Source organism: Barbus barbus (assembly GCF_936440315.1).
Source record: "Barbus barbus genome assembly, chromosome: 2".
Lineage (NCBI taxonomy): Eukaryota > Metazoa > Chordata > Actinopteri > Cypriniformes > Cyprinidae > Barbus > Barbus barbus.
The window spans coordinates 3,401,432-3,473,520 of NC_136730.1; the positions used below are offsets into that span (position 1 = coordinate 3,401,432).

Sequence of the window (72,089 nt, forward strand, 5' to 3'; positions counted from 1 at the left end):
AGTCGTCCCCACATGTCTCAAATCCACAACAATCATACCGGTACCAAAGAAATCACCTGTGTCCTGTCTCAATGACTACCGTCCCATAGCACTGACTCCAATCATGATGAAGTGCTTTGAGAGGCTAGTCATGCATAACATCAAAACCAGCCTCCCCAACACACTCGACCCGCTCCAGTTTGCATACCGTCCAAACCGCTCCACGGACGATGCAATTTCCTCCACCCTCCACCTGGCTCTTACCCACCTAGAAAATAAAGACTCCTATGTTAGAATGCTGTTCATTGACTTCAGCTCGGCATTCAACACAATAATCCCACAACAGCTCATAAATAAGCTAAAACTGCTGGGCCTTAACAATTCCCTTTGTAACTGGATCCTGGACTTTCTAACTGGAAGACCTCAGTCAGTCCGTGTCGGCAACAACACCTCGAGCACTACAACACTGAGCACAGGTGCCCCACAAGGCTGTGTGCTTAGCCCGCTGCTCTTCACACTGCTGACCCACGACTGCACTGCCAAGTTCAGCTCCAACCACATCATCAAGTTTGCTGATGACACAACAGTGGTAGGTCAGCAACAATGATGAAACGCACTACAGAGAGGAAGTGGCACAGCTGGCTGAATGGTGTGTAACAAACAATCTGTCCCTCAATGTGGAGAAGACAAAGGAGGTTGTGATGGACTTCAGAAGAAACTCCGTTGACCACCCCCCACTGACCATCGACAGCTCGACTGTGGAGCGAGTCAGCAGCACTAAATTCCTGGGGGTGCACATCACAGAGGATCTCACCTGGACCACCAACACCATGTCACTCTCCAAAAAGGCACAACAGCGCCTACACTTTCTCCGCCGGCTGAAAAGAGCAAGTCTGCCTCCACCCATCCTCACCACATTCTACAGAGGCACCATTGAGAGTGTGCTGACCAGCTGCATCACTGTCTGGTACGGGAACTGCAGTGCTGCTGACCGCAAGACCCTCCAGCGGACAGTGAACACAGCTGCAAAGATCATCGGTGCCCCTCTCCCCTCCATCCTGGACATCTTCCTTACACGATGCTCCAGCAAAACCAACAGCATCGTGAAGGACTCCACCCATCCCTCCCACAGTCTCTTCCAGCTCCTACCATCAGGAAGACGGTACCGGAGCATCAGAGCCCGCTCCGCCAGACTGCTCAACAGCTTTTTCCCCCAGGCTGTGAGAGCCCTGAACTCAAACCACCCCGCCCCCCTCTGAAACCCCATGCAAACCCCTACCTCCTGAAACATGGACCACCCCCCACACCAAAGAAAAACTGTATGGAACTTTAATTTTTTTAATTTATTTTATTTTTATTTTTTGTGCAATTCAAAGTGTGCTACACACAGGTGAGTGGGCCTGTACAAACCACCTGTAGTAACACACTCTCCTCTATGTGCACTATGGACACTTTACACTATGGACACTTACACTTTACACTATGTGCACTATGGACACTTACACACACTGCTGCGTGTGCACAATCTCACAAAAGACTCAGCAATATATGTATGTTTACATGCTCATGCACTACAAATCATCCTGCACTGTTCCCCAACCAGCTGCTGACTCAAATGTCTCTCTTTGCACATGTACAGTATTTGTGAAGCATTCGTATAGTCTGTATTTTTTATCTTCTATTTTTTATTTTGTATAGGGTAATATTTATGTGAAGCATTCGTATAGTTGTATTTTTTATCCTTTATTCTTTTAGTTTGTATAGGGTAAATACTTATATATAGTATACTTATAGTTAGATCTGTCAGTAGGATAGTAGTGTATAGGTTTATAGTGTTTTTTTACTTCATTGTTGTATGTCTGTATTTATGTAGCACCGTGGTCCTGCGAGACACGACATTTCGTTCCACTGCATGTCCCCACATGTAGCGGAATGACAATAAAGATTTAATAGTTAAACATCCATTTATCAAAGTAGGAACTACAATTCATGCTCTTGAGATATGAAATGGAGGCGGATCCGGACCGGAGTCCGGACTTTCGGAAGCACTTGTATAAATCCTTACAACTTGAAGTGTCATGATGCATTATATAAACTTAATTTACCTTTGTAATATATTCATTAACGTTATAATATATACTGTGTGTTTGTGTGTTTAAAATGCTTTATGGATACTAAGTTCATACCTGTCAACTGTGTTACTTTGTCAACTGTTATGTTGTGTGGTTTTTATGTTATAAATCTTTTGAATGTGAACCAAACCATCAGAAAAAAAAGATGGGGATATCTCTGGAGATGGATGTCTTTGGTAAGGATGGTGAATAACACTACATTCAGCATACTGTGGATTTATGCTGAAGAAAATTTTCATCCTTTGTGATAGACATCCCACAAAAAAAAAGAATACTGATTTTCTTGACTTTTTGGCTGACATGAAATGTACCCCTTAATATAGAATGACTCAGCTGTACACAAGGTGTTTGAGTCTCAGCTCCAGGCTTTGTTCGGTAATGACATCATCGGCGACTAGTCGGCTTCGATGCGATTTTCATCACATAAATGTCGAATTTAAAATATCTGAAGTCGTTCAGCCCATATCAACCAGCTTGTTAAGTCCTGTTTTTGCCAACTTTGCAATATTGTCCGTTTACGACATCTCTAAATTTCAAAGATGCTGAAACTGTTATTCATGCTTTTATAACATCGCGCCTGGACTATTGTAACTCTTTGTTATATATATGGCTTACCTAACAAAGCCCTTAATCACTTGCAGCTAATTCAAGATGCAGCTGCTCGTGCCCTTACATTCACCAAAAAAATCAGCCCACATCACTCCTGTCTTACAGCAATTACATTGGCTCCCTGTTATCTAGCATATTCAGTTTAAGATACTCATCCTAGTTTTAAAAGTTTGTCATGTTGCTGCACCTTCTTATCTTTCTGAATTAATTCACCCTTATGTCCTTACGCATACTCTGAGATTGAGTTCTGGGAATTTGCTTGCAGGGATTTCAACATTTCAGCTCCTAAACTCTGGAACAAACTACCTCAAAACCTTTGTGCTGTCTCTTCACTCCAGGGGCCTCGTTTATAAAATGTTGCGCAGAAATCATCCTAAATTTGATCTTACGATCATTTCTCAAATGTGATTCATAGAATGAACAAATGCCTACATGCAGAAAACGCACGTACACCTCTCTTTCAGATGTGAAATCTGTGAATCGCAAATGAATGTTTCAGCTCTCTGCCTTGCAAAAGACTCATAAGTAACATGTAAACGATCGTAGTCATCATCCAAATTAATTAATTTAAAACAGTGAGCTGCAAGAATATATTACATTTCCAAAAACCTGCAGTACTCCGACAAAAAAAAGTGTGTACGTCCACTCAGACCCTGACGTGACGCTAAGCACTTTTCCACGTCAAAGCCAGTTTTTACGAATATGCGTTGGCGTGGATTTAAGCGTACTTTAAAATCAAATCGGAGTGTTCGCACTCTTTATAAATGAGGCCTCCGACCTTTAAAACTAATCTCAAAACACATTTATTTACAACATGTTTTGTTAATTTATTGTCTGCCACAGTTCCACGCTTTCTTTCATTACTTATCTGGTACATTAGATAATCTCTGTCTGCTTTATTTGTTTGATCATGTGATTTGTATTTGTGTTCATGTCATCTATTAATGTTATGTAAAGCGTCTTTGGGTTTTTGAAAGGCCCTATATTAATAAAATTATTATTATTATTATTATTAAAGTAACGTATCTAATTAGTTACCATATATGGGCACTACCTGTAAGTGACGGTTCTTACCCACACTTGTCTGTATGTACAAACTAATTACCATGCATGTATTACTGTGAAGTACAGCCGTGTTTCGTATTTGTTACCATGTGTAGCAGGTGTGTAAGAAATGATTTTGTGATTCCACTTGCCATGACCATATTTGGCGTTTCCTGCCGCCATGCTGACTTGGGGGGTTGGCGCACTTTGCTGCTTCCCAGTCTGTATGAGAAGTCACAGCGGTAGGTCGCACACGTTTTTGCAGGGATTCAATTAAGGCCTTATTTCATGTAACAGATTAATTCACATGATTATATTTGTATGATTGTGATTTAAATCCCTCTGTGATGCACACTCAGGTGTTTCGTTGATTTATTATTATTTTTGTATTATGTGTAATATTCTCTCTTTCTCAGCGTCGTGCAGTGCTGCCGCACGCTGGTTTATATGCTGCACGAGTCCTCATGCATGTTCGTTTGTGTTATCCAGGTACATGTTTTATTGTTATGTTCTCAAAATGAGTTTTTGTGAAAGTATATGGCCCCAGTCTGTATGAGAAGTCACAGCGCGTCGTGCATTGCTGCCGCACGCTGGTTTATATGCTGCACGAGTCCTCATGCATGTTCGTTTGTGTTATCCAGAATAAACGAGAACATGAAGGCAAGAATTCCTGTATTTCGTCCTTGATTTCTACACAACGCAGAAAACGTACCAGGTTACGTATGTAACCCAGGTTCCCTGAAGGGAACGAGAGCTACGTCCGAAGACGCTATGGGAACGCCATCAGCGTAACCGGCACTCTGAATATTGTATACAACCAGTCTAATGAATGAGCGAGGCGTCACGGGCGGGGTGACGTCACGACCAGGTATATAAGCACGTGCGGCGGAGCCGGCTTCAGCTTCAAGTCATGAAGCAAGCGCTGGCAGGGATGCCGGAAGTGTGGCTCGGGACGTAGCTCTCGTTCCCTTCAGGGAACCTGGGTTACATACGTAACCTGGTACGTTCCCTTCCAGGAACTTCGAGCTACGTCCGAAGACGCTATGGGAACGCAATACCAACGCCGCCAGACTGACAAGTCCCTGCCTGGTGTCAGGCTGAAAGGACGGAGGAGCCTGGAGTGGCTCTGATGTCGAGGTTGTAAAACCTGGCGAATGTCAGGGGCGTGGACCACCCAGCAGCGTTGCAGATGTCTTGCATGGAGACACCTGCCCAGAAGGCCTTGGAGGCCGCCACACCTCGGGTCGAGTGTGCTCTGACTCCCAACGGCGGGGGAAGGTCAGAGGTCTCGTACGCCAGATTGATGGCATCCACCATCCACCTACTAAGAGTGGGCTTCGTAACAGGAAGACCCCTCTTAGGCGGACCAAAGCACTCGAGCAGCTGGTCCGTCTTTCTCCACAGCCATTCTGTGGATGTATGCGTCCAGTGCTCACACTGGACACATACAGTTGTGCCTTTCCTGGTCGGGCTCCCTGAAGGGAGGAGGACAGAAGGCCTGGAGTACGACCGGCTGTGGTATGACCGTCAGAACCTTCGGTATGTACCCCACACGGGGGTAGAGGAAGACTTTCGCCGAACCGGGCGCAAAGTCAATATGCGAAGGGGCCACAGATAGGGCCTGGAGGTCACTCACCCTCCTCAGAGAGGTGATAGCCAGCAGAAAGACGGTCTTGATGGTGAGGAGTCTATCAGTTATCTCTCCGAGAAGCTCAAAGGGTGCTCTGCACAGAGCCTCTAGTACCACAGCCAGGTCCCACGTGGGGACACGGGGTCGTACAGGCGGCCTCAGCCTCAGCGCACCGCGGAGGAAACATGTAACCAGGGGGTGTCTGCCCACTGACTGGCCACCGATAAGGGCGTGGTACGACGAGATAGCTGCCACGTAGACCTTAATAGTGGAGTGGGTTAACCCTGCGGAGAAACGGGCCTGCAGGAATTCCAGAACTGCGCGGATCGGGCAGTTGACTGGGTCGAGCTGGCGGTCCCCGCACCATGAAGTGAAGAGTTTCCACTTCAAGGCGTACAGTTTCCTCGTAGAGGGAGCTCTGGATGGAGGATGGTCTCGACAACCTCGGTTGACAGACCGGAAGCTATGAGTTGTGCCCCCTCAGGGGCCACACCCACAGCCTCCAGCACTCCGGGCGGGGGTGCACAAGGGTGCCCCCGGCCTGTGAGAGGAGATCGCTCCTGATCGGTACCGGCCACGGGGTGCCGTCGAGGAGGGAAATCAGATCCGAGAACCATGCTCGGCCTGGCCAGAACGGTGCTACTAACAGTAGGCTGACCGCGTCCCGGCGCACTCTCGCCAAAACTCCCGGGAGCAGAGCGATCGGGGGGAAGGCGTACAGACGAAGCCTCGGCCAGGTCTGTACCATAGCATCCAGTCCCAGAGGCGCTGGAGGAGCTAGAGAACCAAAGGGGACATTGCGCCGACTCTCGAGTCGCACAGAGGTCCACCTGTGCTTGGCCAAAAACCTTCCAAATCTGCTTCACCACCTGGGGGTGAAGCATCCATTCCCCGGGCCTCGGCCCCTGTCTCGACAGGACGTCTGCTCCGATGTTGAGATACCCAGGAATGTGCACAGCTCTCAATGATAGGAGCTTGCCCTGGGACCACACAAGGATCTGGTGTGCCAGCTTGTACAAGGGGCGCGATCGCAGACCTCCTTGGTGGTTGATGTAAGAGACCACTGCCATGCTGTCGATGCGGACCAGCACGTGGCGATCTCTCAGGTCTGGGAGGAAGTGCTTGAGAGCACGGAACACAGCTAGGATCTCTAGCCAGTTGATATGCCACGTCAGGTGGCGACCACTCCACAGACCGCGGGCAGGGTGGCCACTCATGACCGCACCCCAACCGGTGAGGGAAGCGTCCGTCGCTAGCGAGACGCGGCGACAAGGAGCTCCCAGCACCGGGCCCTGGGACAAGAACCAGGGTTTCCTCCACATGTCTAAGGCACGGATGCAGCGCTGTGATACCTTGACAGCACGGAGCGAGTTTCCCCTCAGGGAGACCCCCCTGGTCTTGAGCCACCACTGTAGGGGCCTCATGTACAGCAGGCCAGAAGGAATCACGCTGGACGCAGCTGCCATGAGCCCAAGCAGCCTCTGAAACTGCTTGACAGTGAATGGCTGGCCTTCTCGCACTCTCCTGACTGCCGTGAGGATCGACTCGATCCGAGCAGGGGTCAAACGAGCCTGCATCGTGGTCGAATCCCGCACCACGCCTGGATAAGTGGTTCTCTGAGCTGGAGAAAGCACACTCTTTTTGGCGTTTAGTCTTAACCCCAAATCTTTCATGTGGGCAAGAACGACATCTCGATGCCGGGCTGCCAGCTGCTCTGATTGAGCAAGGATCAACCAATCGTCGATATAATTTAGTATGCGGATGCCTTGCAGTCGCAACGGGACCAGGACCGCATCTACACACTTGGTGAAAGTGCGGGGTGAGAGTGCTAGGCCGAAGGGAAGAACCCGATATTGGTACGCTTTGCCCCCGAAAGCGAACCTCAGGAACTTCCTGTGAGAGGGAAGGATGGACACATGGAAATAGGCGTCTTTGAGGTCTATCGTGACAAACCAGTCCTCGGACCTGATTTGAGATACGATCTGCTTGACCGTCAGCATCTTGAACTTCGGCGATCTGACTGAGAGGTTCAAAAGACGCAAGTCCAGTATGGGCCTCAGCCCTCCGTCCCTCTTCGGAACAATGAAGTATCGGCTGTAGAAGCCGGTGTACACTTCGTGAGGTGGAACCAACTCTATGGCTTCCTTTTTCAGCAAAGTGTTGACTTCCTGTTCCAGGACCAGAGCCTGCTCGGGGCGGACCGTAGTCACACAGACCCCGTTGAACCGTGGGGGTGGCCCATCGAACTGGATGGAATAGCCAGCCTCTGCTGTCCGCAGGACCCAGAGAGACACGTTCGGCAGCCGTTGCCAGGCTGCCAAACGATCTACTAAGGGAATCAGTCTCTCGAGACTGACCTCTGGTGTTAGAGAAGCGGCCAGACCGCTGTCTTGCTGCGGCGCACCGACAGGAGACGCGTAATCTGGCGGCTGAGGCGAGTCTCTCAGGCCCGCTGAAGTCACAGGCGGTAGAACCTGAGAATAACGCTCGCTGGGACCTGCTGTGCCCTGGAACTGCAGGGTTGGCAGACAAATCCCCGGAGGGCACCGAGGGGAGACGGTCACTGTGAGCCGCGGTGTAAGCCGCTCCACCCCAGTAGGGGTCGTCCTCCATAGTCCTGGGGCTCGCCCGTCAGGACATCTGAACGAACCAGAGAGACACATTCGGCAGCTCGCTGTCCACGAGCTACTAAGGGAATCAGTCTCACGAGACTGACCTCTGGTGTCAGAAAAGCGGCCAGACCGCTGGGTCACTACGGCGCACCGACAGGAGACGCGTAATCTGGCGGCTGAGGCGAGTTTCTCAGGCCCGCTGAAATCACAGGCGGAAGAACCTGAGAGCAACACTCGCTGGGACCTGCTGTGCCCTGGAACAGCAGGGTTGACAGACAAATCCCTGGAGAGCACCTGAGGGGAAACGGTCACCGTGTGCCGCGGTGTAAGCCGCTCCACCCCAGTAGGGGTCGCCCTCCGCGGTCCTGGGGCTCGCCCGTCAGGACCTGTTGCGCGAGGAGCTGGTATGCGGAGGAGGCTGTGCCCGCCCAGCAGCCACCTGAATTTCGAGAGCGCGCATACCATCTGCCCTCAAAGATTCCACCCGCGATCTCAACACCTCGGTGGAGATCGGGGGAAACTGAAGGCTCTTGTGGCTCCTCACACTGGGGCGAGAGAGGCGGCGAAACCTCGTCAACGCTCGTCACATCACCTTTTCCTCGGAGGACGCAGCGTCAAGCCCTCGTCTCGGGGGGAAGAGTACCGCTTCCGAACCGCGAGACGGGGCGCCAGATCTGGTGGATACGGGAGAAGATAGTTTCTTTTCTTTTCTCTTCTATATGCCCGCCAGCCAGATCAGCCTTTTCTCCTACGAGCCCCATGAGCGCAGCTGCCGCTCTGCCTCAGCAGAGCGGGACCGGCTTTATTTGTGTCTGTACAAAACACTGGAGCTTACAAAGCTCATCGATGCCTTCCTCATCCACCTCCTCGGAGGAAGACAGGCGGGGCGTCGCGCCCTCTCTCTGGGGGAAGAGAACCGCTTCCAAGCACAGAGAGCGCGCGCTGGATCTGATGATCCATATGCGAGCCCAGCCACCGCTCTGATTTTGCAAAGCGGGACCGACAGTGCGCTTGGCGAGCTCGCTATTACATTGGAGCGACGGAGGCGGCGAAACCTCGTCAACGCTCGTCTCATCAACCTCCTCGGAGGAAGAGAGATGAAGCGTCGAGCCCTCGTCTCTGGGGAAAGAGAACCGCTTCCGCACCGAGAGACGGGGCGCCAGATCTGGCGGAAACGGGAGGAGATAGGGACATGCCCGTCTGACTCTCGCCAGCCAGATCAGCCTGCGAGTTCCACGCGTGCAGCCGCCGCTCTGCCTCGGCAGCAGCGGGGCCAGCACCGCGTGGGAGGCTCGCGAAGGCTCCCTTCTCGAAGAGAGCCTTCCGGGTGCGGAGTGTGCGCAGCGAGAGCCGCTCACAGTGTAGGCAATCGGCTCCCTCGAGAGCTGATGCCGCATGCTCCGCACTCAAACAGACCACGCACAGGTTGTGTGTGTCCCCACTCGTGATGTAACGAGGGCAGGGACTAGCACACAACCTGAAACGCGATCTAGGATCGCCCCTAGTCTTTGCCTTAGCTTAGGCATGTTTCTGAGACAGACAACACCAAATAAGACTCACAAGACAAAGAATCAGACTGACAACACACAGAGCGCTTGCTGAATGACAAAAAGCTGAAGCCGGCTCCGCCGCACGTGCTTATATACCTGGTCGTGACGTCACCCCGCCCGTGACGCCTCGCCCATTCATTAGACTGGTTGTATACAATATTCAGAGTGCCGGTTACGCTGATGGCGTTTCCATAGCGTCTTCGGACGTAGCTCGAAGTTCCTGGAAGGGAACACACCGCTACAACTGGTGCCGTGACAGTGGCTTTGCTCTTCGTGGGAATGATGCAACACGCGAGTGGAGGCGTGACTGGGGTGATAGGCCAACAAGTGCATCGCAGAAACGTGATTGAGTGGATGAGAGGTTCGCCATTTTAGAAAATTAACTGTGAACTGAGATATTCCTGATTCGTGAAAACTTCTGGTATATTTAGTGGACTGAAATATTTTCATTCTTGAATTGAATTCATTTTTCAAAGGACTTTAAATTCTATTTTGAAGTGTGAGTACTTAAATTCTGAATTACATTGTAGATTTAAAAAAATATATATATAAAGAAAAGAAAAAAAAAAAGTGTCAATTGCAAGAAATATTGTGACTTGAATAGTTGATTCTGATATGGAGGGTTCTAATAGTCAGAGCGGTATGGGACGAGGGAGAGGGGTACTGAGGTTTGCCCATACAAAGATGGATAGAGCTGATCAAATTGGTCCACTTTTCTCAACCCCTATTCACACAAGAAGTGTTGATGTGCAGACACCTACTGTGTCTCAGTCTCGTGCAGTCTCTGATGATTCTGTGCATTTATCTGATTTAAACGCTGTACCCGTCAGCCTGATTAATGACATTGTGAAACAGATAGGCAGTAGCATTGGCCAGAACATTGTTACCTGTCTTGAATCAGGGGGGTTTGGCCAAAACAAACAAAGTGACTCAACTTTCAATATGAGTGAACTGTCAAAAGTTAGCTTGATTGTTAAGCATGATATTAAAGAACCTCCATATTTCAGAGGTGATAGGGAGGAGAAGATTTCTGTGGATGAGTGGGTGGAAACAGTAGCAGTGTATTTGAGAAAACGTGAAGTGCCGCTGAAGGACCAAGCTGATGAAGTGCTGACTAAGTTACAGGGCAGAGCACGTGATGTGGTGAAGGTTGGACTGAGAAGTAACCCATTGATCGACCTTAGTAAGGGTCCAAAGCCAGTTTTTGACCTGCTCAAACAACATTGTAGTGATGCAGTGTATTCGTGCATGCCTTTGGCAGATTTTTACGCCACTTTGCCTTTGCAAAATGAGAAACCTTTCGACTACTGGATTAGGCTGCACAATCCTATTGACATTGCTGGGGAAGGACTGAAGAGACAGGGTAAAACTCTAGATGACCCCTTTCGTGAAGTTACTGTAATGTTCATCCGAAACTGTCCCGATCCAGAACTGTCTCTCATATTTAAGTGTAAGCCGCTGCATGAATGGACTGCAGCTGATGTGCAGGTTAGACTGGATGAGTATCAAAGGGAGGATAAGTTTCAACAACGCAAGTCTAATGCATATGTGAATGGCATTGCATGTCATGCTCAGTCGACGGACGTTTTGTGTTCTCACAGTCGTGGTTTAGAGACAGCTGCTGTTGGGGTACCTCCACCCTACGTGACTGAGCAGTCTACTCAGGATCAGTCCTTGAGTCGAATCATCAGTCTTTTGGAACGAGTTTTGGATCAAGGATCTTGTCAGCAGACAACAAGAGTGTTCAGACCTCAGCATAAAGGAAGGAGTGTTGTGCCTAAACAAAATGTGGCATGCGAATTATGTGGTGATGCAAGTCATGATACTATTTCACACTGTCGAATAAACCGTCTGTGCTTTAACTGTCATGCCTCTGGCCACAGAGCATCAGCTTGTTCTGCAGGGACTGCCAACAAACCACAAGTTCAACAGGGTAGTCCTGACTCTGATGAGCTGGGAAACTAGATGGCCCACATGAGGAGGGGACTAGTGGAGGGCCAAGTGTAATGTCCCCTGACAGCGAGGATATTGATTGGGAATCTGTTTATTCTGACTTTTGCAATAATGTTGATGACAAAACGAGAGTGATTTTTCAAAATGTGCAAAGACTTAACACCAATGATGACTTGTTCTTTACTGATGTCTTGGTACAGGATGTTTTGCTTCGAGGAATGCTCGACAGTGGGTCTATGGCCTGTACTATTAGTTGTTAAGCCCTGTCCAAACTCATTGAAGCAAAAGTACTTTCCTCAGGGGACGTAGCCCCAACAATGCTCACACTGATTGGCTGTGGTGGTCAAAGAACAAGCCCACTGGGAGTATGTGACATCCAGATGAAAGTATTCAACTGCTCCTTCTCTGTACCTGCCTTAATTGTTGATGGGCAGAATGCTGACCTAATTTTGGGAAGTAATGTCATAAAACATCTCATTAATGACATGAAAGTATCCAGTGATTTCTGGGGGAAGGTATTTGACTCACGAGGCAAAGATCCTGATACAAGTGCGTTGATGCAACTCTTGAACAATGTTGAGTCATGGAAAGGAGCGGATCCTCCTACAAAAGTAGGCACTGTAAAACTGAAGCATGCTGTCACTTTGGAGCCCATGAAAGAACATATAGTGTGGGGAAAGTTGTTCAGTGACAAAACCCTTTCTGCGGGCAGTACAGTCGTTGTGGAGCCTAGCACAGCGCGCACTGCACCAAGAAATGTGTTGGTGGGCAGGATAGTAGTGTCTTTATGGGGTGATGGCAGCACTCCAGTTAAAGTTATCAACCCTTCGAACAAGCCTATCTGTCTAAGACGAAACTGCAAGCTAGCTGATGTTTACACCTGCATGGCGCTTGAAGACTTTGATGTTGACTGTCTTGACATGTCAGTTCAACAGCTGAAAGATCAGCAGTGTAATGAAGTGAACACTGAAGGACTGGAAAATTGCAGCAGTAAACTGTGCGGAATGGAGAGACAACACTGCATGCTGCATGGTCTTGCTAGCTCATCGCTGTCTAGCCTGGGGCTCCAAGATATCGACACTGACTCAAACTCTTTGACACCTTACTGGAGAGGGAAGTTGGTTGATCTGTTGGTTAAGTATGAGTCAATATTTTCACGTCGTGGACTAGACTGTGGCAAGGCAAAAGGCTTTGTTCATAGAATCTGCCTAAGTGATACTAAACCTTTCAGACTCCCATACAGAAGATTGTCACCATCACACTATGAGAAACTGCGTGAGGCCCTGGATGACATGGAAGAGCGTCAGCGAGTGATTATGCGTCACCTCTGGTGCTAGTCTGGAAGAGGAATGGTGATCTGAGGCTGTGCACGGACTTCCGCTGGTTAAATGCACGCACCGTTAAAGACGCACACCCTCTTCCACACCAAGCGGATGCACTTGCAGCTTTGGGTGGTAACGCATTCTTTTCCACAATGGACTTAACATCGGGTTATTATAATGTGGAGGTGCATGAGGATGACAAGAGATTCACTGCTTTCACTACGCCATTTGGTCTCTACGAGTATAACAGGCTTCCTCAGGGGCTATGCAATAGCCCTGCGACGTTCATGAGGATGATGATGAATATATTTGGTGATCAGAACTTCACGAGCATGCTGTGTTACCTTGATGACATCCTCGTTTTCGCCCCTGATGAACAGCTTGCTTTGGAACGATTAGAGATGGTTTTCCAGAGACTTCAGGCTCACAATTTGAAACTGTCTCAAAAGAAATGTCATTTCATGAAACCTTCCGTCAAGTTCCTTGGACACATCGTGAGTAGTGAGGGTGTTGCTACAGACCCTGAAAAGGTCAGAGCTATTGTTGACATCACTGAACAGGATCTTATGGAAGATGGTTCTGATGTTCCGTCACAGACAAAAATAAGGTCATTCTTGGGCATGGTGGTTTTCTACCAGCAGTATATCGAAGGCTGTTCTCGCATTGGCAGACCCCTCTTTGCATTGACATCAGGCATGAGGAAACCGAGGCATGCCAAAGGCCAGAAGCGTACAACGGCAGGCAGAAAGCTTACATCATTGGACTGGACACAGGAATGTAGAGATGCCTTTTATGCCCTGAAACAAGCTTTGCTGAAAAGGGTTGTTTTGGCTCACCCAGATTTTGATAAACCCTTTCTGCTGTCTGTTGACGCTTCTAGTAATGGACTTGGGGCGGTGCTTTCTCAGGTGGCCGAGGATGAAGTCGCTCGCCCCCTAGCCTTTGCTAGCAAGTCATTAAATTATGCCCAATCAAAATATCCAGCACATAGGTTGAAGTTTTTTGCCCTCAAATGGGCAGTCTGTGAGAAATTTAGTCACTGGCTCAGGGGTCAGCAGTTCTCTGTGTGGACGGACAATAACCCTCTGACCTACATTCTTACGAAGCCCAAGTTGGATGCGTGCGAACAAAGATGGGTCGCAAAGCTTACTCCATATAATTTTGACATCAAATACATTCCCGGGCCTAAGAATGTAGTTGCAGATGCCCTTAGCCGTGAACCGTTTGTGCGACCCAGTGTGTTCCATCGACTTACCAGAGTGCCCTATGGTACTCTTTTGGAGGAGTCTCAAGTGGTGAACCCGGAGAAGGTCCAAGATGTGTTCCGCTGGTCATGTCACCCTTTCGAGAATCAAGCACAAGACAAGCCCAGTTCGGATTTTGAGGTAAATCATGTTGCTTTCCATAAGAAATCTTTTGTCACTCAGGAGGATGTTTCTGCCATTTTAAACTGCAGTAGGCAACAGGACAATCATGTTCGACCATATGCTTACCTGCTGCCGCAGTTAATTGAGTCAATAATTCCATCTCAGCTATTGGAGCATCCAGTACTGTCAAGGCAGGAGCTGATGGAATTACAACATGCTGATCATGTTCTGAGCAGAGTGTTTCATTTTGTGGAGCGCAAGCGTAGGCCATTTAGGCGGGAGCGGAGCACGGAATCACCTAGTGTACTTCGGTTTCTGAGACACTGGAACAAACTATCAGTGAGGGTAGGCTTATTATACCGTGTCTCCAAGGATGTCATCACAAAGAATAAGACTTTTCAGTTTATTGTACCGTCTGCCCTTCGAAATAAAGTGCTTAAGGGAGTACATGATGAAGCTGGACACCAGGGTCAACGCAGGACTCTTTACCTCACCAGACGTCGGTTCTACTGGCAAGGGATGGAAAAAGAGGTGAAAGAGTATGTTGCAGAAGATGTGTTGTCAGTAAGTCACCAGAGCCTGACGCAAGAGCTCCGCTTGAGAGTATCAGGACATCAAGACCTCTTGAGCTGGTTTGCGTAGATTTTTGGTCTGCCGAAGACTCATCTAATAAGTCTCTAGATGTCTTGGTCGTGACAGACCATTTTACCAAGCTGTCACAGGCTTACCTCTGTCCTAACCAATCAGCGAAGGCGGTTGCGAAACAGCTGTGGGACAACGTTTTCTGCATCTATGGTTTTCCGGAGCGAGTACATTCAGATTAAGGTGCCTGTTTTGAAAGCAGGTTAATTTCTGAAATGCTTCAGCTTGCTGGTGTTCAAAAATCCCATACAACTCCTTACCACCCTATGGGTAACGGCGCGGTGGAGAGATTCAACCGCACACTGGGCAACATGATTCGTGCTTTACCACCTAAAGCTAAGCACAGATGGCCTCAGATGTTGAAGTCTCTCACCTTCTGTTATAATGCAACAATTCATGAGACAACTGGTTTTCCTCCATTCCAGCTGATGTTTGGAATAACTCCTAGGTTGCCCATCGACATGCTGTTTGACTCTGCACTGCTTGATGAACAGGTGGTTGACTATAATCAATATGTGCAGTCTTTCAGAGAAGATCTTTCACAGGCTATGAAACTGGCCCAATGCTCTGCTTCAAAACAACAGCAGAGGCAAGCAAACCTGTACAATAAGAAGCTCAAAGGTGCTCCAGTGAACGTTGGCGACAGAGTACTCCTGGCCAATAAGGGAGAGCGTGGCAAGAAGAAAACTGCTGATAGATGGGAGAGTCATATCTACATTGTGACCGGAATGAACAGTGAAGTTCATACCTTCAGAATCAGAAACGATGTGACTGGTACTGAGAAAGTTGTTCATAGAAATCTCATTATGCCAGTGAACTTCCTGCCTCTACGAAACGAAGTGTCCGATGTTGAAACTTGTGAGAGTGTCGCTTCAAGCAGATCAAGTCTGTCTGTGAATGAAAACGTAGAGCTGAGTTTACCTGTCAATGAACTGGACGGAAGAACTGTGTCGTGGATGTCTGAGCTCCCAGTTTCCCAAGATGCTGGCCCATCTGAATCTGATTCTGTCCAGTTAAGTGTAGATGACCAGCCTCCTTCCCTGACTGTACCACATGATGCAGACAACAGTAGACTGACAATTAAGACTGCCTGCAGGTCTTTGACTTCTGACGAATCTGGCGATGACAAGAACATGGTTCAGGCTGATGGTGTAAATACTGATGCTTTAGCCACTGACCATTTGCAGCAATGTCCCAGAGCACCTTGCGGTCAGGGTGGGTCACTGACAGTCAGAACCAGACAGGGGCGTAGATTACGCGGGGGACGCGGGGGACGTGTCCCCCCCACTTTTCATAAAAAGTAAATTCGTCCCCCGCACTTTTTCATTGGACAGTTGTGTTCTCGACATGTTGAGGTTTTAATGGAGCAATGTATATAAATGCAGAATGATTTAAAATTCAAAGAGACAAGATATACATGATGTTTACGTTTCCATGGCAATCAGTCACTCAGTTTGTGACGTCACGACATGCCCAGGCTCGCGCCCGCGGTCCCGCGCTGTCTCCAATCATTCATTAGAGGTCGAGATGAGTTCAAAGCGGCAAGAAACTCTTCACTCCTTTTTTACGAAAAAGTCAAGCAGCGTAAGTTGTCATGTGGGATCCGAATAGTGTTGCACAATGTTGAGTGACTCTGCCTATTGCTCTTGTTGAATAATTAGCAAGCTTTTATGTTCATTATATGGAGAAAAAAGAAAAAAAAACTGCCTGGACAAACATGCACTTATTTTCAGTGTATTTTTCCGTAACTCTTTTGTAACGTCTTTTATTTTGACACGTATGCATGTTATCAGAACCCTTCAAATAAGAATAAAGATAATGTTGAACTGAGATTTTACAGCGTTTGCAGCATTGTGACACTCTGCCAATTCTACATGATGTATTTCAATCAAGTATGCAAGCACTGATCTGATACAGGACCGATCTTCATTTAGGGGTGCTCTGTCATTATTGCACTAATTTGACGCTTTTATGTGTTGTCAAGAATGAACAAGAAACAGTCACCCTAGGTTTGTTAGAGCAGAATCAGGACGACACGCAAGAAAACACACTTCACAGCTGAGAAGAACTGATAGAGTGGCTTTTAACACCTGGCTGTTTTTACATTGTATAAAATCTATTAATACACGATCGTTTGTAGGATTATATATGGACCAATCATAGAAAACACATAATTAGTCAAATATAGAAAAATAAAAAATAACATTAAGTATGATGAACAACTTCTCAGCTATCATTTTTAACTACAGTAGGTAATTATTAGCTTGCATATTGGTTGTTTATTAGTACTTAAGCACATATTAATTCTGTATTCGTCATGACCATATTCTGCATCCCATAATCCTAAACTTAACAACTACAACGACTACTTTACAAGCTATTAATAAGCAGCAAATGAAGAGTTTATTGAAGTAAAAGTCATAGTTAATAGTGAATATGTGTTTATCATTCTAAAGTTTTAAAAAATTATTTAGGATACAAATGATTGGTTACTTTTTACTTAACTTTTGTCATTTAGCAGACGCTTTTGTCCAAAGCGACTTACAAATAAGAAAAAGTAACTAAAACTAAAAGTTACAACTCTATGGCCTGGTTTCACAGACAGGGTTTAGACTAAACCAGGATTAGGCCATAGTTCAATTAGGCGATTTAAGTAATTTTATAAATGTGCCTTAGAAAAAAAACATTACTGGAGTACATCTTGAGACAAAACAAGGGCACTGATATATTTTAAGATCAGTCCGAGCAAGTTTCTTACAGTTTAAACAGCTCAGGCTTAAATTTTAATCTAGGACTAGGCTTAAACCTTGTCTGTGAAACCGGGGGTATAAATACTATATACCCACATATTTAAGAAAATAAAGAAATTAAATAAAATTGACACATGCATATAACAACAACATTTCAATAATAAACATATAAATGAAAAAACTTAAATAAAAAGCGATACTTCTATCCCTTGCTGGTGTCCCTGCCCGGTGGAGTCGCACGGTAGAGTTGATGGTCTTTACACTCTTCGGTCTTCACACTAATGTCTTCACTGGTTATTGTCCAGCAGTGTACATAATTAGTTATTTTCTTCTGTATGTCACTTCCCTGTATGTAGATGTTTCAAACACTACTTTATTTGCTGTAGACAGAGGCAGAAGTGCATTCAGAGTTGAGAGTGAATGAGGCAGAAAGTTTCAGTGAGGCTTCAGAGGTAAAGATTATTTACAGCATTGTCTATGATAAGATATTTATTTTAACAGAGACTAATCAGACTAATGTATAATAGAACAGAACAGAATAAAGGAGTATGTGAATGTGCAAGTATCCATTACTGTGTGCCATGTACTATACATACACACACAAAATACAATCTGAAATATGTAAACAATAGTACCCTTATAAGGACATCTTTGTAACTTATACTCAAAAACGTGCACATATAGAGTACCAATATGTACCGTAATGTACAACTATGAAACTTTTTGGGGTAAATAAGGTACAAAGATGTCCTTTTAATGGTACTGTCCCAGTGACAAGCTGTTGTATTTCTTTATTTTTTTCTCTCTTTCCTTCTGTTTTATAATCATATATAACAATATAATCATAAAGCATATTAAGCAAAAAGGTATGATTAAAAATAAAACCTGTCAATTAGACAAGGGTTAACTGAAAAAAAAAAAGAACAGGTATAACACTAGACATTCCGTCCCCCCCACTTTTGAAATGATGGCTACGCCCCTGGAACCAGATGTGGGAGGGTGGTTAAACCAGTCATTAGATTGATTCAGAATATGCATCAGAAGGTTTTGTCTTGGTTGTAGTGATTCGGTGTATCAAAATTATTACCTTTTGAGGATTAAATTTGTGATACGTTTCAAATATCTGTGATTTATGGTACCTCTTGAAGAAGAGTATTTCAGGGTGATCCAAAAGTGGATAAGATCTTATGGAATGCTGTGCAAAAATGATCACTGAATGTATGTAACGTGTAACAGGCATGTTATTCCTGTGGGTGTTTAGAGGATTTGCAACCCTCTTACATTTCTAATTCTGAAAAGAATGGTCTTACGACTGGAGTATTTAGTGTTTCATGTGACATACAGTATTATCTTTTGGTACTATGGTACAGATTACCCCCCCCCCCCCCCTTACTTCCCTTTTTGTTCTTTCAAAATTGGTTACATGTACCTGTTATTTTTTTCTTAGGGGACTTTGTAGCATTTTGATGTTTTATGCTGTAAATTTTTTTTGTTTTGTTTTGTCATGTGCAAGTTGAAGTCAGCAGGGGGGAATGTAGCAGGTGTGTAAGAAATTATTTTGTGATTCCACTTGCCATGACCATATTTGGCGTTTCCTGCTGCCATGCTGACTTGGGGGGTTGGCGCACTTTGCTGCTTCCCAGTCTGTATGAGAAGTCACAGTGGTAGGTCGCATACGTTTTTGCAGGGATTCAATTAAGGCCTTATTTCATGTAACAGATGAATTCACATGATTATATTTGTATGATTGTGATTTAAATCCCTCTGTGATGCACACTCAGGTGTTTCGTTGATTTATTATTATTTTTGTATTATGTGTAATATTCTCTCTTTCTCAGCGTCGTGCATTGCTGCCGCACGCTGGTTTATATGCTGCACGAGTCCTCATGCATGTTCGTTTGTGTTATCCAGAATAAAAGAGAACATGAAGGCAAGAATTCCTGTATTTCGTCCTTGATTTCTACACAACGCAGAAAACACACCACTACACATGTACATACACTTCAGGTAAGTACCTTGTGTTACTGCTCATTTGCCTGTAGGTACAACATATTTACCATGTATTTACCAGGGTAGTGAACGTACTGTAAAATAAAGTGCTACCCAAAAATGTCATAAAACATAGGTTTTATTTGTAATATATGCATATTTATTTAAATAATTTTAATTCAAAATCAACATTCCTTCTCTGTTTTCCAGTGTTTGTAGGAACACATTGACTTGGCACAGCTTTCTTCCGCATCACTTCACTTCCTTGTTGGGGCAGTTGAGATCACTGCAGCGTCACGTCAGAAAAACCTTGTTCTACCAAAGCAGACTGAAGCTGAAATGATCAGATCTCTTAAAACTGCTATCAATGTGATTTGATTTTAGATTTTATCCAAATGTGTGTTTCCCTCTCTCACCTGTGACAGGAGCTGGAGGTTCAGACAGACTCGAACTGGACCTCAGTTTCATCTTCACAAGGGTCCTCTTTTGTAAAAGAGCACATGAATGCAAATAATAAAACGTAAAATGCATTGTGACCACAGTATCTACAGCAATTTGGTGCAAATGTATCTGTAACTTTAGATTAAAGGGGACCTATTATGTTCCTTTTTACAAGATGTAAAATAAGATATGGCCTGAGTGTGTATGTGAAGTTTTAGCTCAAAATACACAGCAGATATTTTTTATAGCTTGTTCAAATTGCCACTTTTAGGGTATGAGCCCAAACGCTCTGATATTGAGTATGTTGCTTTAAATGCAAATGAGTTGGTGCTTCCGGAGAAGAGGGCGGAGCTTCAAGAGCTCAAGCTCCCAGTGCTAGCCTTTACAAATAAACATTCCACGATTAGTACAAGCCTGTTATCTTTACAGAAAACGTACTCGGATTCAAAGTCAGTCATCTGATTGTACTGTGCATAATAAATGTGCGTTCATGAATTACACAGATGGGAGCACGGCGGGATAAAAATAACAACATAGCTGGTCTCATGGTGCATGGCATGCTATCACAAACTTTATAAGGCCCACTCGTGATTAGGAGCTCAACAAACTCAAGCGATCGACTCTTGATCGATTTTTTCTCCTCGGTGACGTGAACAGAGGGAGAATCTGAAACAGCTCGTTCTGAGAGACTGTTTATAATTTTTTTAGATTATAATAAAATGGGTTGGTGGATTTTTACCATTATAGGCTGGTTGTATTCACTCACTGCGGCCACACAACTGTGTTCATACACCTTTTAAAAGTGATTTTTGCATAATCGGTCCCCTTTAAGATTAAACAAATGCAGTGAGAGGTTGTGTAGTGATCCTCAAAAATCATGAACAAATATATGCCAAGTTTAAAAAACCCACCTAGATTTAGTGTCCATCACAAATGCATTTTATATAGTAAATTATTGAAAGCTGAGAGCATGCAACAAGTTTCACATTTTGAAAAACGGCAAAGCCAAGTTTCGACTATTATGAAGCTGTTAATAGTTTCCCAAAACACTAAATCTATTTGTTTGATCTCACCTTCTCCATAGACCTCCACCTCACACAGAGTAAGATTCTTTGAATCTCCAGGAATGAACAGATTCACGTATCGACCCTCCATATCGTTACATGTGTAGGTGGAGGAAACACCAGCTGGAATGCTAGAAATCACAGCACATCTAAAGAGAGACAGAGAAAACCTCATTTAGATTTCTAGTCTTTCTTCCCGTGTTTTCAGGGATTTTTATGGATATTAAGCCACAGAAAGAGGATCTCACATGGGATTGTTGTTGCCGTTGTTCTCCAGAGAGTTTCCGATGTGAATCTCCGCTCTGTTTATTCGCTCTGGACAGCAGTCCAGTCTGTTTGTGATGACGACTCTATTAACTCTGTACACAGAGCTCAGATCCACCCTCCACCATGGGTTAGTCTGAGTAGTGGTTGAGGAACATGATAACGACGGTTGTTTGAAACCTGGATTGAAGTCAATGGCTTGTCCAGCAGACCAGAGCTCATAGGTTGATGACTGTGTGACGGTTCTTCCTGTTGCCAAATTACCTGTAAGATGTCAAAGTGTCAAGAAATGGTTTTAATCAGCATATGTTATATTTGAAAGTGTTTCAGGAGGTTTATTTCAATCTAGGAATGCATTTCTATCAGATCTGTCTGAACTGGTCAAATCTTGACAAAGTTCCTTTCAAGGAATATATTTTCACTTGGTGGCCGTGTTTATAACGCCTCTGAGCAGCTATTTTGGCCATTCAAGACAAAGTCTGGGGAAATCAAAAGTCGCTCTGTTAATTAACTCTGAATTACCTGGAATCCAATAGACTCCCACTTCACAGAGCGTAAGAATCTTTGAAGTTCCAGGAATATTGACAGTAACATAACGTCCCTCCATCCCAAAACACGAGTAGCTGTAAGTAGCTCCTCCTGGAATAGTAGAAACTACAGCACACCTGGAGAAAGACGAAAAAGTGAGTCACTCCTGTAATTATTAGTATGACTCTTCACTTGTATTTTCTTATCTCTTAATGTATTTCATGACTAACTCTTACTTTTACAACATGATGTATATTTTTATAATTGGATATTTCCTCCGACTTATGTAACATAAATGATGTTGTGCACTATTTTTATTATTTTATTTATTATTTTGCAGCTAAGCGAATGTGCATTATTTGTCATGACAGTGAAGCATTTTTCTTGCTCATAAACAAAGTTTTGCTGGTTTCATCCTTCTTGCCTGTGTGACACTTCAGAAGGAAACAGTGTTGTCGAATTTTGACGTTTTATGCAGATAATGTGGTTATTTCTTGATTTATTTTCTGGAACAATGTTTAGAGTTTTATTTGATTGCAGGTGGAGGTAAATTATTCTGTGGTTGATGAAACTGTCTCCTGCTCTGATGGTTTAGCTTTCATGATGCAAATAACATGAGCCGTCTGATCATAAGGTATGTAAACCAGTGTTTGCTGCCCCGTGTCTCTTTTGCCACAGAAAAAGAAAGTAGAATTTGACTCACAGTCTGTATTGAGTATGATGGAATAAAAAGACTGTGTACTGTAAAATAATAAGAAGAAAGTCTTTGTATTGCAATAAACATACAACACAACCAACTAACAAACACTCGTATCCGCTTATTTTTAGTTAAAAACGCAGCCTAAGTGCAGTCTGATTTTGAAACAAATGGCTCTTATGAGACATGCAAATAAAATGTTTAAAAAGACGAAAGTGACCAGTTTGAATCAGACAGACTGAACTGAATCGTCATCTGACTCATTCACTGAACGCCAAGTTTAGATTACGTTCAGTGATGTTTGTGTGAAGAAAGTATGTAAATGTAAAAATGTGTTAATATGGTTATATTTAGTGACTTTTGTAGCTTATTTTGTGTGTGTGTGTGTGTGTGTGTGTGTGTGTGTCTGTCTGTCTGTCTGTCTGTCTGTCTGTCTGTCTGTCTGTCTATCTATCTATCTATCTATCTATCTATCTATCTATCTATCTATCTATCTATCTATCTATCTATCTATCTATCTATCTATATTTACAATTATTTATTCTATGGGCTACCTACAACAGCAAAATAACCAAAACTCGAGAAGACATGAACCAAGCAAATAAATACAATAAACAATACAAGAAAAACAACAAAGAGTAGAAATTCTATGATAACTTGTTCAACTTCTTTTTCCATCACATATCTGCCACTGTTTGCATTATGTCTTAATAACATTTAATTACTATCACTTATCGCAAAGAAAATATTGCTATTTTTACATAGTGTACGTAGAATCTATCCTTATGGCACTCAGTGTAGCAAGTCGCTAAGAAAATATTATCTAATTGGTATTTACACTTACTGTACATAGCATCTATAGCTATGTATAAATTCAATGTAATAAATTATTTGTAATAAATTCAAAGCAGAAGAGTTGTGCATCTGCATGCAACACAGTGATGTGTGGATCCGTTTTTCGAATGAATCAGCTGAGCGAATGATTCAATTACATTCATAAAATCACTCGCTTTATTCCTGAATGAATCAGTCCTTTTGAACAAATCCAGTTGGCGGTCTAATTTCATATTTTAAAAAAAAAATGTACCCCCCCCTCATCATTTTAATATGCCCATGTTAAATGTTATATTTAAAATATTAATGTCATCACATTATACACACGTAGTCAGAATTGTTGGTACTCTTGGTAAATATGATCAAAGAAGGCTGTGAAAATAAATGTGCATTGTTAATCCTTTTGATCTTTTATTTTAAGAAATCACAAAAATCTGACCTTTCATTGGAGAATAAGAATTGGGGGAAACATCATTATTAAATATATACACTATATTGACAAAATTATTGGGTCACCCCCTTCTAATGAACATGTTTGACTACTTTAGTCATTTCTATGAGTACAAATCTTAATGTTTAAGCATATAATGATATTCTAAGGAATTGTGTGCTTCTAATTTTATAGCAACAGTTTGGACAGAACCCTTTTCTATTCTAACATGACAGTGTCTCTGTGTATAAGACACGGTTCAGAAAGACATGATTGATTGAGTCAGTGTGGAAGAACTTGACTGGTCTGAAGAAAGACAAGTCCTGATCCCAGCTGAACACTTCTGGTGTGACTTTATATGCAGACCTTGAGCCGAAAACTCATCTCCAAACACCAATGACAGGGTACTGTCATTTTAGACACGTCCAAAACTGTTGCAACAGAGATGGAAATACAATTTTTAAATACATGAATTATGTTTCCATCTTTGTTTTATATATATATATATATATATATATATATATATATATATATATATATATATATATATACATATATATATATATATATATATATATATATATAACAGAAACATAATTTATGTTTTTAAAAATGTATTTGTGTATTTTATTTATTAATGTAATTTATTTATTTTTTTATTTATTTTTCTTCTCAAATACACGTTGGACACAATTACTGGTACCCCTCATGGTTGTGAACATGAAATTATCCAGCCATGGCTTCCTGTTGCACAGAAATATAAATAGGAGGGAATACAAAGCCCAAATTCTCTTAATCATCATCACAATGAGAAAAAACAAAGAATATATTTCTGATGTTCAGCAAAAGATAATTGAGCTTCACAAGCAGAAATGAAAAAGCAGAAAAATAGCTTTTTAGCAGCAAACACTCAAGATGGGTTTGGTGAACACAGGGATAAAAATTACCCCATGTGTACAATGAAATATACTGCTGTATGTTTGATGTTGTGGGCCTATATTTCTGCTGGAGGTCCTGGACATTTTGTTTAGACACATGGCATCATGGATTCTATCAAATACCAACAGATAAAAAATCATCAAGTGACTGACTCTGTTAGAAATCTTATAATGGGCCATGTTTGGATCTTCCAACCGGACAATAATCCAAACACAAACCTATTCATATTTACCAAGGGTACCAACAATTCTGACCACGTGTGTTTATGCATTTATAATTGTTTTAAATGTATTCATGCCACCAATTTTTATTTAGAGGTGGTTAACACAAAAACAAGACATCAACAGTTAATATGGCTCTTACCTTAAGTGTTCCAAAGTATGTAGATTAAGTTACTGAAATTGAGTAATCTAACAAAATGCATTACACATGTTTGTAATATTATAAATACATTTTAACCTTCCAGATCCTGAGAATATATCTGAGAGACTCACACTGGGTTGCTGAAAACATCTGAAGAATTGTTTCCAATCCGAATCTCTGCCCCGTTTATCCTGTCTACACAGCAGACGAGTAACCTGTTAGTGATGGTCACTCTGATCACGCTGTACGTCTTCATCAGGTCCAGCTTCCACCACGGGTCACTCTGTGTGTTTGTATGAGAACAGGTGGAGCTCAACCCATCCAGAGCTTTCTCGGCATACCAGTCAGAATACAATGTTGATTGATTGGCCGTTCCCCATGCTGCTATGTTCACTGGAAAATGTTCAAAGGGGAAAACTCATTTACATTTACAGTTATTTATTTCAATTCAGACTGTAACTTTACATGAAATATATTATAAACAAAATTATGAGCTTCTGCTTTGAAATAATGACTATTGTAAAAAAAATAATAAAAACACAAGTTTGTCTGTTTATTGTTTTTGTAATAAATTCACAATTTTATTCAGTAGATGTGTCAAATTGATTCAAAATTACACTGAAGACATGTATAATGTAACAAAAGGTTTCTATTTAAATAAATGCTGTTCTTTTGAGATTTTTGTTAAACAAAGAATCAACATTGATAATAATCAGAAATGTTTATTGAGCAGCATATTAGCATATTAGAATGATTCCTGAAGGATCATGTACACTGAAGACTGGAGTAATGATTAAATGCTACAATATATGACCATAGAAAAAGTCCTTTCACAATATTATTATCTGATGATATTATTATGATTACATAAATGCAGCCTTGTTGAACATAATCACACACACACACAGAAAATTAATTTATTTATTTGTTGGTTGGTTAGTCTATCTTCCCAATCTTTCACTCTGGTTTTGTGCTCTTTTTGTCTTTTGCAGTTTCATTGACTCTTGCTTCTTGCTGCTCTCTCGCAGATTTAAAAAAAATGTATAAAATAAATTCACAGGATAATGTTGAGTCATTGAGATGTTGAATAGTCACTTCTGGATGTTTATCAGGCAACATCTGCAGGATTCAATCTGCTTGATTTATTTATTTTATTAACACTATGCCTTAATTTCTCATCATGATGCGCAGTTGCCAAACTTTCAGTGATTTCTCTGTTGACTTGGACAGTCAGATAGTCCTGCTGGGCTGTTTAAGTTCATGAGTTTTCATCATGTGTTTAAAATGTTTACATTGTAGAGCCTTGAAAAGGTTTACAGCAGCACAAAATCACTAATAAAAGATGTAATAGTGTTAAATTCAGAAAATCTCACCTTCTCTTTCTGCCTTCGTTTGAACTGAGAAAAATCCTTGAAATGAGAAACAGAATGATGCTCAATGTTTATATTTTTCTTGTAAGTATAAAACTACATTTTTTTTAGATTTACACTTTGAGTACAATTCAGTGCAGTCTCTAAAATCATGCATTAATGTCTGTTGTTCAAGGTTGTTTAACCAAGAACACATTATTGAACATATTTCATAACTGAACATATTCAATTATGTTTTAAGGTCTTCTGTTATGTGTTTCTCTGTCTGAAAGATAAAGCTGAAAACAGACTGTATCTCAGTAAGATAAGAGACAGATTGTATGCTTTACTTACCCAGCAAAAGCGTCAGACTCTTGTAGAAAACTCTCATGTTGATTTCAGGTGCTTCGTGGTTCGTTCTGCTTTCGTTTGAGGATGTTTGAATGAATGTTGTTGCTGGAAGAAGCACATCAGTTCAACTTTACATCAGAGTCACATGATCCTGATTCTCCTCCTAATTCTCTCTCTGACTGGAGCTGGAAAATGTTTACAGAAATGTAAAAATAAAATAAATGAATACAAATTAAATAAAAGATGTGATCACAGTTTCACTGAACATAATGGTAAACTGCAACTTCAGTTTAGTGATTAATGATATCAGCATGTTAATGCTGTTGAAATTTGACATTTATCTCTTTGGCAGACACACATTTATCTAAAGCAAGTAAAGGTTTGTTTTAAATTTACTATTCAAATTCAGTGGCATCACATTTCTACTTAGATTCTGTCATTACTCCATGTTGTTCTAACCTGTATGCCTTTCTTTCAGTGAAACACAAAGTGATTAAGAATTGAAATGGTCAACCTTGAAAATAACAAAACAAACCATAACAGTGCGACAGAAGTGGTTCATATGACAGTTTTGTATCTGTATCTTGTATTTGTACCCGGTCTGTATCTGTCATACTGCATGTTGTTTCCGTATTGTGTTTGTGCCATTTTTTTATTTTGTATTTTCTCTTCCATCTTACAGATTTCTCAAGATCACTGGGCAGTTACATTTTGCTGTTTTATACATGAAAGCTTCCTGTCAGTACCTGAAAGCACACAAACACTGTCCTGCATCTGGCCTGACATGAGAGGATCTGTTTCTAGATGACACAAGGCTTTCTTTAAAATTTGAATATTAGCATTAGGTGTTCATAGCAATGCAGTAAATCTTTGTCATTTGCATCTGCATCTACTGCTGTTCACTTCTTAGAATCTCACTTGTTTTTCTTATTCACAGCGAGTTGTCCTCGAGTTGTTGGCTTAGAAATGATGTTCCAAAAACCAGGAACATTAATTTAAATGTAAGTGTTCCCAAATTGTTTATTTAGAAGAGCATGAGCATTTGTACCAGCGCCTTGGGGTATGAAAGCAACCAGGCTGTCATTATGTGTTTTAAATTTTACATTGTCAAGCTCCACCTACAATAACCTGCCACAAACCTTACTTGCTATTTTCTACAAACATCTGCTTAGTATTTCTCTTGTCCCCAAGGAACTTGTTTACTTGCAGTTCTTTTGACTAGGTGTACCGTTCTTTTGCCTATGTAAATAATGTTAATCAATAAATAACAAATAGAATAAATAATATAGGAGGATTCCATTTGGGGGTGTTCCCCTTGACTTGTGGGGTCCACCAAGGCTCTGTTTTGGCCCTTTATTGTTGTCTCTATATATGCTGCCTTTAGGCTATATTTTTGAAAAGCGTGGCTTGTACTATCATTGCTATGCAGATGATACACAACTTGATTTTTTCCCTGAAACACAAAAATGGCTTAGACTCCCTTTGTGCCTGTCTTTCTGATGTTAAAGCCTGGATGTCCTGGATTTAAATGTATTTGCACTTAAATTTGAGACTATAAGTTTAGTTGTCAAAACAAGTTTTTACCAATTGACTAAAGTTAAGACTTTTCTTAATTTTAAGCACTTTGAAACTGCAGTTCATGTTTTTATTTCTTCTAATATTGATTATTGTAATTCCCTGTATCTAGGAATAAACAATTATTCATTATCCAGATTACAATAGGTCTAAAGACTCTTAACTGGTGTTCGCAAATATGAACATATTACTCGTGTTAATGTCTTTACATTGGCTCCCAGTTAAATCCAAGCACTGTGTGCACCAGCAGAGTTTTGCTGGCATCTAATGGGGAAAATTTGGTACTGCGTCCAAACAAAATCTTACTGAAAGCTAATTTTTTGAGATATCAACCTTAGATTTGGAACAGAACTTGTTTAGATTTATGGCTTTGATTTTCTAGCAGGTTTAGAGTTCAACATGTAACATAAAATATATATTTTATATAAAATATTGTTCATAAAGCATTTTCATAAACTTAAACTTCTATAACTTTTTTTTGGTTTCATTTTATATATTTTTTTACTTCAATAATAATCTGCCATGGGTCTTCTTTAAAATGAGACCAAACTTAACTCTGTGCTCCCAAGCTAAAAAAACAATATGCACTAGGTACACAAAATTGTTACACTTAGTGCCTTTTGGACAAAAATGTCCCCATTGAAACCAAACTGCTATTTTTAATCGCAGTGCTGTTTAACTGTAAAATTATGCAATTTTTGTTAATAGGCTTTCATTCTGTTGGCAAGGCTTCAAAATGTATTTTTTTTTTACCATATGGTGCCATTTTTCAGGTTTGGTCTATAAAGGGTCTATAAAGCAAATACTTGCTTTATTCCTGTTTTCTGCTGCTGCATATTATAGAGCCAATTGGATAAATAATGCAGCAATAATTGTGTAGGTGTGTTGGTATGGATGTCAGTGTTACGGGGCTGACGAGACGTGAGACGTGCGGATCCATGTGCAAAGCTTTATTAAGAAACATGGTCAGAAACAGGCAGGGTCAGACATCGGCAAACAGGTATGGCAAGGGCAAGACAGAGCAATCCGTGGAGCAAGCGTGGGTCAACGATGAGCGAACAGTATCCAAAGGGGCAAGGCAGAGAGAGAATCCAGAGACGAGAGCAATAATCCAAACGGGGAGCGACCAGAGTCCAAACGGCAAGGCAAAGGGGTAAATCCAGGAAACAAAGGCAGGGTCAGACACGGCAAGATAAACAAGGCAAGACAAGACTAAGATAATGGCTCTGTAGAGTTGCTATCGCTATGCAAGTGATATACGCTAACAATACTCGGCCCTGAGCAAGAGCAAGTCCCAGGCTTATATGGTGTGTGGTGGTGATTGGAAAATGGTGATCAGGTGTGTGTGATGTGTGAATGGTGACAGCTGTGATCTGTGCAATGGATTGTGGGAAATGGAGTCCAATGTGCTGTGAGTGTAAAAGTTACTGTGGTGAACGGGTGACCTCTAGTGGTGGTTGACAGGGAGAGCATGGACCAGATTCGTGACATAGCCCCCCCCCAAGGAGCGGCTTCCAGACGCTCTTATATAGTCCAGGAGGGCGGTGGAGCGGAGGCGGAACAGGGGGAGGGACGGAGGGCCAGGTCCATGAGGAAGTGGGAAGACCAGGGACTGAGGCAGAACCGGCAGAGCAGGACACCCCGGCGGAACCGGAGACCAGGACAGAGCAAGAGCCCACCAGGGCGGAGCAGACGGACCAGGAGCCCACCAGGGCGGAGTAGATGACCACCAGACCGGAGTAGAAGACCACCACGGCGGAGCAGATGACCACCAGACCCGAGCAGAAGACCCCCACGGCGGAGCAGACGACCACCAGACCCGAGCAGAAGACCACCATGGCGGGGCAGACGACCACCAGACCCGAGCAGAAGACCACCATGGCAGGGCAGAGGACCACCACAGGGAGGCAGACAGGGCAGGAACCCGTGACGGAGACTGGGATCTGGGCAGAATAAGGACAGACAACACCGAGAGAGCAGGGACAGACAACACTGAGAGAGTCCTTGTTGCAGGGCAGGACGGGACCAGATTCCACCTGGGCGGAGCAGGAGACCCCCAGAGCCAGACAGCTGACCACCACGGCAGAGTAGACGGAGCCGGAGCCCACCAGTGTGGCGTAGACTGGGCATAGTATCTCCACGTTAAAGCGGACTGGTCAGGAAGCCATGGCAGGATCAGGGATCTGGGGAGAACAGAGACAGACACCACAGGGAGAACAGAGACAGACAATACAGGGAGAGCATTCATGATCTCAGGGGGCGTGGCAGGGCAGGACGAGGATTCATAGACTGCGTTTATAGCCGTGACAGGACAAGGCGTGAGCTCACAGACGGCATCTTTAGCCGTGACAGGACAGGGCGAGAGCTCACAGACGGCCTCTTTAGCCGTGACAGGACAGGGCGAGAGCTCACAGACGGCCTCTTTAGCCGTGACAGGACAGGGCGAGAGCTCACAGACGGCCTCTTTAGCCGTGACAGGACAGGGCGAGAGCTCACAGACGGCGAGTTCAGGGGCGGCCTTCATGACCGTGACAGGGCAGACAGTGAGTTCAGAAACGGTCTCCATGGCCGTGACGGGGCAGACAGTGAGTTCAGGAACGGCCTCCATGGCCGTGACGGGGCAGACAGTGAGTTCAGGAACGGCCTCCATGGCCGTGACAGGGCAGACCGTAAGTTCAGGAACGGCCTCCATGGCCATGACAGGGCAGACCATGAGGTCAGGAACGGCCTCCGTGGCCGTGACAAGGCAGACCGTGAGTTCAGGAACAGCCTCCGTGGCCGTGACAAGGTAGACAGTGACGTCAGGAACGGCCTCCATGGCCGTGACAGGGCAGACCATGAGGTCAGGAACGGCCTCCGTGGCCGTGACAGGGCAGACAGCGAGTTCAGGGACGGGTGCCACCACTTCGGGAGGTTCTGCAGCGGAAGCCGCCACCTCTGGAGGCACTGGAGCAGACTCGTGGACAGGAGAGGCCTCAGGAGCACAGTGTGCAGCCCACACACTCAAAATGGCAACCGCCATAACGGGAAGCACTGAGGTCAGGGGAACAGTCTCTGTAATAGCCAAGGTTGAGGCCCTGGGAATGCCAGCTACTCGCACCGACATCAGTGGTGGGTCCATCACACTGGATATCAGAACTCGAAGGACCGACCTTGAATCCTTGGGTGTGACAGACTCTGGCTGGAGCACTGTGACGTGGTGTGACTCTGGCTTGACAGCGGAGACGTGGTGTGACTCTGGCTTGACAGCGACGACGTGAGCAGACTCTGGCTTGGCAGCGACGACGTGAGCAGACTCTGGCTTGGCAGCGACGACGTGAGCAGACTCTGGCTTGGCAGCGACGACGTGAGCAGACTCTGGCTTGGCAGCGACGACGTGAGCAGACTCTGGCTTGGCAGCGACGACGTGAGCAGACTCTGGCTTGGCAGCGACGACGTGAGCAGACTCTGGCTTGGCAGCGACGACGTGAGCAGACTCTGGCTTGGCAGCGACGACGTGAGCAGACTCTGGCTTGGCAGCGACGACGTGAAGGGGTGTTGTTGTTGCCGCCATTTTGTGAGTGAGTGCGGTGTTGCATTCCTCCGCAACACCCACAGTGAACGGAGAGCCCACACACAGCAAGGCATAGTCCATAAATTGACTGAGAGATGAACGGGGACCCTCGCGGATTAACTGAGTCTTGAGCGGCTGATTAATGCCCTCACAAAAAAAGTCTATTAGTGCATAGTCCGGCAGATCAGAAAAATAGGCGAGATCTAAGTACTCCTGTATGTATTCCTCGAGCGGTCTCAAACCCTGCTCGAGGGTTAACAACAGTCGTGCAGTGTCCATACCTGGCCAATGTCCTCTGGAAAAGCCGCTGGATCCTTGTGGGGCCGAGTATTCTGTTACGGGGCTGACGAGACGTGAGACGTGCGGATCCATGTGCAAAGCTTTATTAAGAAACATGGTCAGAAACAGGCAGGGTCAGACATCGGCAAACAGGTATGGCAAGGGCAAGACAGAGCAATCCGTGGAGCAAGCGTGGGTCAACGATGAGCGAACAGTATCCAAAGGGGCAAGGCAGAGAGAGAATCCAGAGACGAGAGCAATAATCCAAACGGGGAGCGACCAGAGTCCAAACGGCAAGGCAAAGGGGTAAATCCAGGAAACAAAGGCAGGGTCAGACACGGCAAGATAAACAAGGCAAGACAAGACTAAGATAATGGCTCTGTAGAGTTGCTATCGCTATGCAAGTGATATACGCTAACAATACTCGGCCCTGAGCAAGAGCAAGTCCCAGGCTTATATGGTGTGTGGTGGTGATTGGAAAATGGTGATCAGGTGTGTGTGATGTGTGAATGGTGACAGCTGTGATCTGTGCAATGGATTGTGGGAAATGGAGTCCAATGTGCTGTGAGTGTAAAAGTTACTGTGGTGAACGGGTGACCTCTAGTGGTGGTTGACAGGGAGAGCATGGACCAGATTCGTGACAGTCAGAGTGTGGTCTGTATGTGTGTCATAAAAGAAAATGTGTATGTGTGTGTTCTTGTAAAAATTGAGAGTGAGAAACTCTACTGCAAATCACAAATCCAAGCACTGTGTGCACCAGCAGAGTTTTTCTGGCATCTAATGGGGAAAATTTGGTACTGCGCCCAAACTAAATTTTACTGAAAGCTCATTTTTTGAGATATCAACCTCAAATTTGGAACACAACTTGTTTAGATTTATGGCTTTGATTGTCTAGTAGGTTTAGAGTTCAACATGTTTAATATATAAAATATTCATAAAATAAAATATAAAATATTGTTCATAAATCATTTTCATAAACTTAAACTTCTATAACTTTTTTTTGGTTTCATTTTATATTTTTTTTTACTTCAACAATAATCTGCCATGGGTCTTCTTTACAATGAGACTTAAGTCTCTGCTCCCAAGCTTCCAATTTTTATGACCATTTTTACCGTTTTGACCGTTTTGACATGGACATTTTTGTCCACTATGGACCTAAGTGTAACTTTTTTTATTGATGCAGAAGGGTTAACTGTTCCAAAGTCAACATTTTGCCATACCCGCACCTAAGCTTTGAAACATTTCACCAATCCATATTAGAACTGCATCAACATTATGTATTTTTAAATCGAAGTTAAAAATTATTCTCTTCACAATAGCCTATACTTTCACAGACTTTTTCATTAACTGTTCCCATCTGGTGGAATGACCTGCCCAATTCAATCCGTGTAGCCGAATCCTTACCCATCTTCAAGAAACGGCTAAAAACTCATCTGTTCCATCTTTACTTGACCCTCTAACTCTAGCACTCTCTATTCTAATTTTATTGTATCTGTCTTTTTATAAAAATATATATATATATAAATAAAAAAAAAAATAAAAAAAAATAAAAATGAACAATAATAATATTTATCTATACTGCGTTAGGCTAACTGAGACTTGTAATAGCACTTGCACGTTGTCGCTCTTTTGTTGATTTCGATTGCTTCTTATGTCCTCATTTGTAAGTCGCTTTGGATAAAAGCGTCTGCTAAATGACTAAATACATAAAATAAATAAAACTTTTTTTTTTTTTTTTCTTTACACTACTTAATTTTGTGCATTTTAATAGTATTCATGTTCCAATGACAAAAGAAAAATCAAAAGAAGAATAATATAGGTTATTTAAAGTTGAATATTTAAGCCGTATTCATAACTATATATATATATATATATATATATATATAGTTATGAATACGGACATTCGTCTATTATATATATATATATATATATATATATATATATATATATATATATATATATATATATATATATATATATATATATATATATATAATAGACGAATGTCTGTAATAGTAGTTTTCTTTTTATTCCAATCTTTTATTCTATTTTATTTTATTATATATATATATATATATATATATATAGTAAAAAAAAAAAAAAAAAAGATTATTGGAATAAAAGGAAAATACTATTACACATTCTTATAGTTTCTGAAATTAGAAAATTTAAAATTGTTTCTACATAATTTTTTTATTAATATTTGTTTCTTCTGTATCATTTATGCAAAGACAAAAATTAATGCAAAAATTATGATTTTTTTTTTTTAACCATGGTTAATTTACTGCATCAACTTCAAAGTGATTTGAAATACTTCTGTAAAGCAACTTTTCTCAATCTACAATTTGGTGACCCAACACAGTACTAAAGTGAATAATCATTTTAAAATAAACATGTTTGAGCTTTTGTTAATGATTTTTGAGCATGAGGGAATGTCTCACAACCTGCCCATGTTGCGTCTGTGTAATTTGACTTCTACCGAATGTCATAAATGTCCTGCAAAATACCATACATGGGTGTGTTTCCCAAAAGCATCATTAGCTGGCTATGGTTGCAAGTTCCATTGAACTCCATTGGTAATCTTGTGATCATAGATGCTTTTGGGAAACACACTCTAGGTTGATTGAATTTGCAGCCTTTGATATCAACAAAGATCACCATTGCACTCTCCTGACTTTGCATACTGTTTGCATTTAGCTATGTTCTTTGCTGTGCTGTAAACCCTTAATCCATGCGCTGGTGAAAACACACACACACACACACAGAGAGCGAGAGAGAGAGAGAGCGAGATCGAGCAATTTTATTGTTTACATGAACATTTTATTATACATATTTTTCTTCAAATAAAAATATACATGTGATTTTAAAACTTACAGGCAACTACAGGTTTGAGGCAACAGTTTCAAAATAAATTAAGATTAATTTTAATTTTAAATTAAATTTAAAAATAATTATCTCTGATCAGTTCAGCCACGTGGTGGCATCACACTTGCACAATTAAGTTAATAGACCAATTACACTATTTTTTTTTTTATCAGCCCTCTCTGTGCATGAGCCTGATTTTACGTAGCAGTACATTAGAAGAATAAAAAAACACTAATGCTCACGAAAACACACTCAAACACATTCTCTCTCAGACATAAATGATGTATTGCCCTCTTCCCCATATTGTTAGCTCCTGTCGTCATTGTTTCCAGAGTCACAATATTGCACAGTTATAAATATGCTGAATTACATATAATTTAGTGTTGGGTTCATCAAGCGTTCAGTGCTCATCGACCAATTTCAGAAAGTAAATGATGTGTTGGCAGCATCCTTACAACAGGAGGACTGCGAGGATCCCTGAGAGAATTACCAGAGCAGCTGAAAAGACACGGAAAAGGAATAATTAATTCATTTATTAAAGAACTTCAAAGGTTTTATCCTAATCTTTTCCTAATCTCAGGTAACTAACTCTTGAAAAGCACATCACAAAAATTATACTACTTCTATTCGCTAGAAATTCTTGTAAATGCTGTTCTGTCTGTTTGGCAAATGCGTATCATGCACCAACTCATTTGAAATAAGAACATTTAGCAACTAAAGAGTAGAGTTTTGTGTCATTCTTTTTAACACACTAGAGATTTTCTCTCAAAATGCAGATTCTGCCTGGCCTATTGAGTTCTTACCCTGAGATGTGTGATGCAGTGCATTGCTCCCTGCTGCAGGAGTAGGTTTTGTTGTAGTAGTCGTCGTTGCAATAGTAGTGATAGTAGAAACGGTAACAGGGGTAGTATTAGTGTCTGTAGTTGGTGTTACTATGGCAACATCTGAGCTGTTAGTGCTGGTTAGATCAACCGATGCATTTGTAGACATTCGTGTGACTGGCGACCCCAGAGTGCCTTTGGAAATGGAAATAAAGAAAACATTTGAATTTTGCTACCACTTTAAATCGCCTTCAGTACTTTGTCCGTAGTGTCACTTTTACCGTTTGTATAGTTGCCAGTGAAGAAATAGAGGAAAGTATTTGTGTTTGCTGCACGGGTGTTGGTGCTGATGAGACCTGTAGCTACAAAAATGCACTGAATCTTTGTGCTGCGCACAGAGCCACGGAAGCTTCCAGCGTTAAACTATCAAAGAAAACAAGTACAAATGTATTGCTACAAATTAGAGGTCACAGTGAGGGAAGTTTCCCTTCACGTCAAAGCATTCCATAAACCCTCCATCTCTACACAGGGTTTCACTTTTATTGCTTACTGCTGTTAAACAAACATTTGTATTGTTACTGTTCTATTATATAGTTGTCTCATAATGCTTTGTTCTTTAAAGCCATCCCTGTTGCTGTTCATTACCACATACTTTATAGTCAATAATATTATGTGCAAAGCTCTGCAATGAACACACTGCTCTGTAAAAAAGAGTCTTACAGTCTTATCCGGAGTCAGAATGGCATTATTCAGTGTGGCACGGATGAACTTCGCTACACCATTGTCGTTGACACAAGAATAGACAGTGTCATCATCACCCTATGAGAAAGAAAGTTAAATAAGTCTGAGAACCCAAATCTGAGATTTCAAATCACATTCTTAAAGGGAAGTTACACGCTGACATATATTAGAAATAAATTTGATATTTTTCAGACCTCTTTCTTATCTCGAGACAGGCCAACTGCGATGTAACCATTTGCATCCCCGCTGAGCTCAAAAGTGAGATCGTCTGAGTTTCCGTTCACCCCTCTTGTGGAGGCGAAAATGCAGCTACTTGAGCTGGATGGATCACAGTTGGCTGGAGTGGAGAAACATGCCCTGTTCTTCTTGCAGTTGTCTTTGGTGACCTGCAAAGTTATGTTCATATTAGCCTTGAGATGCGATGCTGAAATTCATATAAATCTGTTGAGAATGTGTAATATATGCATAAAATCTCAAGTAAATTCAAGCTTCAAAAAGAAATACTACAGCAATTTGACATCCAACATGATATAATAGCTGTTAACACTTTACTTCACCTTCACCACAAAAAGCAACACAATCATAAATATGAACAAAAAACTGTCTTGCCAGTCTGTCCCCACTTACATTTGTTGTATCATTATTAGCTGTAGATACTCCAGACGAGGTAGATGCAGTGGTGTTCAGGGATGCAGTGGCGTTTAATGCTGCTGTGGCAGTAGATGCAGTGGTGTTTGGGGCTGTAGTAGTGGCATCTGTACTGGGTGTTATTACTGAAACATCTGTGCTGTTAGGGTTGCTTAAGTCCACTGATCCATTTGTGGCCAGTCTAGTGACTGGAGAATCCAGAGAATCTGGAAACGGAGTAAAGGGAGGAGTAAGATTTACTTTTGCAAAAAAAAATAAATAAATAAATAAAAATAATAATGTCACTTGATCAAAGTGTCCCACTCACCATTTGAGACGCTTCCTGATACAAAGAAGATATAAGGGTCTGTGGTTGCAGCACGGGCAGTGTTGCTAAGACCTGCAGCGGTGAAAATGCACTGAATCTTTCTTTCATTAATCAAACCACGGAAACTTCCAGGGGTGAACTGCAGCAAGACAGAAATAATATTACTGAGTATTACACTGCAAAGATGACACATAACCTAAATCTGAGGTGGCATATACAGTTCTGTAAGAAAGTCTATTTTAGTATATTTTACAATATATTTTAATTGATTTTTATGCATTATTGGCTTTCCTGTAGCTCAAATAGTAGAGCATGGCGCTAGCAATGCCAAGGTCATGGGTTCGATTCCCAGGGAAAACAAGAGCTGATAAAAATGTAAAAACTGTAACTTGAATGCAATGTAAGTCGCTTTGGATAAAAGCATCTGCTAAATGCATAAATGTAAATGTATTGCATCTTTACACAGATTTTAGTGGCAACATTTGATACCAGTGTAGACAGTGCTATTCCCTATTTATATGTACTACTATATCGTTTACTGTTAAGAATATCCTTTGCTAATATTGACATAGTATTAATTATAGAGCAGGCTCCTTGAAAAAAGGGTCTTACTGTGCTATCCTGAGTCAGTATTTGATCGTTCAGTGTGGAACGGAAAAACCTCAGTTTACCATTGACTTTGGCGCAAGAATAGACAGTGGCTCCTTGACCCTGTGGATGTGAAAAGTAAATTAGTCATGGAACCATACTTTGGGTTTAAAATTAAAATGCTTAATTATTACATTTAATTAAAACAAAATATGATTTAAAAAACAAAAAACAAAACAACAACTGGACTGGATCACTCACACTCTTGTCTCGAGAGAGGCCAGCTCCGATGTAACCATCTGTCTCGCCACTGAGCTCAAAAGTAAAATTATTTGCATCTCCACTTACTCCTCTTGCAGAGAGGAAATAGCAGGAACCTTGCAAACCTGGATTACATGAAGGTGGAGCGGAGAAACATGCTCTATCCCTCCTGCAATTATCCCTGCCAGTGATGTCCTTCAGTAAACAAAGTCAAATTAAATTGAAAATGTAAGTGCTGGGTAAACAAGATAACTTGCAAAAGTATTTTATTTTTTTTATCATTTAAATGCAACTTTCACTTCAGCAGTGAGGATGGTTATTATTTTCATTTTTAAACAAGGAAAGGGCTTACCAGTGGTAGATTATTGATGTTGCTGTTGGTCAAGGTATTAGAGCCTGACAATGTCGGAGTCAAGTTTGTGGTTATGTTGGGAGGACGCGTCTGGGTCAAGTTTGCAGTCGTGTTGAGGGGGCCCATTTGGGTCACGTTGGCGGTCGTGTTGGAAGGACGCGTCTGTGTCAAGTTTGCAGTCGTGTTGAGGGGGCCCATTTGGGTCACGTTGGCGGTCGTGTTGGAAGGACGCGTCTGTGTCAAGTTTGCAGTCGTGTTGAGGGGGCCCATTTGGGTCACGTTGGCGGTCGTGTTGGAAGGACGCGTCTGTGTCAAGTTTGCAGTCGTGTTGAGGGGGCCCATTTGGGTTACGTTGGCGGTCGTGTTGGAAGGACGCGTCTGTGTCAAGTTTGCAGTCGTGTTGAGGGGGCCCATTTGGGTCACGTTGGCGGTCGTGTTGGAAGGACGCGTCTGTGTCAAGTTTGCAGTCGTGTTGAGGGGGCCCATTTGGGTCACGTTGGCGGTCGTGTTGGAAGGACGCGTCTGGGTCAAGTTTGCAGTTGTGTTGAGGGGGCCCATTTGGGTCACGTTGGCGGTCGTGTTGGAAGGACGCGTCTGGGTCAAGTTCGCAGTCGTGTTGAGGGGCCCCATTTGGGTCACGTTGGTGGTCATGCTGGGTGGGTGCGTCTGGGTCAGGTTCGAGGTCATGCTTGGTGAATGCGTCTGGTTCAGGTTGGTGGTCACATTAGAAGACGTCCAGCTGCCTGTGGAGTTGCTACTGCTCGTTGTATTGTTCCCATTGACTCCAAGCATCATGCATGCTATCCCTAGGACAGCCACATAGATCCAATTGCTCCTCATCAGTGACGTGTATGTGCTTAATGTGCTATGTCTTATGTGTTAATCCTGCAGTTTGTGTTACCTGTAATTAAAAATGAAAATAAAATAATTCGGCTTGTATAATCAACAAAAAAGAAACATATTGGACAATTTAAAATTTATTTAAAAAGCCATTAATGACAGGCAGACTTTATCTGAAAGACATTATCTTTCATTGCCTTTTATCATTCCTTCGATTCAGGGGCGTAACATCTGGGTATGATTGGCACGCCGAGCCGAGGGGGAACTTTTAATTGAAACAAGGGAACGAATATAGAGAACGAATATAGAGCCCTGAAAGGGCCCGGCCCTTGTCCGACAGCTTATCACAATTCTCTGTCAGAGTACGACCCGAACCCGTGTCTTTTTTTTCTCTCTCTCTCTCTTCCGCTTTACACAGCTGCTGTTGCAGCCATTTAAAAAGTTCAGTTTTGTTTTTTAATGGCAAAGTGGTTATATTTCGTTTCGTTTCTTTATTAAGTTAATTTAGAAAAACATGATTGGAACATTCAAGTTAAATTCAAGTTTTTTTTTTTTTTTTAAATACCAAGCGGCCAGCGCCAGACAGTGAGTTGAGCATATGTTCTCAAATAGACATAAAAACTTCATGCATTTCACAATATAAATTTAAAAATGGAAGATAAATGTGTGATACATATCAAATTGTCTGTGCTAAAAGTGGAAGCTGGAGCCTCTTTGAAGGACATGGAGGCGCTGGCCAGATCACTTGCATTTTTTTTCTTAATAAGAGTGGAAAATTAAAATACGCCATAATTTTTCCTCATAAAGGTAAGAGTATACATCATTCGAAACTGCAAATGTTTTTTATTTGTGTGCACTCACAATATCAACAAATTGGTTTACTATTGTAAAATAAAGCAAACAAACTTGTCTTGATCTTGAGCAGGAACACTTCACAAAAACTGAACCGAAACTCAGCAAATACTTTCCTCACTGACATGATAAGTATATTTATAGAATGCTATAAATTACTATTTTACAACGAAATAATTCAAATCAAAAAAATTAAAAACTCTTTCATTAGCCTATATGTAATCCGTAAAGATGCATTTTCTCTAAAGGTGCGTCCAGTGAGGAGATATGGGGAGTCAGGTTCATCAAACAGCAATAAAACGTAGGCTTATAGACGTTTTTGAAACTCTAATTGATTGATTTCATGAGCCATTCGTTTGTATTAAATTGTTCAGATTTTTTTTTTCAATATGCATTCAAATATTTATTCATGTTTATTTCGTGCTGCAAATATTGAAGAGGAAAATATAATTGATTCACATGCAGCCTGAACTGAGGCGAATGTTGTTACATCACTACAAATAAAAGAGCGCAAAACACATTTATTGTTTGTATCTGATCTTAAAATGTACAGACTAATGAGACTTTGTGTTATAATAAAAGAGCACAACACAAAGCTTATTGCGATTATTGGGTGGCTTGCATTCAATGAATGGACTTGAAAACGTTAGATATTATTTCCAAGCGTAATTAAAACCGGGTGTGAATAGTGAAGTAACGTTATTTGCATCAGAAAAATCAACAAGTTAATTGAGTTGGAGCCCATTTCATTTGGTGGGGCCCGTACAATTTTTTTGCATATGGGCCCGGGGCTGACTTGCTATGCCACTGCTTTAATTGCAGACACAAACAAGCATTAGCTTGGATTCTCAATTCATCAACACCTTAGTTTAACAGAGTGTACTAAGTAATATGCTATTGATAAATATTAAGTCACTTTAAAATTTACAATTAAACCTTAAAGATATGACTGTTGCTTAACATCTTTACATTTCTTTATCTCAGCAGTGGCTGTCTGTTTGTAGGAACTAAGACGCTATCTTAGCTGTACTAGTATGCAATCAAAGAAGTTATGCTTAACTGATGTGTATTCAATTCTTAAAATTCACACCACAGTATTACTACGTAAAAGAGTAAAATTATTCAATTTGATGGATCCTCAAAACTAAATATGAGTGTAAAAAAAAGTATTTATTGCGACAAAAAAAATAAAAATAACAATAATAAAAATTATAACTACACCCTTTTATTTTTTATTTTTTTAAATGTATGTTTTAGAAGCCAGTGGCTCTTTAGTCATTCCACTGGCAGTAGCTCTGGAAAAATTGGGTCATTTGCACAGCATAGCACTGTCCAATAACATGAAATATATTTTTTCACAGTAGTCCAAAAAAAAAAAAAAAATTTATAATAAAAAATACATAATTGCCACTCTTTAATATTCATTCAATACAATGCATAATATACAAAAAGGATTATATACAATATAATATACAATAAGAATTAAATTTAAGAAATAAAAAGCACCAGCTTGCACTATACAAACACATAGGAAGAAACAGTGGCTCCAACAAATATTTGGACACTTTATTATATATTAATGCATATTGTAGCACAACTGACAGTTAAAGGTTAAAAAAAAAAACAGCTCATAAAACTGCAGTTAGTTCTGAGATTTTGTTATCTGATGCTATAACATTCAGATATTAGATGACCTCCTACATAATATAAGGAATGTATATCAAAGTATCATGCCATTTCTAATTATATGGATAGACCAGGCACTTGTAAAGAACGTTTAAAGTATTTCTTACCTGGTGTGAGGTGTTCTGGGAGTTCAGGATCAATGATGGGGGTGTCAGAACTTCTCTGGCTTTAATAACTCGCACTCAGGGCGGGACCTGAAGGGTTGGGCAGTTTTTTTACTTCAGACTCCGTCATTTGCACATTCAAACATAAAAGCAAAATCATCATCCATTATTATGGCAGGAGCAGTACTGCAGCTCATATTGATACAATCCTGCTGCGCTTTTCAGCTCAACTACTACAGCTTTTCCAGTGACGCTGTAAAATAACTACTGTGAAGTAATCACTGTTTTTTAGCGTCATCATGTGATGCGCTTCATTGACAAGTTTTCTTTATCTTCATTAAGTGTCTGACAAATACTATTCATTTTCTCACTAAAGGCCCCTCTATAAGAGAATATTTGTTAACTTGAAGCCAATTCGGTATAGATAATATCATTAAATATGAAGATGTTATGACATGTCTGAAATGAAGGTCTAAAAAAATGTTATGTCTACTTTTTAGAGAAAGTTTGGTGAATGTATTTCCCCTTTAATACAAAGATTTCACCAAAATACTATACAAAACCAACATGATACAAGTGAAATGACAAAATATGCTTCAATGTATAAAATAAATCAAATAAATAAATGAAGCCAAAAAAGACTAACTCATTTTCAGATATATATTTTTTTATCTTATACTGTTTGAAGGCAATGCCATACTAATGTATCATGTTTTTATAATAGTAACTGGTATTTTGGGCATAAGTTTTGGCTAGCATGTAGCATATTAAAAGAAAAAAGGTTATTGCAGTAAGTCAGAGTTGAGAGATGCCATCTAATCACTGCCTCCTTCAGCCTTTGTTCAACAGTATGGGAAAACTCTTCTCCAAATATTTACTCAGGGTGAGGTTTAGACATTTACTTTGTTGTTTCCAGTTGTTTGTGATTTAATGCCAGTCCAACATGTCGTCCATCAAAAATGACCTTGAACAACCTAAGAAAAACTAAATAAAGCCAATTATAAAACATACATGAGAAAATGAGTCTTTGCTCTCAAAAATATCAGCGTCTAACTTGGCATTTCCTTTATTTTGTTCTTTCCGGCACTGTTACTCCTATTTTAGGTAACTGTACTCAACCCTGTCTGGTGTGTTATTTATTTTATGTAAGATCTACAGCATAGCTGAAATATATCAACAGAAGTTATTGTTAAGCTGCTTTACCAGTTTCTGCACGGTTACATAGACATAATGGAGCGACAGTGCTGATTCAAGTTTCTCACCCAGACAAAAGACACATATGTGAAATTCTCATGTCTTCAAGCACAAAACACAAACTTACACACATGTGGAAGATCAGGACTGGCGTCCAAAGAATTTGGATTCATTCACAAACACCTTTTGTCATTTATCTTCAGACTGGAAACACAAACAACATTGTAAACCTGTTCTTAAATAGCTTGACGAGAAGTATTTTCTTGACTAGTCTTCTTTCCTGAGTAAATCCCAAAGGAACAGATACGTTTTATTGTATATTATCATAAATCAGTATATTATTTCAGCAACTGAAACAGGCAATTCTGTGGACTTTATCTATGTATTTGATTCAAAGATCCAACAAATGAAGTTTAACGTCAAATAAAACCATCACTGCTCGGGTTAAACAGCAATCCATCACACTGCGGCTGATAGTCAATGCGTTTCACAGACAAGACTACATCAGAGTCAGACAGCAGTCCAGTAAAACATGTTCCAAGAACGTTCTGATAATGTTTCCATTAAGTTATGAAAGCATCATTTCTCAATGTTCTCTGAACATTCAAAATGTCCAATATCTAATTTATTTTTCTTGTAAGGAACATTCCATTTTATCATTTTAGGAACATTGTTTTTGAATGTTCACTGAACGTTTGTAAACAAATAGTAAGCTGCATTGCTCATATCATTGAGAGTACCTTGCCACGACATTAGCAAACGTTCTGAGACAAAGTTAGATGGGAGTAATCAGATACACGTGAGAAGACTTGTGAGAATGGCGTATAATGTAAAAATGTAGGGTAACGAGTTAAGAGTGTTTTCTCCGATTATTTAAATGTGTGTTTCAGGATGTACACGGCTGTGTCTGTAGTCTTTGCCTACAGGAGAGCGAATGAAGCTATTGCACTGATTTAAGAATACAGATGTAAATGAACATGCCATTTTACACAACACTGATTGCATCTCGTTCTGGTAAAACAAGTTATTTTCTGCTCTGAGAGACAAAAGAAGGTGCATCACAGAAAAGAAAAGAGCCACTGAGCAAAGACTTACATTAGCAGCCTGTTCAGCAGCCCATGAAGCTGTTCGGGCCTGTCAGCAAACAATAGCACAAATACTAGGATGAGCATGAAATAAATATCTCTGACATCGCAATGAATTATGTCAATGTCAGTCATCTTCATTTCTTCATCTTTAGACTATAAAGATATTCTCACACGACTGAGAAATGTAAGATATTAGGAACAGCTAAGTCTCAACTGTAAGGAAAAAATCCATAAAAATGGGAAAGGTACAGGTTATTTTCTGACAGGTCATTATCCCTTAAGTGTTTTAACCGAAATAAATGCAAAGCATAATTCCGAATACGGCTAAAATACTGGTGAAAAATGAATACTGCAAAATCTTTCATAAATTGAGTGTCTTGTTAATTTGCAAAATGTGTCACTTGAAGATGTTTTATTTCTCTCCGAACAAGCCCTGTTATTATAATTTTACTTCATAGTAAATTTGTTTAAACAATATTTTTTCTACCATTATTAGAAAACAGCACAAAAACGGTCAAAGAAAATGTGTTGGCGATGTAAGCCTCATCTGTCTCTCCTGATGGATGTTTTATGAAGGATCAGAGAGCGTTGCATATCCTGATTATGTAAGTGAGGGAATCTTTACAAAAAGAGATAAAGGCTGTTTTGGGGTTATGATGCTTCTGGAGTTCATCTTTCATCAAATCCAGACATTTCTCTTCTGACTGACATGAGTGTGACTTCAGAACATTTTTTTTTTCAAACGTCATGTGTGGCTTTATATTGAAAACAACTTAAAAGGTGAAAGATTGCAATCAATCTCAACTGTCAGATGCTTTGGCTCAACTTTGCTTATAAAACCCATATCAGATCCATCCACATGAAATCAGAAAGTATTAATATTACAGACTGGGAGTAACCTGATAGCGGCAGGTAAATGAGCAACAGTGAACAGACTGAGTCATGTAAACCTTACAAAGCTTTAATATACGCCTAATACAACTGTCTTCCTACACACACACCTCTGTGAAATATTCATATACCACTATATGTTCTGTGCCAAAAAGAAAGAAAAGAAAGGTGGTGACGTGATGAGAAAAACACCATGAGTCAAAACTCGTCACAAGCAGCATTTTCATATATTATGTAAAAACAAATACACTAAATATAAAATGACACGACACTAAATAATGCAAACACTGCTTAATTGATTTATTGTTTAACAATGACTGAATTCCAGCTGCCTCCGTCACTCATCTCAGTTTAAGGTCACACGCGTCATTCTGGAAACTATAGGGATGTTTTTCACTGGCTGGATTCAGCTCTTTCTCAGGCCCCATTCACTTCATGCATGATTCGTTTCCTGGGCCAAGCAAATGCCTCAGCACTGATGGAACACAGTGATTGTAAAGCTTGGATTAACACGACGAAACCTGGAGACACTTCCTACCTCTTCACCTGCACCTGTAAAGTCTCTCCACACCTGCAGACATCCGCACTGACTCACCTGTTTGAAAAGAACACTCATCACATAATAGAACAAAATAATTGCTTTAACGCTTAATATAAAAAGATAGCTTCAGTTGTATCTGCAATGCAATTTAATTGTTTCATAATGTATCTACTTTGTTAAATCATTTTTAGTGTACATTAAATATACAGCTTTTACTGAACACTTTCATTAAGTACTGTAATATACAAAAAGCATTTGAAAATCTAAGAGCAGAAAAAAAGTGTAAATCTTTACTTAAAACCTTTATATAGTCTTTCATTATAGTGTTAGATTATTCACATGTAGTCCGTTAATACGGAAGCGTATTGCATTCACTTGAGGAAAAAAAAATCTACTCTGTTTTTCTGAATTAATGACTTAATTATCTCAGAATTACGAGATAATTAAGTCATTAATTCAGAAAAACAGAGAAAAAACTTTTTTCATGAAAAATTATCTCGTAATTCTGAGATAATTAAGTCATTAATTCAGAAAAACAGAGCAAAAACTTTTTTTTTCATTAAAAATTATCTCGTAATTCTGAGATAATTAACTTGTTAATTCAGAAAAACAGAGCAAAAACTTTTTTTTTTCATAAAAAATTATCTCGTAATTCTGAGATAATTAACTTGTTAATTCAGAAAAACAGAGCAAAAACTTTTTTTTTTCATTAAAAATTATCTCGTAATTCTGAGATAATTAACTCGTTAATTCAGAAAAACAGAGAAAAAACATTTTTTTAATGAAAAATTATCTCGTAATTCTGAGATAATTAAGTCGTTAATTCAGAAAAACAGAGCAAAAACTTTTTTTAATGAAAAATTATCTCGTAATTCTGAGATAATTAACTCGTTAATTCAGAAAAACAGAGCAAAAACTCTTTTTTAATGAAAAATTATCTCGTAATTCTGAGATAATTAAGTCGTTAATTCAGAAAAACAGAGCAAAAACTTTTTTTAATGAAAAATGATCTCGTAATTCTGAGATAACTCGTTAATTCAGAAAAACAGAGTAGATTTTTTTCCTCAAGTGAATGCAATACGCTTCTGTACGTTAACGATTCCACATACAAGACAAAATTATAGTTAGTAACGCAATCCATTAAAATTACGCAGAATATCATCAGGCTACTTTTTATTACGTATAGATTACTTGTGTCCTAACTCGTTTATCACATTGATTTAAATTGGTTAATACTGTACCATATTTATATATAAATACAAAGAGATTGGTAATAGATTCCATTCGTTGTAATTAATAACAAAGTAAATGAAACATGACTTCAAGGTTTCTTAAACTGCGGTTGGTGTTTGAGTTTAATGAAGGTTTGTGAGTTTAATTAATTATAATCATAAAAAAAAGTCAAATGAAAATAAATAATTTTAAAATACCCACCACCAAAGAAAACGCTTAAATAAGATGAAATATTTAATTTGTTTACCTACTTGCCGTGTGACCGTTAACCAATGAACATGCAGATGTCCTATATTCAAGTAAGAATATTTGCTGAAAAAAGTGTGCATTTTAATGTGTTTGAAGATATACATTTGTGAATAATATGCAATCATATGATCGATAAAATCCAAATTACACATAATCAGTTACTGAAAAGTATGTTTAATGCATGGTCTTATAATGCATTGTATGACCTCATGAATAAATCTGTGATAATACATTATAATGCAAATCCACATCCAATTTCAGATGTAACAAGGAATCTGAACATTTTTTAATTTTTATTGTGAAGAATTTATGGGAAGATGTACAGTAATGCATAATATTCTACATTATGAATATATTAATAATGCATTATACATAAAGGCTTCAGGTTATGTGTTACCAAATACTGCACATGAAAAGGTAATGACTATAAATGTCAACTGGGGAAGAAAACGAAAAAAGCTTCTTTGCTTAAAACTTCTTATTACATAAAAGATCAGGCTTTTTCTAGGCAGTGCTGAACATGTGATCGCTCAAACTTGCTCATGACTGAAGAAACTTCTAGTTACTATTGCACCTGGTTTCTGGGTTTATCTGCACTTATGAGTATTTTAAAAAAATGTGACGGTCTACAACTCAACTTCAGTGACTCGTCTCTAATTTGGGTCAGAAAAATTCCTGAACATGTCTGACAAAAGTGCATTTTTTGCATTCAAAAGCCTTGGCCTAATTCATTTAAGACGTGAGAGTGAACAGCTTTCGGGTAAACTAAACTACCAAAATGTTCATAAATAATCATACCTTTGAAATCTATAATTTATGTTGGATTTACAGAAATGTGTTACATGAAAGAGTGTCAGACATTCATTCTTCCATTAAGTTCTGTTTGCAAGAACACAGAAAACATGTTTTGTGTGTGTTAAATCTTTTACGGTTCAGTGGCTTATAATTCGCCAACAGCCATTAAAGCCGCACCTCTGGGAAGAAAAAAGAAGAAAACGAAACCATGTGCAAATTAGCATGCTTGATTTTGCGCATTAAAATACCAGTCAATCAGTCCTATGAATAGCTAGCCAGAAACATCCCCCCTTCTTCTTGTAAATCTTTTATAAAAAAAATAAGGAAGATCATTTAAGAAAATGCTATTGGGAATTAAAACAAACACACACAAAAAATGTATGCCATCTTTAATCTGTGCTATATTGGCACCCTTTATTCAAAACATAAATATTCTTACAATAAAAGAGCAAATTTAATTGGTAGTTGAAGAGTCCATAATGAAAAACGATTGAAACACATTACATCCAACCATCACCACAAACAAAGAAAAGATTGTTTATAATAAATTAAATTAAAAGCCCTACAGCAAAGACTCATTAGGGAGTAAATCAGTCACAATGAAGCGTCTGCGTAAGTTTCTACCATAACATCATGATTTCAGACAATAGCAGGATTTAAACTGCTGGAAATACTGGAATAGTTGGTCAAACCACATCACACAACACCCACCCGTCTCATGACTCACCGGAATGCACAATATCTTATTTCTAGGAAATTGAAAACACTCATTTCCTTGTTCAGAAACAGAAAAAAAATGACCATCAAAAAAAAAAAAAGAAATTCAATGTTGAATTTAGCGGAGTCGTTCTTGTGTTTACAAAACAGCTGGACTGAGAACAACAGAAGATGTGTTTTCAATGCCGACTATTCATTGCAAACTATTTTTAACTTGGCACAGTGTCTTACAACCCAGAAAAACAGCGAGACAAAGACCACAAACGTCAGTCTCCATGTGTACATGAACCACAATCACAAAGCCACAAAACGATCTGTGTGCACAAGCCTAAATTTAGATCAGACTGACAAAACGACACACAGTAATGGGAAACAAAACTAATATTCATTTCTAAAAAGGTTTATCGGATGAGAACAAACAAAAGAGAATAAAACTTTAAAGTGATAAATTCCATAGAGCTGCTTTGCAGCTGAAATTAAAATTGTTACATATTTTTCTTTTACAAAATTAGTAGGCCTACTTTTTTCCTGTTCATTACTATCTGAAGCTGCTTTGAAACAATCAGTATTGTAAGGACAAGTTTTGTTCAGTCAGTTACTTCTTTATTTTGTACAATTATTAATTCGGGGGACTTTCTCAGTAAATATATGTGCTAAATTGGTGATTATGTTTAATTAACAAGCATAACATGTAATTAATTTTTTTTTTTTTTAATACTCCAATGACAGCCTACTATTGATGTTCAAGTCAGAGTACTGATGTTTCAGTCAGAAGTTTGTGAACAGAAAGAACACAACTGGTGTGTAATGGGACTAGTTTATAACTGTCCATAGAATGATTAATTAATTATCCAGAAATCACAAACGACTGTGATTGGTCCACCCTGACCAGTTCTGAGAACCATAAGGCTCTGTTGGTTGTGCGCTATTTTAATGACATATACAGTAAAGAGCTGAAATGTAAGACATACAGACATATAATACCTGGAGGCCAGCAAATAATAAGAGAATTAAAAATTATATTGTATAATAATTCTATAAATTTGATTCTTTGAGGAAGAAATTTAAAGTGTATGAAAAATGTATTGCAATATATAAAATGGCACTATGTTATTCATTGCATAGGATATAAAGAAAGCAGCTACTCATCTCTTGTCATTCAGCAGAAACATTTGACCTAAGCATAACTATTTAGATTAGTACTGTAAATAGAACTGCACCAAAATATATCTAATGATCTTTAGCAAACAGTAGAAATATAGGTTACAATTTATTTTAAGACGTCCTTGTGACAGTGTAATGATACATTTAAGTGCGGCGTAATAATGATTAACTACATGTACTTACTATATGATTAGGGTTTGTCTTAGGGTCACTTGCATGTAATTATGCATAATTTATTGTTATTATAATAGTAAGTACATGTAACAAGGAGGACACCTTAAAATAAAGTGTTACCAACATTTTCACAATATATATTTTTTTATTACTATCTACTGACTAATTACCTTTGGCAAATAGAGAAAATATTTATATTCATAGGATACATTATAAATACATATTTAATTTTGATTATTTAATATTTGCCTTTACGCATTTAGCAGATGATTTTGACCAAAGCGACTTACAAACTAATTTAATAATATTAATAATAAAATATTTTTATTTTCTAAAATATTTTTCTTATTACTGTCCACCATCTTGTGACCTTTGTGAAAAAAAACTATTTATATTTATAATATACAATATACATACACACACAAATTTTATAACTTTTACTTATTACTTGGGATAAGCATCAATGCATATTCCTCTAGCTGGATTCTTTTCTTGGTTTTGATCTATTTTCTACCTCTCACTCATTGTTCTCCTCTTCCTCATCACCTTTATCCTCATCATCATCATCATCACCATCATCTCCTTCATCCTCCATCTCAACCCCGTCCATGGTTTTCTGCAGCTGATGTTGGATTCTCTTCAGCTCCTGCAGTCCGTCCTGCAGCTCCTTGCAAACCTCTCGGATCTTGGCTGCGAACTCGGTCTTGGCGCCCTTGCGCAGCTCCAGCGAGCCCTTGGCAAGGAAGAAGACGTCAAGAGCGAGGAAGAGGCCCGACATGACGCCGGTGGTGACGCTGATGATCTGCGCGGCTTTGGCGGCTCCTCCGGCCACGCTGAGCACCTGGACTGTGTTGATGAGGTTGTCTGTGTTCACCAGCAGCGCTTTCCCAGCCCGTCCGCCCTCCTTCAGCACGTGCTTCACGTTCTGGTTCAGGGCCCGTTTGGAGATGCTGTCCACATACTTCTCGAAGTTCCACTCCTCCAGAGTCTCCATCCCGGCCTACAGCGATACAAACAGTCAGAGGAAAGACAGATGACAAAATATTTAGGATGACTCGAGAGCAACAGACGATTCTAGAAGTAAAAATTCCATTTGTTTTCTTCATAGGGGAACTGATCTTTGATGCCATTTTATAAACCATTAAAGACAGAACACTGTGAGCTATGAGGTAGTTAACTGATGGTATATGCTTTTGTCAAAGGCAATCCAAGTTATTTTTTAAATAATTTAACAATCATCCCTGGAGTAAAAAAAAAAAGAACTACATTACCCACGATTCTGCAAACAAACCTCCACCAATCAGAAAATTGCAACGCAAACTGGGCCAAGAGTACAGTAAATCTCATTATAATGTTATGAGTATTTGACAGTCTCAGTATATTATTGTCGTTTGTCCTGCTCGTTGCGCACTGAAGAGATAATCACCGTACAATGAAACGCTTTACTGCAGCGTAACTCAAACTAATGCATCTTATAAGAGATAAAGAATACATGATATACAAATAAACCAGCTGAAATGTTTTTAAATAACTTCTACCCTGATACCTGTGCAAAAAAAAAATCTGTCTTTCGCTCTGCCTGTGTCAGTTTTAGCCGTGGTAAAGTTTTAAATCCCTGCCGCCAAGATGCTCGTCTGTCGGTCACGGATTATGGAAAGTGAAACTTAAATTTATAGGCGTGGTTGGATTTATTCACGCATGTTAAAATATTTATTTAAAGCTTCTTTCTTTTCAGATTCTTATTTACAGCATTATCATAATCGGGTGTATATTAACTTATTGGGAGAAAACCAGTAGTTCTATGTGAAATCAGAAATTTGAGCGCACCCATTTAGCCAAAATGTCATGATCATAACACCCCGCGAATATTGGACTGTGAGATTGGGAGTCGAATCAGGCTCCTCCTATCGAAGCATCGAATCGTCGACTATTCGGGGTCACCCCTAATATATATACAAATACACTCACCGGCCACTTTATTAGGTACACCTGTTCAATTGCTTGGTAACACAAATTGCTAATCAGCCAATCACATGGCAGCAACTCAATGCATTTAGGCATCTATATGTAGTGAAGAGGTGGTGGTGTAATGGTGTGGGGATATTTTCTTGGCACATTTTGGGCCTCTTAGTACCAACTGAGCATCGTTTAAACTCCACAGCCTACCTGAGTATTGTTGCTGACCATGTCCATCCCTTTATGAGTAGAGTGTACCCATCCTCTGATGGCTACTTCCAGCAGGATAATGCACCATGTCACAAAGCTCAGATCATCTCAGACTGGTTTCTTGAACATAACAATGAGTTCACTTTACTCAAATGGCCTCCACAGTCACCAGATCTCAATCCAATAGAGCACCTTTGGGATGTGGTGGAACGGGAGATTCGCATCATAGATGTGCAGCCGACAAATCTGCAGCAACTGCGTGATGCTATCATGTCAATATGGACCAAAATATCTGAGCAATGTTTCTAACACCTTGTTGAATCTATGCCACGAAGAATTAAGGCAGTTCTGAAGGCAAAAGGGGGTCCGACCCAGTACTAGCAAGGTGTACCTAATAAAGTGGCTAATGTATACATTTAAATATATATATATATGTATATTTAAATTAGTTGTTATATATATATATATATATATATATATATATATATATATATATATATATATATAAAAAAAAGACTGGTTTGTACAGATTATAGGCTAGTATAGAGTAAATAAATAAATAAATAAATAAATTTGTCACCTGTAGGAAGTCCAAGCATTCTTTAATATCTTTAATTTCCTGCTGATAATCTTGGATCATCTTCTCCACCTTCTTTCTGTCCGTGTTGGAGTGAACCGTGTCGGTGATATTAGCGGAAGCTGATGTGATGCCGCCAGCGGTCGCCACACTGATGCCCACCGCCGTCACGATGAGGGACGTCCCGAAGGTGAAGGGTGCCAGAACCAGGCCGGTGATGGTGGTGATGCTGCCGGCGACGCTGGCCACTCCGCCACCTACGCTCGCCGTCACCGTTTTCTTGTGGAAGCTGTCAGCGCCATCCGCTAACGCCAGAAGCTCATGGATGCGCTGCTGCAGCGACGGCTCGCGCTGAGACAGCAGGTGAACGAATAACTTGGCGGCCATGAACACCCGGTTCGCTGCGGCTTCGATCGCTCTGAGATACAGAATTATTTTAGTTAACACGTTGATTGTACATTTGTATAGCAGTCTGAGTACAGTCGACTTGTAATATTAACCACAATACCACATTCCTATTCACGATCATTCTGGCAGCACTTGAAGGCAGCAGCAGTGAAAACAGGCAGAGACAATGATAGCTTTAGCAATTAGCCTTACAGAGTGCCAAGAAGCTATTTCAGAGAGTCAATTTGGAAAACAAATACGTGATACTTACTTTGAAGCTGACGTTCGTGCACAAAGTGTTGGTATTAATTCCTAAACATATATGGGAACTTACCATTTTTTTCCGGGATATTTCCTTTGAAAATGAAATTTAACCACAGTGTCCTCAGCTCAGATGGGAGGGAGATTATGGCGACTCCTATGTTTATTAGTGCATCCCAAAATACAACAGTTGTAAAGCCTCTGGCGCTGATATTGTATATATCGCCAGTAATATCTCACTCAGGGTTGTGTTTATGCTAATAGGGCAGAGTGCGTCACAAATGGGCGGGACTTTTTCCCCTCTGTGTCGTGAACAGAGGGAGAATCTGAAACAGCTCGTTTGGAAAGACTGTTTATGACTTATTGGTTTTTATAAAAAAAAAAGATGGTTGTTTTCACACACTGCGGCCCCACAACTGTGTTCAAACAGCTTATAAAAGTGATTTTTGCATAATCACCTTTAAGGACTGGATCTAGCAACACACATATTTAACTATTCAAAATCTGTTTTGGTCAATCTCAGGTAATTTTTTTTTTTTAATTTTACACAATTTTTAAGTGGAAGATGAATGCATTTTTCTTAGTCCTGTTACAAGTCTTTTAAAAAGCATGTTTAAAAATGTCAACAAATTCCTTAATTTTCCCCTCAGGCAGATGTATACTTTAAATAAATAGATGGTTTCATGATCAACTATTTTTTTAATCATAAAAAGTCACTATTTAGCTACACATTTTTCTAAAGTACAGTAAATTATTATTTGTTTTTTTTTGTTATTTTAAAGGCGACTCAAATCTCAAGCTTATCAATTTTCTTTGATGCAATTTATTAAACAATAGGATTAATTATGGACCAAACTTTCTTTTAAAAATAGTGGTTTTTTTAAAGAAAAAACTATTTAGTAACAGGAATGAAACTGGTAACAGGAAGGAGTATCCATTATATTAGCATACAGGTTTGACTACTCATGTGAGGTATTAATGCCTGCACTGATTTAATGAAAATGTTGAACATGGACTAGTGAGATGACCTCACTGCTAAAAAAGACTAATCATTTTTCTATTTAAATCTAGTGGTCTGCAGAGGTTTGTGTTAGGGTCATGTTTAGGGGTACAGGACAATTTATAAGATAAATATATTAAAATGAATATAAAAAGTTACATTTATTAAATATCTTTTCAGTGGATATTGTTTTCTTATAGCGCAGCTCACACTCAAACGCCATTCCATGTAGGAGTCTAATATATAATTGCCACAAAACCAAGCTTCTTCTATGGCAATTCCAGTCCTCATCAGGTATTATAGGAGAACATTTACAGCTGTTAAACTGACAAATAGAGCTTTCAAAAAGTATTGAATAAAAGGGTGCCGTTAATTGTGGCCAATGTGTATTAGAGATAAACATTTATTTCATAATGATATTTCCCCCATTTTAATTTCTTATTATCCAACGAAAGGTTAGATTTTTGTGATTTTTTTTTTTTTATAAAATATCAAAAAGGATCAACAATGCAGATTAATTTTCACAGCCTTCTTTGATCATATTTACCAACGGTGCCGATATTTTTGGACATGACGTTATACATATATTTATATGTATGTATGCATGTATGCATATATAAAAATGTTTTCGTTAATCATAACCCTGGTTTAAATATAATAAGATACATTGCGCTAACACTTGAAGAAGGGTCTTTTTAGGAAAATGTAACTTAAAAGTAAATTTCTCTCACCGTTCTCCATCTTCCTTTTTAAACTGCTTCGATTCGTTCCATTCACTCCAACCTGAGAAATAAAACAAAACCCATCTCTGCAAACTCGAATACAACAGCACATTTGAGATCACACGCTTAAAAAAATACCTTCCACGCTTCTCCACCAGGCCAGCAGACCATCTTCATCCTGTGAATGTCAGATGCAACTCAGTTTTCTGCCACCAAACAGTCTATTTGCATCTAAAAACAATTGAGTGCTAATCTGAAATGTTAACACACATCTTCATTGTCCAGAGGGTTTCCTTCACTGGACCTGACGACATCTGTTTCTGCCGTTTGAATTTCAGAGTTTATCTGTAAATTAAAGCAACCATACTGTAATGAGTGATATAGTGACAGATCCCTGATTCTCAATCTTATAAAATAATGCATTAAGTTTTCAACAACAACACAGAGCCACAAAGCTTTTGCAATAAATTATGGAAGCTGCAAAGTATTGAATTTTAAAAAGCTCTTGTATTTGAATAAAATAATTAACAGTCCATTGAAGCTCCAACTCAAATATGATTCTGTATTTTAGTCATATTTCCAAAGTATTTCAATTTAATATGGCTTTTTGAAAAGCTTTTCAAATAAACAACATTTTTACAATTCTGATGCATCAAAGCATGCACCAGTGGAAAAACTTTAAAAGACTGTGATGCATCTGTGAATCAAACAGATACTATCCCAGTTATACTGAATAATAAATCTATGAATCAAAGATTTTGTAAAGTGCAGAAGCCATAACTGTAATGCAAGTAAAGTAGCTCTCACTCTCTCAGTATCTCTCTCTCGCTCTCACAAACACACACCTCTGTGGTCAAACATCTGTCAATGATCAAAGACGAGGCGTTCTGTCCTGCAGGCGATGCCTCTCCTCGATCAGACACCTGCAATCAGTCACATTCTAAACATTCTTTAGGAGTTTCTGATTTTCCAGTTTTTACCACACAAAATGTACTTCTCTGAAAAGTTACTTGTAAACCTTAGTATTCATAATTTTGCTCTGTAACTTGTTTGTTATAGTAACTTTTAGTTATTTTATAACCTAATACCAGATCATAAGTGCAAAGTGATCATAAAAAATGTTATACTGTAGAAAAGCAAATAACACTAAGAAGAAAAGTTGACAAAAGTAAGATTTTAAGACTGGTTTTCATAAATAGTATATTGAATACAAATGTACTTTGTTTTGTTGTTCTGTAAGCAGTCTTGTGGGTAATGCATTACAAGTAACACCAGTTCCCTATCAGTCGGTCACTCCGAGTCACGTCGGTGACCGACGAATTGGGATCTCGCTTAGAGAGACCAATCCCCTACGAGAGTATCTAAACAAGCCAATGGATATTGGCATGCGATTATTGCATCCAGCTGCCGCTAATCACAGCGTGAGTATAAGTAGGCAGCGGGTGCAGCGCATATTCAGCTTTTCGCTTCGGAGCCGAGCGTTCATCGTTCTGCTCCTGACCAACCTACAGTGTCTGCAAGTCAGTGCGCTCTTCGAGGCATTCTTGTGCTGGTGGTATGGCGCGTCAGCGGCGGTGGTTCTTCCTGTGTCGAGTGGATTGCACACATCAGGTTGCACTACCCACTGATTGTGTTGCAAACGGCCATCTCCCCTGTGCGCTTCAGCACACTGAAAGAGTGATTTCTCTAAAAGAGCATTCACGGGTGCGTCTTTTTAAAGACGACGTTGCATCTGGCAAACTAGACGTTACGTCTTTGTAAAGACGAGTTGGGTCTTGCTTCAGACAACGTGTCACCCGTGCGTTTCTGGATGCGGTCGTTACCTGGTGCCGGGTGATGGTCATGATCGCTGCCTCACATGCCTGGGCAGTAAGCATGCTGAGGTGGCGCTCGTGGATGAGGCATCTTTTCGTGGTGGGAAGATGATCATCTTGGAGTTGCGGGCCAGGCTCTGATACCTCGACAAAGGGACGGAGCTCTGTTGCCTCTGCCTTGATTTGGCTCTCGTTCTGGCTGCAGACAGACGGGGACCATTTCAGGCGGTGGCATGGTGGCAAACCCTCCAGGGAACAAACCCTCAAGGGACCATCGCCCCTCTTGCGCTCCAAAACCAGTTGAGCTGTCAGTGGAACGTGCTGGGCCCTCTACAAGGGGAGCACCAGCAGTTACCCTGGCGCTCCTCCCGATGACCAGACGTCGACTGCTGCATCGGAGGGTGAGCTGGAGATTTCTGGGCAAGAAGATTCGGCTGCTGCTGCTCCGGCAGTAGCAGTGCCTGAGTCGGATCTAGAAATCACGGCTATGCTTTCCCGGGCCACTGAGAGGGTAGGGCTCGAGTGGAGATCCCACCGTGTCCCGAGCCCTCGAGGTTGGACGACTGGTTTCTCGGGGTAGCTTGCGCTGGTTCTCAGTGCCCTGCCCCAGTGCCTCTCTTCCCGGAGGTGCATGGGGAGCTTACCAGGTCGTGGACGGCACATTTTACTGCCAGAAACCGCCCTGTTAACTCCTCCCCCTCACCACCCTCGGTGGTGGCGCAGGTAGGGGGTATACGGGGGTCCCCCCGGTGGAGCGGTCGGTTGCGATGCAGTTGTGTCCTAATACCGTCTCTACTTGGCGGGGCGAACCGTGCCTCCCCTTCCGGGCCTGTAGGTACTCGTCTGGTCTGTCCGGCGATGCTTATATGACCTGTGGGGAAGCTGCCTCCACCTTACGCTATGGCGTTACTGCAGGGTCCTCAGGCGAAAAGCACTGAGGACATGCACGGGGGTGGTTACGATCTGGAAGCTCTGAGAGCTTGTACCTCGGGCCTCGCGCTACGAGCAACGAAGGTGACGCGGTCTCTGGGTCGTGTGATGTCCACACTTGTGGTCTAGGACGTTCACCCCTGGCTGTGTCTGGTCGACATGGGGATGCCGACAAAGTATCGGTTCCTCAAGGGCCCTGTGTCCCAGACTGGCCTCTTCGGCGAAGCAGTCAAGAACATGGCCCAGCAGTTCTCGGCTGCTCACGAGCAGGCTGAGGTGATCCAACACCTCCTGCCCCGGCGGGCAGCTGCTGCCTCCACCCGTCCGCCGGCTGCAGCGCCCCAACCTGCTTGTCGCCGAGGGCGGCCCCTGCGTCCGTCCCTGCTCCCGCACCGCATCCGCAGCAGCTTCCAGAAGCGGTGCCGTTGAGCTGGGCGTAGGCAGGCCGCCCCAGAGAGAGGGCGACCCAGAGAGAGAGAGAGAGGACTGCTTTGGGAGGTGGCGGATGCGCCTCCCCCTCCCCCGGAGGAGGGTCGGGTGGAGATTCTTCTATTTCAAAAATCTCAACAAGAAGCGGTTGTCTCTGCCTCTGGGTCCCAAGAGGGCATGGAGAGTCACGGACGGACCAACTCCGGCCCGCGCTCATCCTCCTCTTCGCCAGCTGGCAGCAGTGGGCGGTTCGAGAGCGTCATCAAAGGCCCTACTCATGCACCCTCTGCCAAACCTCGGAACCAGGTAAGCGCGCACCGCACACTCGGACCCCTTGGGCCGCCACGGGCTGTGTTCCTGTGTTCCACCTCGCTGCCCCACCGCGGGTACATCGGTGGTCCCGCTGGTCCGCTTGTACGGTGTTTGGGTGCCTGCGTCTACCCAGCCCGTCTTGCTGGCTCCAGTGGACCATCTGACTCGGCTATGCGGCTCAGTTTCCTCCCAAGTTCAGGGGCATCCACCTCACAGCAGTGAAGGCAGCTGATGCTCATGTCTCGTGTGGAGAGATTGCTGTCCTACTGGCGGAGGACACGATGGAGCCGGTCCCTCCAGCCGATATGAAGACAGGGCTTGCAACCCTTACTTCATTGTACCCAAGAAAGCGGTGGGTTACGACCAATCTTGGATCTGCGTGTCTGGAACTGGGCCCTTCACAGGCTTTCGTTCAAGACACTCACGCAGAAACGCATCTTTGGGTGCATCCGTCCCCGAGATTGGTTTGCAGCGGTCGACCTGAAGGACGTGTACTTCCATGTGTCGATTCCTTCCGCGCCACAGGCCATTCCTGCGGGTTGCGTCGAAGGACGGGCATATCAGTACAAGGTCCTGCCCTTCGGGCTGTCCCTGTTACCCCGTGTCTTCACGAAAGTTGCGGAGGCAGCCCTTGTTCCCATGAGAGAACAGGGCGTTCGCATTTTCAACTACCTCAACGACTGGCCCATACTGGCTCAGTCTCAGGACCAGTTGTGCGAACACAGGGTTTTGGTGTCACACCTCAGCCAGTTGGGCCTTCAGGTCAACTGGGAAAAGAGCAAACTCTCCTCGACGCAGAGGTTCTCTTTTCTCGGCATGGAGTTGGATTTGGTCAGCCAGACAGCACGCCTCACGCAGGAACGTGCTCTGTCGTTGTTGAACTGCCTGAATAGGTTCAAGAGCAGGTCAGCGGTCCCACTGAAACAATTTCAGAGGCTCCTGGGGCATATGGCAGCTGCAGCGGCAGTCACGCCGCTGGGGCTGCTTCATATGAAGCCGCTTCAACACTGGCTCCATGGCCAAGTCCTGAGGTGGGCGTGGCAGCGCGGCACTCACCGGGTCCAAGTTACACCGGCCTGCCGCCGAACCCTCACCCCGTGGTCAGACCTCTCGTTTCTGCGGGCAGGAGTGCCCCTGGAACAGGTCTTCAGGCTTGCAGGCTTGCTGTGATTTACAGAGATGCCTCCCGTTCAACGGGCTTGCAGTGTCGGGGGTTTGGACGGGCCTCCTACTGCACTGGCACATCAATTGCCTAGAGTTGCTAGCAGTACGTCTGGCCTTCATCCGTCTCAGAAGGCGCTCATGAGGCAAGCATGTACTCGTCCGCATGGACAACACTGCGACCGTTGTGTACATCAATCGACACGGTGGTCCACGCTCCCGTCGCATGTGGCAACTCGCCCGCCACCTCCTCCTCTGTCAGAAGCATCTGAGGTCACTTCGTGCCATTCATATTCCGGGCTTGCTCAACCGGACAGCCGACGAGCTGTCACGAGCTGCGCTCCCCGGAGAATGGAGACTCCATCCCCAGACAGTCCAGCTCAGCTGGCCGCGGGGCCTTCGCAAGTATGCGTCTCCCCCAGTGAGCCTTCTCGCAAAAACAGATACTATGCAAGATCAGGGAGGACGAGCAGCAGGTCCTGCTCGTGGCGCCGTACTGGCCCACTCGGACTTGGTTCTCAGAACTGATGCTCCTCGTGACAGCCCCTCCTTGGCAGATTCCTCTGAGGAAGGATCTACTGACTCAGAGACAGGGCACCTTATGGCACCCGCGTCCAGACCTAAGAAGCTGGAAACTTCATGTCTGGTCCCTGGAGCGGGACACGGAGGTTCTAGGTGACCTACCCCAAGGGGTAGTTGACACTATCGCTTCGGCTAGAGAGCCGTCCACGAGACAGGCTTATGCCTTGGAATGGAACCTGTTCGTCGAGTGGTGTTTTTCTCACCGAGAAGACCCCCGGGAAGTGCCGATCAGGGTCGTGCTTTCCTTTTTGCAGCAGGGGTTGGAGTGAAGGCTGTCTCCCTCCACCCTTAAAGTCTATGCGGCTGCGATTGCTGCCAACCACGACCCCGTGGAAGGGAAGTCGGTGGGTAAGCATGACTTGGTCATCAGGTTCCTTAGGGGGGCAAGAAGGTTAAATCCCCCACAGCCCCCCTCTATACCCTCTTGGGACCTGTCTCTAGTGCTCTAAGCACTACAGCAGGCCCCATTCGAGCCTTTGCAGTCAGTTGAGCTGCAGTTTCTTTCATTGAAGACTCTGCTCCTGCTTGCATTGGCCTCCATCAAGAGGGTAGGGGACCTGCACGCATTTTCGGTCGACGATTCGTGCCTAGAGTTTGGGCTGGCTGACTACCAGGTAATCCTGAGGCCCCGGCCTGGCTATGTGCCCAAGGTTCCCACTACTCCCTTCAGGGACCAGGTGGTGAGCTTGCAAGCGCTGCCCTCGGAGGAGGCAGACCCAGCCTTGCTTTGCTTTGTCCCGTCCGGGCCTTGAGATGCTACGTTGACAGGACACAAAGCTTCAGGACCTCAGACCAGCTCTTTGTTTGTCACGGAGGCCGGCAGAAGGGGAAGGCCATCTCCAAGCAGAGGATGGCCCACTGGATAGTGGATGCCATCACCCTGGCTTATCAGGTACAGGGTGTGCCCTGCCCATTCAGGTTGAGAGCTCACTCTACTAGAGCTGTTGCATCCTCCTGGGCGTTGGCTCGTGGCGCCTCGCTGGCAGATATTGTAGAGCTGCGGGCTGGGCGACCCCTAACACGTTCGCTAGGTTCTATAGCCTTCGTGTGGAACCGGTTTCCTCCTGTGTTCTCACCTCAAACGGGTAGAAGCACTGAGAGGCTCCGTTTTTGGGTCGGCTTGCTAAAATTGCTCCAGAGAGTCCGTACTGTAGACCCTGTCGAGTTCCTCCGTCCCCTCGGCAGTCAGATGTGGCGGAGCATCTGACGCTAGGCCCTCACTCGTTGAATCCGTGAGAACCGGTAGTGAAGTGAAGTGAAGTGACATTCAGCCAAGTATGGTGACCCATACTCGGAATTCGTGCTCTGCATTTAACCCATCCAACGTGCACACACACAGCAGTGAACACACACACACCGTGAACACACACCCGGAGCAGTGGGCAGCCATTTATGCTGCGGCGCCCGGGGAGCAGTTGGGGGTTCGGTGCCTTGCTCAAGGGCACCTCAGTCATGGTATTGAGGGTGGAGCGAGCGCTGGACATTCACTCCCCCCACCTACAATCCCTGCCGGCCAGAGATTCGAACCCGCAACCTTTGGATTACAAGGCCGACTCACTAACCATTAGGCCATGACTTCCCCCTAGAGGGCTGGGTTCCATATGAAAGGCCTTTTGGACCCCATATGTGTATAGTCCACGGTATAGTCTGAGAGCCCGTGTTTCCCCGGCAGGTCTTCTGCCAATCTCCATGAGGTACAATTTCTTCTAATTCTCCATATGCGCCTAAGGTTGATCATATGCGTAATTGCTCCGAACCGCCTGCGGGAAGGGCGAGCTTCCGTAGCGTCCGGTTCCAACTGGAACGGGTACGTTTTCCCAGTGTTATCCAGTCTCACTGAGTGGGTAGTGCCATGGCAACAGTAGTTGGTCTTCTGTGGTAGCCCTGACCTGTGCCAAAAAATAGGGGCTCAGGAGGCTTCCACAGGACACTGGAAGGGGCAGTACCCGTGGCCCTTTGGTAGGGATCCCAATTCGTCGGTCACCGACGTGACTCGGAGTGACCGACTGATAGGGAACATCTCGGTTACGTATGTAACCCTCGTTCCCTGAAGAAGGGAACGGAGACGTCACGTCCCGTCGCCACGGCTGCTGTACCACCGCTGAGCGGCCGGGTCACCGGCTCGGCTCCTCAGCGAAAACCTGAATATGCGCTGCACCCGCTGCCTACTTATACTCACGCTGTGATTAGCGGCAGCTGGATGCAATAATCGCATGCCAATATCCATTGGCTTGTTTAGATACTCTCGTAGGGGATTGGTCTCTCTAAGCGAGATCCCAATTCGTCGGTCACCAACGTGACGTCTCCGTTCCTTTCTTCAGGGAACGAGGGTTACATAAGTAACCGAGACATTACGTAATCAGGTAACTTTTGTCAAGTAGCTAGTAAAGTAACGCATTACTTTTTAATGTCTAAGAAAATATGAGTTCCTTTTTTTCAAATAAGTTACACCAGTTACTTTGTTTTCCCATGTCTTGACTGACAGATCTCCTGTCTGCACATTGAGAGAAATGGGAGTAAACTGTGTGTGCTGTGTAAACATGATGCTTACTGTAGTTGTAGACCATGTGAACATGCATTTACTCATCTCACTTGCACATAAAAAAGATTCAGTATTTCTCAAAATTAATAAAAAATGTGAAGCCCAAACTCAGAATATGAAGCAAACCTGCAATAATTAAATGCTAAATGAAACAAATATTCTTTATGTATTTAATCCTATTTTACTAACCAGCATTTTTGCAAAAGTAACATAATGCATTACTTTAAGTCTAGTTAAAAAAAAAAGCCAGTGGCACAAGACAGAATGCACTTCTCTTAATAGGTTTACTTTTTTCCTGATTTGGATATTTGAGTAATTTTATAATTTACTGTATATTATTTTAAATATTGTAGTTATTTCTATATATGGTTTTTTTAAATACTATTTTTAATAAACATTTTAAAGGAAACTTCTATATTACATACACATTAAGCTCTTCCGACACTGTCTGTCGCCCGCTTAGTAATTTCATTGTGTGTGTGTGCGTGTGTGTGTGTGTTTGGTTGTTTTATGTTTTTTTGTGTGTTGAGCAATGTCTATATAGATTCATTTTTACTTTAGTTTTAGTGCAAAGTAACAAAAGAAAAACAAATGCAGAAAGTCGTGTGCTGACAGTGAACGTCTACCACAAATGTGTCAACATTTCCACCTAAAACAAAGGAAATGTCTGAACTAATGATGCTCACAGCTTACGACACGCGTCTGTTACCACACACAGTCATCCAGTCTCTCGTCATCTCGTCTTTCAGTCAGTAAATATATTTAACTTTTAATTGCATGTAATGAAACACAAGCATGCAGACAATCAAGAGTGCTTGTGTTGTATTCCTAAAGGCCTGCCCTGCCTTTAGACAATAAACACTGAGACAATAAACCACTGCTCAAATCAAACCACTTCCACAGTATCAAGCATAAACTATAAATTTGACCGTCTGATGTCAATCACATCTGTTGTATAGTGTTCTCGTATAAGTGTTCATACTGAAGTCCAACTGAGGAACCAAAACAACAAGCTCTCGTACCTGAGCTGTGGATTTCAGATGGTCTCGCATCCCACCGTGATCCTGAAACAAACAAACTTAGAAAAGTCAGAAAACATTCAAACAGTCCTGCTGCTGCTAGAGAGAAGGGCATTAATGAAAGCATGAGTGTTTTAGTTTGTGACGCAGTCGTCTTTACCTGTGTTTTCTCATCTGCAGGAGCTGCTGCAGAGGCTATTAGAGGCTCGTTGCTCTTGTTCTATAGAAAGACATGAGAGAGATGCTGAAACAGACAAACATTTACTGCTGAGCTCTGTAAACGTCGCAAACGGATTGTGCTGATAGCTTAAAGAGACTGTCTGTGTGTGTGTGTGTGTACCTGCGAGGAAAACCTGAATGGATTTAATTTTTGAATCATTCCCATGATTATTCCAGGATCCTAAAAGTAAAATGTAAAAAATTGTAAACATCCAAAGCCAATATTATTATCGATAACTACAAAATAAACATTAACAGAAATAAAATGATAAACAAAAAAACAACCCTTATTTCAGAATTCGCAACATTTCTTTCTTACTTCTCCAGAACCAAAATCTGAATGTTGGATAAAACCACAGGCTCAAAATTTGACATTAAAAGTTTGGATTTCTAACATATATATACACACACAAACACACTCCATAAATCGGAAAATATTGTCACCAGACAGAAGAAATATACATCACCACATTTTTTAAAGTCAGGTGAATATACAAACAAAAACCTTCAGAATATACGAATAAAACTTTGGTGTTTGTAAATGCTGCTGAAATGGAGATAAAAAAAACTATTTTTTTTCATGAAACCAATGAACCCAATTATCCTTTCAGTTAAACAGAGGAACATCCAGACCTGCTTGTGCTCAGGATCTTTGCTCTCTGCTGCCTCTCCTGTCCAGGTAGATGAACTGCACACAGGTGTGTCCTACAGCAGCAACACAGTGTTTTTACACTTCTACACTTTTTTTCTTTTTTTTTTAACAAAGACATATACAAACACTCAAACATTTGCATTTATTCACATCTGACTTTCATAAAAGCACAACTTTGCATTTTCTGAAGGAAACACTAAGACTTTGACATGTTTCTTGGAAAGCAGAGGAATTCGTTTAAAGTTTGGAAACAAAAAACAGACAGCACACTAACAAGGTTTCTACAAAGTTTTTATGTTAAGCAGGTTGACCTGATTTAATAGCAGGCATATGTGAATGATTAAAAAAAAAACGTGTAAACCTTGTAGCATAAAATTATAAATCATAGCGAGAAAAATAAGCCTCACCTGTTTGCCATCATTATTTACTGTAGCTTTGGTTATGGTTGAGCTCTGAGACAAGAAAATAACAATATCATAACATTTTCTTCCTCTAATTTAAACTAATTAAATAACAGTAATGAGTGGGCATCTCACATACTGTATCAACAACAGTACTACTGCTAATAACTTTCATATTTTATTAGGACATTTTCAAAATTCATTTTACAAAACATTTTCAAAAATCTGCTCATTTTTTCTTACATTTTACAAATAAATAAATAATAATACAATTAAAAAAAGGCAAAAACCATGAAAAGGAGATCTACTCTATTATGAGCCGTTGGGAGTTTGAGGAATTATTATTTATGGAATAATGCATGTCAAGTGACTGAAAACTCAATGTGCATTTGATGTGGCTTTTAATAAAAGGATGATTACAGCATTATGGTATTCTGGGATGGATAATTAGTTATTTAGCAGTCCAGCTTCCTTTTTATTGAGGTGTCAATCCATGAGCTTTTAGATCACAAACCAAAATGTTCAGTCAGAACCCTTTCAAATGAACCGTTACCTGTGAAGATGATTTAAAGGGATTGAGTTTCTGCATCACACCAATCATACCAGTCCTTCCTGCTGAACAAAACACTTAAGAGGTCAATGGTAATGATGACACCAATGATAGCAACCTCTTTAATTAAAGAAAACATCATTAAAACTGGTTGGACTGGATGATCTGCTCGGGAGGCCGTGTGAATGGAGGGTGTTTACCTGTGCTTTGGGTCGATGTTCTTTTTAAATGGGTGTTTTTTTCACTTCTGAATTCTTTGACCAAAAGGTCTCTATTAAAATACTTAGTAAACACGAATACGCAACACTATGCGTAATTTACCAGTAAAGTGGAAATACCAGCTCAAATCTCCCATGAGAAAAACAGACACCTAAACACACTTCTGTGTTTTTACATTCAGTCTGACCTACAGTTGCTGTTATAAACACTCAAGACACTTTCATTAGTCTATTGTCTGTACACTGACGCTGCTGCACTAATAGCTATTTTTAACTTGATAACACACCTTTCCTAGATGCCTGCCTGGCTGACGCACATGTAAGTAATGACTCCTGAATATTAATTATGCAATTATGCTACTCAAACGGGGACTCCTAATATTCAGAGGGAGAGAACGGTGTAAAAACGCCTTAAAAAGAAGTTGACATTTGCCAAATTTAATAATATTACAGTTTCATATTCAATCTTGAGATTACAATTATTTTATTCTGTCCACACTATATTGGTTTTATAAATGTTTTTAAGTGTTCATATCTCCTTCCCTGCGTTTAGCCTGTACATGTGGCACACGCTTCTGTAAAACTGCAACAATATTTATAGTGAAAACACAGTTAACTTATTGAATTGTTCCTCTTTTTATCCCATTACACCCATACAACTTGACAATATTACATTACAATGGACGTTTATGTGGGGAAAACAAAATAAAACAAAACACATCAGCTGCCTTTTGGGAATGGTGTATATTTGAAAGTGATCATGTTTGGGGGTCCCAGGCACCAAAATTACCCATTTAAGATATTAAGAGCACATGATAGCAGACAACTTTTAAAAAAACACACATTCTGCTAAATTGAGTAACAGTTGCACTACATAAAAGTTAGGAATGCATTATAGGTGGACACGCCTTACAAAACACGACAGAGAAACTCCTGTGATTCGCTGAACTACTCCGGTGTTATCAGCTGACACATGTCCTAAGGGGAAGGCTTGGCTCATCAGTATAGACCGCTACATCACCTTCAACGTGACCTTATTAATATTCAGAAGCGGAGTTTGTTCTTTCGCTTCGGGCGATGGAATGCACACACTTTTACTGGCACACGTATCTTTTCTTCTTTTCATTTGCAAACCACAAGGCGTGTCAAAGACCAAGTCGTGAACTCCTAGAACTCCCACAGCTGTTTTGTGTTGCTCATATTTACTCTTTCAACTTCCCCATAAAGGATTGGTGTTTAACGACAAGAAACACACCAGACGCGACGCAAACCAGCAGTGCTTACCGTGCTCTGACTGCGACTGGCTTCCCTTTAAATCCTTTTCCAAAAGAAAGGCGAACAAACACAGAACTCTGCGGTCCTCGATGTTCTGAAACACTTAAACGCGTCCGCTGCAAAAGAGCGTCTTCTTCAGAAAGAAAAGCACTGAAACATGAACCAAAACAAATCATGCGTTCAATTCCCGACCTCTTACTCAAGTCCACCGACTCTTCCTTGAACAGCACATGATCGCGGGGCGTGTTGAGCAACGCTGTGGTGTTCCGCTAGATCTTGAGCTCTAAATGGCCCTCACCGCTTAGAAAAGTTACATGGTTTATAGAGTTAAATGTATAGATGGCTTTTTATTCACCCAGACAGCACATTTTAAATAATTTTATTGTATATCTTCATGAACGTAATCTTCTTTGCTGTATTGCACAACATCATGTTAAGACATGAAATAACAGCTTTAGGGCAGTTAATGTGCAAAAACAAGAGCATATGACAAGAATTACATTAAAACATCACTTCTTCAAAAGCGTAAAATCTCCTGGACATTAAAGCAATCCGTCTGTGGCTCTCGCCATGATAGTGAACAAAAACTGAGTTTAACCACAAACTGTGACCACAGCAGCTGTACAATACACACACCGTGCTGCAACACATCCGTATTTTGCACCCTGTGAATGTTGAATCTGAAGGACTTTAGCCGCTGTTGGTAAACTTGACTACAAGAACAACAACGACCAAACCAGCGTGTTTATAATACGATAGTCAATTAAAATATAAGAAATGACAGTTTGCAATATCAAGCAACATCAGAGTTATTTTGTACAAATAACTGAATGTGTGCATTATGTTACATAAAAAATAGGCATATAGAAAAAAATTAGAAGACTGTTCTCAGGTCGTACAACAATCATGCTGGGAACCACACAGTAAAACATGATGGGAACTGAGGTTCAAATTGGAAAATGTCATGCTTACATTTTTACAAGTCTCTTAAATATTCACGTGGAGGAATCTTGTAGATCACTGGCCCATGCTGAATGGATTTCTTGTTGCATTACATGAGAACTCAATTCAATAGCTGAGTCCAGTTATGGTTAACTTGTGAAATGCATTCACACTGACAGCGATTTGCATCAAAAAAGAGGCTGGACTTCATTTAATCTCACTGAGAGTTGGAACTTGCTGAGAATCATCATTCCGTTTTATGCAAATAAGCAGCAAAGCATTGCAGCAACAACCAATGGGAGTGTAGACAGCTGGAACCAAAACTTTGACATTTACTAGATGTTTCCACTTGCATCGAGCAGTTGTTCTCTGATGGAGTTGAGCTCCGCTAAACCTTCATGAAGCTGTTTGGCCAGGCTCCGTACTTCAGCCGTCACCTCCTTCTTACAGCCCTTCTTCACCTCTTTTGAGTCTTTGGTGAAGTACTTGTCTATTCCTTTCTGCAGACTGGCTAACTTGGCCAGCGTGTGGTTAATTATTTCTTCAGCTTGATCTACCGGGTCACTGACTAAGCCAATGGTTTGGAGGGCCCGTCGTACCTCCCAGTCACCGGTGTAGTAGTTGTTCCGTCGCAGCAGCGGATGAGAGCGCAGTCGACAAAGACCTTCAATGATGAATCGCAAACAACGCTGCATTTCCACCAGCTGGGCCTCGTAGTCCATAATGATGAGCTCAATCTTCTTACGGTCCTACATTCAGACGAGAGAGTTCAACATTTAAAATAACAGAAAATATTTAAAGTATATTTAAAATAAACTTTTTTTTGTTGTTGTGATAACAAAAAAAATGTGATAACAAAAAAAATGTTATGTATAATCAAATATATACAAAAAACATGTTAGTTCGTGTTAGCTCAGGTCCATTAATATAAAAAAATACAATGTTTGATTTTAAGAATGCGTAGAATTAGCTATTACCTTATAGTAATACAGAAGGATTTTTGCTTGTTAGTTGATGTTAGCTAATGTTAACAAATAGAACCTTTTTGTAAAGTATTACAACATAAAAATATTGACAGTGTTTACATTCACTCAACATTTAGTTTGAGCAGTAATGTATGGCACAAAGGTCATGGGTTTAATTCCATGGTAATGCATGAACTAGTAAAGTTGTATTTATTGTATAAAATGCATAGATTTACACGTAAATATATGCTAAGAAAATATAGTTGCATTTTTTAACTACAGTTAAACAATAATAGTAATAATAATACAGCAAAGCATTGTCTGTTTGGGCCTCAGATTTATTTCAGTTTTGCAATACAATGTTTTTGAATATAAAAAAAAAAAAAAAAAATCAGTTTTCTGCATGTTTGAATTGAAGGCAAATTTAAAACTTTAACCCCCGGTTTCACAGACAAGGCTTAAGACTAGTCCCAGACCAAAGTGTAAGTCTGAGCTGTCTGAGCTCGTATAAATGCACACATGCCATGACTGGAAAATATGGACAAACCCAGCGATTGGGTTGTTTTCAACCAACAGTCGGGTTAAATGTTTAACCCAAGCTTCTGGGTATTAACCCAACCACTGGGTCAAAACAACCCAGTCCCTGGGTTTGTCCATATTTTACCCAGCCCTGGGCTGTATTTAACCCAGCATTTTTTAGAGTGTTGTAAAAATATTGAAAAGTTTTCAATTCATTAAATGGACAAGTGCAAGCATTTTTTTTTTAATGTCTTCTTTTGTGATCCAAAAAGAGTATCCTAATATGGCTTTAGAATAGCATCAGGTTGACTAATTCTAATTAATTGGGTGCATGTGCATGTTAGATCTGGACAAACGTACGTGCATGTTGTTGATGGTGTCTGAGATGGAGGCGGAGGCAGCCGTGATGCCGCCTGCTGTAGCGACACCCAGTCCGATGGCCGAGATGATGATGGATGCTCCGAACGTGACGGGAACCAGCGCCAGCCCTGCGATGGCCGCGGCTCCTCCCACCGCGGTGGTCGTTCCTCCCGTGATGTTTGCGATTTTAGCACGGTGGTGGAAGTTGCTGAGGTCGTCGGCGATACCATATAAGATCAGCACGTGCTGGTAGAGAAGCTCGGCTCGCTCCATGAAGAGCTTCAGATACACACGGAGACCACGGTGGACCTTATCAGCGACCGCTTTAAATGATCTGACAGGAGACACAGAGAACGGCTTCATGAAGACTGAGTGTTTGCCTTCAGTATGTTAGTTTAAAGTAGAGATGGAGTCAAGACCAAAACAACCCAGACCCTTAAAACCAAGTCCGAAGACTAGACACCTAGAAGATCAGATCACCAGATGGTTTTACTTCTCAAGCAAATGTATCTTGTGTAAAAAATGTATTTTTTATTAAAAAATGTATCTTTATTAAAGAATTACTTAAGATGCAAAAATGACTACAATAATAAGCCTTGGTTTTTACTAAAACTTAAAAAAAAAAATATATCAAATTATTCATGAAAAATAAATCAGAAAAAAAATGTATTTTCCCTTTAAATTAGTTATTTTTTGTATTGAACTGGCAGATATTTGTTTTCATGATGAGCATAAAATTAATTTCTCAGAAAACAAGACTTCTTATTTTTTTAATGTCTTTTGTACATATTGCATTCTTAAATCAATATACATTTACTTGAGAAGTAAACTGACTGTTTTCTAAAGGAAAATTGTATTTATTTATTTTTTAAACAGTGTAGAGACACTTTTCACCATCCAATCAATCAATCAATCATTGATAAAATGGAAAACAAGACAAAAATACTGAGGAAGAACATCATTTTGTTTCAGCATGAAGATCATTGATGAAGTCTTACATGGTCTCTTCTTCTTTCAAGCTGATTGTCTCATTAGCAGGTATTTCATCCCAAACTGAAAATACAAAGATTGAATGTTAAACAGTTCAGATCTGATGTGTGTGTGGTGAATTAGTGAATGATTTAATGAACTCACACTCCACTGTATTCCACCACTCCATCAGACTGTCAGTGTCCTACCAGTAAAACACACAATTATGACAACAAACTCAAAATCACATCAAGAGAAAGTGAATGGAAATGAGCACGAATGCATACTGCAGCATAAACCGAATCTAAAGACTTAATGAATGGAATAATTATTATTTTGGGTCCGACTGACCCCTTCATCATCCTCTTCCTCCTGCTGCTGCTCTTCCTCTTGAACTCTCAGTCGTCTCATGTCCATCTGAGCCGACATCCACTCAGCCTTCCAGAGAGACGCGGACCAGAGGAAAACAGAAATGACTCGCAATTGTATACATTTTATTAACAAGAATCATATGCAGAAACTCTCGCCCGATTATCTAGGTCATATTTCATATGTTACATACAGTGGTGTGAAAAACTGTTGGCCCCCTTCCTGATATTTTTATTGTATTGCATGTTTGTCACACTTTAATGTTTAAGATCATCAAACAAATTTAAATATTAATCAAAGATAACACAAGTAAACACAACATGAAATGAAGCATTTTTTTTTAATGAAGGGAAAACAAATTCCAAACCCATATGGCCCCTGTGAAAAAGTG

The 72,089-nt window shown here is 41.3% G+C and overlaps 4 protein-coding genes across 4 annotated transcripts in view; all 4 read right to left on the bottom strand.

Moving 5' to 3' along the window:
- Nucleotides 1–19,701: 19,701 nt before the first annotated feature.
- Nucleotides 19,702–26,931, bottom strand: LOC306882834 (uncharacterized protein). The gene is made up of 8 exons (XM_079437766.1): nt 26,843–26,931; nt 26,513–26,548; nt 25,271–25,532; nt 21,871–22,013; nt 21,333–21,612; nt 21,094–21,233; nt 19,996–20,062; nt 19,702–19,907 (listed from the first exon to the last, which is right to left on the bottom strand). Exons 1-7 carry the CDS (start codon nt 26,877–26,879, stop codon nt 20,016–20,018), a joined length of 945 nt encoding a protein of 314 aa, XP_079293892.1. The 5' UTR covers nt 26,880–26,931; the 3' UTR covers nt 19,702–19,907; nt 19,996–20,015.
- An 8,095-nt stretch (nt 26,932–35,026) lies between these two features.
- LOC306882704 (uncharacterized protein) lies at nt 35,027–42,348 on the bottom strand. Its single transcript, XM_079437538.1, has 11 exons — nt 42,315–42,348; nt 38,830–39,730; nt 38,478–38,672; nt 38,241–38,339; nt 37,629–37,767; nt 37,301–37,527; nt 36,868–37,059; nt 36,653–36,751; nt 36,214–36,355; nt 35,915–36,127; nt 35,027–35,609 (listed from the first exon to the last, which is right to left on the bottom strand). The coding sequence occupies exons 2-11, from the start codon at nt 39,667–39,669 to the stop codon at nt 35,563–35,565; spliced, it is 2,193 nt and encodes a 730-aa protein (XP_079293664.1). The 5' UTR covers nt 39,670–39,730; nt 42,315–42,348; the 3' UTR covers nt 35,027–35,562.
- An 8,359-nt stretch (nt 42,349–50,707) lies between these two features.
- On the bottom strand, nt 50,708–67,837 carry apold1b (apolipoprotein L domain containing 1b). The gene is made up of 13 exons (XM_079432050.1): nt 67,584–67,837; nt 66,085–66,143; nt 65,538–65,582; nt 65,112–65,183; nt 64,600–64,659; nt 64,420–64,479; nt 64,263–64,304; nt 56,316–56,393; nt 55,741–55,815; nt 55,609–55,648; nt 55,480–55,531; nt 53,104–53,518; nt 50,708–51,357 (listed from the first exon to the last, which is right to left on the bottom strand). The coding sequence occupies exons 2-13, from the start codon at nt 66,130–66,132 to the stop codon at nt 50,875–50,877; spliced, it is 1,470 nt and encodes a 489-aa protein (XP_079288176.1). The 5' UTR covers nt 66,133–66,143; nt 67,584–67,837; the 3' UTR covers nt 50,708–50,874.
- Nucleotides 67,838–67,904: 67 nt separating this feature from the next.
- The window catches only part of LOC306882782 (uncharacterized protein), a gene marked incomplete at its 5' end in the record, with an annotated part of 25,624 nt that continues 21,439 nt past the window's right edge, over nt 67,905–72,089 (bottom strand). The window contains 5 exons of the mRNA XM_079437667.1: nt 67,905–69,265; nt 70,361–70,694; nt 71,359–71,413; nt 71,495–71,534; nt 71,681–71,767. Of these exons, the coding sequence (XP_079293793.1) occupies nt 68,852–69,265; nt 70,361–70,694; nt 71,359–71,413; nt 71,495–71,534; nt 71,681–71,767 (930 nt within the window). The 3' untranslated portion in view covers nt 67,905–68,851. The remainder of the gene's footprint in view (nt 69,266–70,360; nt 70,695–71,358; nt 71,414–71,494; nt 71,535–71,680; nt 71,768–72,089) is intronic.

Excerpts from the sequence above, each read along its gene's own strand:
- LOC306882704 (XM_079437538.1), bottom strand. The coding sequence starts at position 39,669 with ATGAGGAGCAATTGGATCTATGTGGCTGTCCTAGGGATAGCATGCATG. Across the intron at positions 38,673-38,829 it reads ACATCAATAATCTACCACTG|GACATCACTGGCAGGGATAA; the intron begins GTAAGCCCTTTC and ends TGTTTACTGAAG. Across the intron at positions 36,128-36,213 it reads CACTGGCAACTATACAAACG|GCACTCTGGGGTCGCCAGTC; the intron begins GTAAAAGTGACA and ends CCATTTCCAAAG.
- apold1b (XM_079432050.1), bottom strand. The coding sequence starts at position 66,132 with ATGATTGGTGTGATGCAGAAACTCAATCCCTTTAAATCATCTTCACAG. Across the intron at positions 65,583-66,084 it reads CCTTTAAATCATCTTCACAG|AGCTCAACCATAACCAAAGC; the intron begins GTAACGGTTCAT and ends TTCTTGTCTCAG. Across the intron at positions 51,358-53,103 it reads AATGCTTGGACTTCCTACAG|GCCGGGATGGAGACTCTGGA; the intron begins GTGACAAATTTA and ends GTATCGCTGTAG.
- LOC306882834 (XM_079437766.1), bottom strand. The coding sequence starts at position 26,879 with ATGAGAGTTTTCTACAAGAGTCTGACGCTTTTGCTGG. Across the intron at positions 22,014-25,270 it reads GATGTTTTCAGCAACCCAGT|GTGTGCTGTAGTTTCTACTA; the intron begins GTGAGTCTCTCA and ends GTCTTTCTCCAG. Across the intron at positions 20,063-21,093 it reads GGTGGAGGTCTATGGAGAAG|AGGACCCTTGTGAAGATGAA; the intron begins GTGAGATCAAAC and ends CTTTTACAAAAG.